This window comes from Gobio gobio (genome assembly GCF_949357685.1).
Source record: "Gobio gobio genome assembly, chromosome: 8".
Taxonomy (NCBI): Eukaryota; Metazoa; Chordata; class Actinopteri; order Cypriniformes; family Gobionidae; genus Gobio; species Gobio gobio.
Window position 1 is genome coordinate 29,886,600 of NC_137114.1, and position 72,089 is coordinate 29,958,688.

The 72,089-nt window shown below is 38.7% G+C and overlaps 1 protein-coding gene across 2 annotated transcripts; it reads left to right on the forward strand.

Annotated features, from left to right (window-relative positions):
• The first annotated feature begins 18,256 nt into the window (after positions 1-18,256).
• Positions 18,257-59,265, forward strand: brip1 (BRCA1 interacting helicase 1). 2 transcript variants are annotated; one of them, XM_079823522.1, is made up of 20 exons: positions 18,257-18,430; positions 18,774-18,894; positions 19,070-19,181; positions 19,687-19,878; positions 23,380-23,522; positions 23,615-23,779; positions 28,595-28,897; positions 30,976-31,197; positions 32,489-32,688; positions 32,921-33,053; positions 33,141-33,295; positions 34,387-34,555; positions 35,121-35,261; positions 35,705-35,866; positions 51,162-51,333; positions 51,399-51,520; positions 56,148-56,260; positions 56,358-56,440; positions 56,736-57,014; positions 58,325-59,265. In XM_079823522.1, the coding sequence occupies exons 2-20, from the start codon at positions 18,802-18,804 to the stop codon at positions 59,089-59,091; spliced, it is 3,726 nt and encodes a 1,241-aa protein (XP_079679648.1). In that variant the 5' UTR covers positions 18,257-18,430; positions 18,774-18,801; the 3' UTR covers positions 59,092-59,265. The 2 variants fall into 2 exon arrangements, with proteins under 2 accessions (XP_079679648.1, XP_079679649.1); XM_079823523.1 differs by lacking the exons at positions 18,257-18,430; positions 18,774-18,894; positions 19,070-19,181; ... (1 more) ...; positions 23,380-23,522; positions 23,615-23,779 and adding an exon at positions 26,979-27,101.
• The last annotated feature ends 12,824 nt before the right edge of the window (positions 59,266-72,089 follow it).

Here is a 72,089-nt window from a genome sequence, read left to right on the forward strand (position 1 = left end):
TGTGTGTGTGTGTGTGTGTGTGTGTGTGTGTGTGTGTGTGTGTGTGTGTGTGTGTGTGTGTGTGTGTGTACACCGATCAAGCCTAACATTATGACCACCGACAGGTGAAGTGAATAACACTGATTATATCTTCATCACTGCACCTATTAGTGGGTGGGATATATTAGGTAGCAAGTGAAAATTTTGTACATTTTCTAAAAAAAAATTCCTGTAAAAGCAGGAAAATGAGAAGCGTAAGGATTTGAGCGAGTTTGACAAGGGCCAAATTGTGATGGCTAGATGACTGGGTCAGAGCCAAGCGGCAACCTCCCGCAGTTTCTCTTGAAGCCAATACGGAAGTAACATATACTGCAATTCATCGACTGGCAGCTAGGGACAGGCTCCAGAAGGGAGCAGAATCTCATTGAGCCCCATGTTAAAATGGCCAACTTTACAGCAGATTAAAACATGTTTACAGCCTGGTACAAATTGTGGTTTTGGTCAATACAGCTAATTTTGCCCTTCATGACAACTGTGAGGGGGTGATTTTTTTTTATAACTCATTCGTTTACATTATATAAAGCATTAAAGTTCTGCATAATTAAGGGCGTGGCCACTTCGAGTGACAGGTGGATAGCCATTTATCTGCTGTCTGTTAGTCATTGCGTCACTTCAGCTCCACCTATGTCCCGCCTTTTTGCCCATTTTCTGTTATCCAGGACAGGGAGTGACGCGCGATGACACGCTGCCAAGATGGCAACGGCCATCTCGTCCATCCTTTGTGCTTCAGAACGGCTCATCAGAATCCTATGGGTGACGTCACGGACACTACGTCCATATTTTTTTACAGTCTATGGTCAGAGCATATCCAAAACTGCAGCTTCTTTGGGGTGTTCCCGGTCTGCAATGGTCAGTGTCTATCAAAAGTGGTCCAAGGAAGGAACAGTGGTGAACCGGCAACAGGGTCATGGGTGGCCAAGGCTCATTGATGCACGTGGGGAGAGAAGGCTGGCCCGTGTGGTCCATTCAAACAGACAAGCTACTGTAGCTCAAATTGCTCAAGAAGTCAATGCTGGTTCTGATAGAAAGGTGTCAGAATACACAGTGCATCGCAGTTTGTTGGGTATGGGGCTGCATAGCCGCAGATTTCAATCCAATCGAGCATGTGGGATGTGCTGAACAAACAAGTCCGATCCATGGAGGCCCCACCTCGCAACTTGCAGGACTTAAAAGATCTGCTGCTAACATCTTGGTGCCAGATACTAGTGTTGAAGTCAAGACCACCTAAACCGAGACCAATCGAGACCGAGATCAGCGTGTGCCGAGACCAAGACAAGACCAAGACTTTATGGGGTTGAGACCAAGACAAGACCAAGGCCGAGCGAGACCGAGTCAAGACCAAGACCACCAGACCAGCACTCCTTAAATTAATCTAAAAGATCCATATCTACTGTCTGAGAAATGTCTTAGAATGTATTAGAATAGTAAGACACTATAGCGCTGTTAAATCACTGACAATAAAATTCATGGCACAGAAATTGTATCTGAATTGGTACAATTACACCTGCATAAATAATGTTCAGATTAATTTAACATTAAAACATTAACATAATTTAACAGTCACGGAATCATTTCTGTCAGGACCACAATCGTCAAAGATGATTGATTGACTATTAGCATATAGTTTGGATTGGAGTATATGGTTCTGGGCAAGAACTCCTTGCGCATCCATGCAGCCTAGCATGTAAAAGAGCAGGGAGCGCAGCAATAACCCCCCTAAGGGTAAACATAACAGAACAAACATAATGTATTGCAGATACAACATCATTAATGTTGATATTAAATGTAAAAATGTATTCAGGAATTTAGTCTGATTCAAGGGGAATCAGAATACCAAATCCTGACTGACAAGAGGAGGAGCTGGGGATGGAGGAGGGTAAATAAGCTCCGGGGATTGAACCACCAACCTTTCGGTTTGTAGACAAGACAGAGGAGAAATGCAGTCGAGATCGACACAAGACCAAGACCTTCAAAAAAGACAGGTCTCGAGACCAAGAACGGTCTTGAGTACTACAATACTACCAGATACCCCAGCACACCTTCAGGGGTCTAGTGGAGTCCATGCCTCAAGAGGTCAGGGCTGTTTTAAAAGCATTAAAAGAGGGGCCAACACAATATTAGGAATTAGGTCATAATGTTATGCCTGATCTGATCGACGTATATATACATACACACATACACTCACCTAAAGGATTATTAGGAACACCATACTAATACTGTGTTTGACCCCCTTTCGCCTTCAGAACTGCCTTAATTCTACGTGGCATTGATTCAACAAGGTGCTGAAAGCATTCTTTAGAAATGTTGGCCCATTTTGATAGGATAGCATATTCAATGGCCCATATTGATAGGATCTTGCAGTTGATGGAGATTTGTGGGATGCACATCCAGGGCACAAAGCTCCCGTTCCACCACATCCCAAAGATGCTCTATTTAGTTGAGATCTGGTGACTGTGGGGGCCATTTTAGTTCAGTGAACTCATTGTCATGTTCAAGAAACCAATTCGAAATGATTCGAGCCTTGTGACATGGTGCATTATCCTGCTGGAAGTAGCCATCAGAGGATGGGTACATGGTGGTCATAAAGGGATGGACATGGTCAGAAACAATGCTCAGGTAGGCCGTGGCATTTAAACGATGCCCAATTGGCACTGAGGGGCCTAAAGTGTGCCAAGAAAACATCCCCCACACCATTACACCACCACCACCAGCCTGCACAGTGGTAACAAGGCATGATGGATCCATGTTCTCATTCTGTTTACGCCAAATTCTGACTCTACCATCTGAATGTCTCAACAGAAATCGAGACTCATCAGACCAGGCAACATTTTTCCAGTCTTCAACTGTCCAATTTTGGTGAGCTCGTGCAAATTGTAGCCTCTTTTTCCTTTTTGTAGTGGAGATGAGTGGTACCCGGTGGGGTCTTCTGCTGTTGTAGCCCATCCACCTCAAGGTTGTGCGTGTTGTGGCTTCACAAATGCTTTGCTGCATACCTCGGCTTTTCGCCAACAGGACTGCCGCATACTGGATGTTTTTCCCTTTTCACACCATTCTTTGTAAACCCTAGAAATGGTTGTGCATGAAAATCCAAGTAAACTGAGCAGATTGTGAAATACTCAGACCGGCCCGTCTGGCACCAACAACCATGCCACGCTCAAAATTGCTTAAAATCACCTTTCTTTCCCATTCTGACATTCAGTTTGGAGTTCAGGAGATTGTCTTGACCCCCTAAATGCATTGAAGCAACTGCAATGTGATTGGTTGATTAGATAATTGCATTAATGAGAAATTGAACAGGTGTTCCTAATAATCCTTTAGGTGAGTGTATATATCCATGATTCATACATGCATGTTATCCCTTATTCCAAAGAATTCATAATATTTCCACAAAATATTTGAAACAACTTTCCTTTTGGTGTTATGAAAGGAAAACATTGGAATAATTTAAAATGCTCTCTAGGGTGAACTTGACTTTCAGCTTCCAAGTCCCAGTCAATACGCTTTTCTAGGTGGGTGATGCCAGTGTTTCAGGAGGGGAGACTCTTTTTATTCTGGTATTGAACACCAGGTGTAAAATGGGTTGAAAGTGTGGTTTCATTTCATGAGGGCGAGCAAACGATGGCAGGATTTTCATTTTTGAGTAACTATTGCTTTAAACCTTTTTTTAAATCTAGAAGTTGTGTACTATGGCAGAAACGCACCCAGCCTTCAGAAAACATCTCTTACCATGAGAGGTGTCACCATGAAAAGTGGATGTGTAAGAGAAACATAATAAAAGGTCAAATTAATTTGCTCTAAAGGTGCTTCAACACTGTGTAGAGGAGTGTTGCAAAGTGGACCACATACGAAGACAAATGCCCTGTAAGCATTGACAGGGCCTGCTGCGTTCTTCTAGAGATAATATGGTTCATATAACTGTGAGTGACTCCCTTAGTGTCGTAGCAGCAGTAGGATGGGATGGCAACACTGCAGGTAGCTGATGACCTAATCTGGCCCTCAGAACCCGGCCTCTGTTTTCTAAATCAGACACAGATGATAACACCAGGAGAAGACAACCACACACCCTTTATTATCTGACACTCATGCCCTGATTGGGCCTCCATGAGCCAGTTACAAGAGTTTTTTTTTTGTATGTAACGGAGCATGTGTGTTTCTGATGAATGCATAGAAACAGATAAATACATACACTGTAAAAAAAAAAAAAAAAACAGGTCTCCAATTGAACATTTTCTAGTGACTGATCACATCTAAATTTTTTATTGGGCCAAATTTGGCCAACTGAAAAATGTAGATGTGATCAGTCACTAGAAAATGTTCAATTGGAGACCTGAATTTTTTTACAGTGTAGGTTGCACTTGTACTTGTATGTTTTACAGTATGTGTAAAGTGTATTTACCTAACAAAGTACTAGGTAATATAAAGTAATTACATGGGTTAAGTTTAGGTTTAGGGGTCAGTTCAGGGTTAATACCTAGTTATAGTATAGTAATATACATGGGAAACATTACTGTAAAATAAAGTGCTACCAATACATATTTAAACACAAAAAATGTGTTGCTATGAATGGAGACGCCCAAATTAAAATGTGTTGTAAAATATGATTTCTATATGATTCTAAAATGATTTGGTGTCAAAGAAACATTATTTATTATTACTAATGTTGAAACCAGTGCTGATTAATATTTTTGTGTAAACCATATATGGTGTAATCATTTTTCAGGAATGTTTGATAAATGAAAAGCATGTATTTGAAATGTATTTGTCTTTTTATTTATTGTCTGTACTGTCACTTTTTATCAATTTAATGCGTCCATGCTGAATAAGAGAATTAATTTCTTGTCTTTCTTTTTTTCTTTTCTTTTCTTTTTTTTTTTTTTAAATCTTACTAAACCCAAACTTTTGAATGATAGTGCATACAAAAAAGGCCATTATCATGTTCAAACTTGTGTGCAGCAAACTCTGACATGCAGAAGATTCGGCCAAGGCAACCAGATCACAGCGTTTGAAAAATACGAGCTGAAGGCATGATTAAAATTCGCAAATGTGTAAACGTTTTTAAGAGGCTGAGACTCCATGATAAAGCGTGATATGTGCTTCTGGAGGAGACACGGAGGAGAAAAACACACACAGACTTTGTCAAATTTGGTCCCTACAGGATGTTCCGGGCAGGGATATACCTTCGTTTTGACTATTTTCCTTTTTCAGCTGCTGGTAAGCCTTCAATTAAATGACGGCTACCTTTTTCATGTTTGTAATCCTCTTAACATAAAGCCTACCCTTTGCCATGTGCAGTTTCAGCTCCTCGCAGAAAGACATAAACTCTGAGAGCCAAATCATCCTTCTCTGCTTCCTACAGGGTCAAAGCAGGGCCACACATCCATGCAACTGCAGACTCAGCACCCAGTACACGGATACACAGATACTAACACTGGACATAATGACTTCAGGAAACATAGAAACATATCTACTGTATATATATTTAAACAAATATTTATGTTGAACCACATTCTCATACATAACAGACATAAAGGACATACACAGAGACAGAGCAAAACATCACACATACTCTGATGTAAAGTCACAAAGACATTAAAATGAAAAGAGTGTGTGGGCTATGACTGAAGGGTTTGATGATTGTAAGACAAGTTCACTTGACCATGTTCGGCTTGTGTCATTCTTTTCCTCTTAAAACCATTTCAGTGCCTATCTGCCTCCACTCGAAAGCAGAAAAAGGCCAACTAAAGACTAAATCTCAGCATGTCTGATTGGGAGGGCTCCTGTACTCTGCTTCCCCATTAAATTGCTCCTCCAGCTCCTCTACAATTTAGCAAATTTGAGTAAGGAAAATTACCATTGTTAAATATTTCATTTTCTTCAGCGTTCCAGTCCAAAATTTGGTTCCATTTCCATTTCAAATACACAATGGGAAATGGGTGGGATGCAGAAATTACATCAAAACTATACACATGCATCTTGATGTTCTTGAAAATAATGGGGTTTTATCCATGCTGGTCAGAGGCAATCAAGTGGACTTCAGAAATTAAGGAGATAGAATGAGGTTGGGTGGCAGGAAAAAAAAAGTGTAGTCCAAGAAAGATGTTGGTGAATCGGGAAGAACATGGACAAAACCTCATAATCGTTCCATCTAAAAAGGGTTTTCAAATTGGAGCTCGCAAACTCCAGGGGTTTCGTGAGGGAACTGCAGGCAGTTCGTAAGTTGATGAAAAGCTAATAATTAAATCATAAAAGTCATAACATTACAATAAAAACCATTTTGAAATAAAAATATGATGACAGATTAGGGTCCAATTCTCACTATTAACTAACTATTAACTACGACTTTTGGCTCATGAAAATTCCTAATTATTTCTTATGAATAGTTAGTAAGTGGTTGTTAAGTTTAGGTATTGGGTAGGATCAAGGGATGTAGAATATGGTCATGCAGAATATGAGATTAATATGGGCTTCATAAGTACTAATAAACAGCAAATATCCTAGTAATATGCATGCTAATAAGCAAGTTAATAGTGAGAATTTGACCCTAACTAAAGTGTTACCAAAAAGATTAACTTAAAATTTCAGGGAATACTTGAAGTAAATATTTAGGTCAGAGTTTTGGCTCAAAATATTGGGAATTCCTGATATAAAGTAATAGATGGAATGGCAAACAGACACACAGACAGACAGACAGACAGACAGATAGACAGACCAACAGACAGACAGATAGACAGATAGATTTGAATCTCGTTTCATTCAAATGCAACTCGCATCTTTCGTCTCCGTTTTTGATTGTATTGAAAATGAAATCAGAGGACTTTACTATTAATACTACTATAATTATTACTATAATATTGTTGTGATCATCTTGTCTCGATGATAGTTTTTTATTTATGTGGTAAAGAAAATCTGTGTAATAAGTGTACAATGAATATACATTATTGTCCATTAAATATCCAACTTGTTTGTTCGTCTTTGGCTCAAAGACACTTTTCTTTGTGGAAGCTTCACGTTAAGTGAGTGAGATAAAATATTTCAACTTAAAACTTTGTATCCAATTATTTCCCAGACGTAGTTTTGGAATTGAGGTCAAAGTCCACTTGCCTTGTATTCGATGTATAACAGTGGGTGATGGTCACGAAAACGACCCAGCAGATTTTAAGTGTTTGCCCCTATTGCAGTGATTTTCTTTTTGCATGTTCTGCAGACAGGGTGACCGTCCTCGATTAAGTTTCCCTCAGGACTTTTGTAAAATCCAAAATATGACCACACTTGAGAAAACAACGTTGTACGCTGCGTCAGACTGATGCTGGACAGTATTTGCTGCGAGTTTTCAAAATTGTGATAATCAAACAAGGTTTTAATGATAATTACATTTTAAACGATATTACAAACCGTCATTACATTTTATCATGGTTTATCGTGAAACCGGTAATCGTTCCATTCCTACTAGTTACGGTTAGGTTTAGGGTTAGTTACTTGTGATTATGTATAATTGACTGTTATTATGTAGTAACGTAAAACTACGTCACCTTAAAATAAAGTGTTACCATAGATGGATAGACAGATAGACAGACAGACAGATCTTGCAGACCTTTTTATAAACGGTGTCTCTGGATTTACATGACCACATAAAGCTCTTGTCTGTCACCAGGTGTTGATGTCTGACCAACGGATGCACCATAGCATCTACTGTCTTCTCAAAAATGACTTCTTAAATAAGTTCTGATTGCTACCTTGTCCTGTTTTTGTCAGAAAAATGGACACCACTATCTTTACCTTCAGACCTGTCACTATTGTCCTAGCATCCTGCCAAACTGAGAGCGAGGAGAGCATCTGGAAACTAAATCACTGCAATATTGGCATTGCGAAATGGGCCAAACCACAGAGCCGGCGTGAAGGGGGTGGGACAGGTTAGAGCCAGAGCAACTGATGTACACTATAATCAAAAACATTTATGCCTTTAGAAAGTTTAGACTTCGTGACAGGCAAGTAGACAAATAAAATCAAATATACTGAAATACTTGTGCCCTTTCCATCACAGTGATTGACAGAGAGTGAAAAGATGGATGTGGGGAGGTAAAGGAAGTGTGAAAGAGTGTAAATAACAGTAACCAGTGACCTGTGCACATGTGGGAGTGGAGGAACTAGAGTTGAAGATCTGGAGCAGTGACACCTTCCCAGAACTCCCATTTCCCTCTTAGTGAAGGACAAAAAAAAAAAAGACTATCTAGTGATAAAGGTTTATAGAAACATCTTCTTGAAAAATAAATTAGCAAATCGTGAATAATGGAAAAGTGATTACAGAAAATAAACCAATTATTTCATAAAACTGTCTTTACTGCTTAGATGACAATGGATATCGGAGGATAATAAAAATAAAGGCTCTGAACGAACCAATCAAGAGAGAAGAAAGCAATTATCTGCCAATATTACTCTCCCTCATGTGCCAGAACAAATATCTCAGGCTTTTCTAAATCACTTTCCATTTTCCACGTTCCACATACGTATCATTCGAACATACAGTACATGATTAACACACAACTGCTGTTGCAATTGTTTGCGGTTCAAGCATCAGAATCAGCAAAGGACATAACCGCGGACAGATTATGTATACAACTCATTCCCAGTTGTCCACTTTTAATCAAAATCTTATAATAGGGTTGAGATGAGCGTCTCCTTATTTGTTGTGGTAAATCACCTCTGGCCGATACAAATTTAAGTCATAACTCTGGTTTGACTACACAGCAAATACCACCGAAAAATTACACACATCCATCAATGTAATCAAATGGAAATAGGCCAGTATTGATTGAATTTAGGCAAGAAATGTTTTTTAAAAAGCCTCAACTTCTACATAAACTAACTAAAAGGGACTCAAATGCTGCAAACAAAGCAGATTTCCATTTTACCTGTTGACTTAGGAAGAGATAACATGCCATTTAAGTCCATGACTGTGCTCAATTTACACTAGCACTGTGCATGGAAATTATTAATGTAGTCCCAATGCAAATGGAAAAAGCACAATGGATGCAATGAAATTGTTACAAAATGCTCAAAATTTATACATTTTACAGTTGGAAAAAAAACTTTTTTTGAGTGTCATCTTGTCATCTCTCAAGCATCTGTAAGAATTGTCCTTAAAGGGATAGTTTACCCAAAAATTCTGTCATTAATTACTCAACCGCAAGTTATTCAAAACCTGTAAGACTTTTGTTCATCTTCGAATACAAATGAATATATTTTTCATGAAATCTGAGAGCTTTCTGTCCCTCCATTGCAGCTACGCAACTGCCACTTTGAAGCTTCATAAAGAGATCGTAAAACTGATCCATATTAATCAAGCGGTTTAGACCAAATTTCCTGAAAAGACACGATTATGATATGAACAGATTGAATTTAGGCTTTTACTCACATATAAACACTGATCAGCAAACATAAACAAAAGCTCAACCGAACCTCATTGGTTCTTACGAAAGCTCAAATGTGCTGCGTAACACACAAGAATGAACCTCATTGGTTCTCGCACATCAAGCAAGCATGCTTGAGCTTCCATTTACCACAACTGATGTGTGAGTTGATGAATGTTTATATATGAATAGAAGCCTAAATTCAATCTGATCATCATATAAATAAGGCTTCGTTTCACAATCCCTTTATGAACTTTTGGTAGCATTGTGATAGTTGCATAGCTGGCAATCTCTTTAACTATCCTTTGAAACTTGACAAAAATGGCTAAAAGCACCAAGAACCAAGCACCAAGGCAACGATATGACTATGAGTCCATATACAATCAGTGCCAGAAATTGTGTAAACATTGCATCGACTTCAAACAGACACCCTAACTGAAACTTTAACACACTGCTGCATAAAAACACCCAGACACAACACGGTTCTCTTATTTACCATTTATGAACTGCTGCACCAATTAGCAGCAATTGACACCAGCTACAGAGCACCTGCATCATGTTTCTCACTGAGAGTTGGGCCAGAGCATTTGGGGCTGATAGTGAGAAAGCTCCTCAAACAACCCCCACCTCAAACACCATATCTGTCCATGCCTTGCATGCTGGGTACAAGGCAGCCAGGGAGCAGAGGCTAGCCGTGTTTATGTGTTTAGCGTGTTTATCAGTAAACTGATGATCACTCTGGTCTTTGTAAGTAAATGCCGCTGCAGTTGCAAAAGGGCAGGCAGCTAGGTGGAGACTGGGGAGAGTAGGATGGCACATGTTGGGGTGGGGGGCTACAAGAGAGAGGGAGGAGGACCAGATGAAAGAAACAGCTGTATACAAATGACAAGCGTGCATCGCTCACCGCCTCCCACTGAGAGACGGCCTTGTGCGGTCATTGAGCAGCTTCAAAGCACCAGAGCCAGCCGCAATGCACAAAGAAACTCAAACAAGCTCTTTCACACACACACACACACACACACTCATGCACGCCGGTGCCAGTCTGCTGCCTCATGCTGGAGAGGCTGCATTGAGACACTGTGTGTTTGTATGCCTGTCTGAGCATGTCAACCTGGCATGAATTTTGGGGAGCAAGTGTGGTGAGTCAGAGGACTTGTGGGAACTACCTGGTGATCACAGAAAGACATTCCAAAATGGGCAGTTTGTGTCAGTCCAATCAGCTTGTTTTGTATTACAGAGTGTAATTGCATTTCCCCGCGGCGATATATAGATGCGTTTGCACATATACATATATTCTGTACCATTATCTGTACTATAACCGTTTATTATTTGAATACATTATCCCCAGTTTCACAGACAAGGCTTAAGCTAGTCCTAGACTAAAATGCATGTTTGAGCTGTTTTAACTGAAAGCAACTAGCGCTGACATATCTTAAAATATGTTTTTGTTTTGATTCGAGATGCACACCAGTTGTGTTTTTTCTCTAGGGCATGTTTACAAAAGTTACTTTAATGCCCTAACTGAACTAAGGCCTAATCCTGGCTTGGTCTAAGCCCTGTTTGTGATTTTTTTTTTATAACAATGTAAAAGTCTTAACTGTCATTTTTGATCAATTTAAAATGCTGTACAGCCCCCAAACTTTTGAACGGTACTGTATAATGTTTGTAATGTCATAATGTATGTGTTTAAACTGATTTAAAAATCACATGAGATTTTTTTGTTACATTGTTTTATTTTACATACAGTGAGGCACGAGTCGCTCCACACCACTAGGTGTTATAATAAATTCCAGACAATAGTCAAATCAGCTATTGCTGGTAGCTAGCTAATATTTGTTTGAAACGAATCAAATTCATTTATATTATATATTAAAAATAAAATAATAAAAAAAAATATTGACTATGGATAAATTAAACAATAACAAAGTATCAACAAAGTCAGATAGGTACAGTGCGGCACAATTCAACTATTGTCATTTCACCTGAAGATGGTAAAGCACTTATTGCTTGATGCAAAGTTAAGATGTCTTGTAACCAAAAACAGCCATCAGAAAACTGGCAAATTGTGACAAATAAACAAATTGTAAGTGAAAGTGGATTGCTAACCAGCTGGATGGGGTCCGTGCCGCCATGACATATGGAGAGGGTGTGCTTTGGGATGTCTATCTAAGCACCAGACATATTTGGATCTAGTGCCCTCACCTGGGGCAGAAATGAGATGGGGGTGTTACTGGGGGTGAGTGCAGGGGACGTGGGGAGCTGAGAGCCATTGGAGGGTGCGGGCAAGAAGGGGGGTGAGTGTTACAAGGAGAAGGAATCGCACCTTCATGACACCCCATAGTAATTACACACTTGAGTGGCTGGACTGTGGAGGAAATTGAAGGCCTGAGCGGGAACCCAGCTGCCTCCTTCTCCCTCCCCATCAGCGTGGTCGTGATTGAGCCTGGCCGTTCGCCCCGCTCGCCCCCTCCCTTCCTCCCTCCTTCACTCCCTCACTCAATCCTCAGAGGAAATGCCGCTTTGTGTCCTGGTAATGAGATTCTCACACACCCAACCTTATTTACCATCCCAAACAGAAGGAGAGGAGAGGAGATGAGAGGAGAGGAACCCAAACACAACCCAACTTTCTCTCATCTACAGAAGTCCTCATCCTCCAAACAGATCCAAGACTCTGGCTCAGGTGCTTGGGACTGGAAAAAGATCAACAGATTATATGATGCTATAAATAGAGCCGAAGCATATTTAATTGGACATTTTCCACAAATAACTGTATGACTCAAGCCATTCTTTTGGTCATTCTAATGCTGATTTGGTGCACAAGAAACATTTCTTTCTATCATCAATGTTGAAAACGGCTGTGCTGCTTATTATTTTTTTGGAACCCATGATACATTATTTCTGATGAATAGAAAATATAAAAGAACAGCATATATTTGAAATAGATTTTCAGATTAGATTTTTTGGTAACAATGTAAAAATCTTTACTGATCCCAAACTTTGGAACAGTAGTGTATACGTGTTTACAAAGATTTAGAATCATGTGATAAATACTTCACTTATATCAGTAGCCTAATATAAACATAGATTTACATTGTTTTATTTTACATACAGCAAGTTGCTGCATCCACACCACTAGGTGTCATTATAAGTCTAAGACATTCCGCCTGTTAAGTTGTGATAGGAATACTGTTTTTGGGTCCAAGCCTCTACTCGTTTCCATTGAGAATCTCAACAGTAGTTAATGAACACTATTTATTCATAACACACATTTAAGCTAAGCTTTTAAAAACTCATGGTTTACACTTCATTGTCCGGTCTCACGGCATCCCGGACACCAATGTTTTAACGATTCATAAAAGATGAATCACTGTCTGGCCATTTGAGATTTCAGTATTGAGATAAAGGTCAGGAACATGACTTTCGGTAGTATTACAGCACATCATGAGTGTATAATCCCACCGTTTGTTGTTTGCTTTTGGAGTGATTTGAACAAAATGCTTGGACCTGGAAACAGTAACGTGTGACGTCAGACTGTCAGAAGTGCCATAACCTGCTTAGACCTTTAGTTATCACATTTTCTTCAAGACTGATCATATCTTTTTAAAGTCAGTTACATAAAAAGGTATTTGTTTAATCTGAAATGTAAGACTAAGGCTAACTGCTACTTGGGCAAACTAGTTCTTAAGACAAAGTCTTAACATAATGGCTATTTTTATGCACCTGGACCCATACAAATGTGAAACTAATAAAAACTAAAAACTTAAATTAAAATAATAAAATTAAAATTTGAATGTGGAAAAAGGAACCATATCAACAACTTTCTCTCCTCCAAACAGATCAGAGACTCCGGCTCAGGCGCTCAGGACTAAAAAAGAAGGACTGGAACAATGTTACATATCAAGATGAAGCATATTTAATTGGACGTTTTCCACAAATAACTGTATGACTCAAGCCATTCCTTTGGTATGGTCAGTTGTGCCCAGTTCTTTCTGACCACCTATTAATGTGACAGAACATAGTGGCACGTGTTGGCGAGTCTGCCCTTGTTCTCTTGGCACAATGCGAACGTGTACTTGTCATAGCGGACTGGGAACGCACACAATTAAACACGTCAGCATGGGGTACCTGCCCTGGGCCGGCAGGGACACAGCACTCGCTGTCACCAAAAGCAGCGCCTCAGATACACACACTGCCACAAGACGGCTGTGAATGTGTGTGTGTGTGTGTGTGTGTGAGAGGGGGGCAGATGATTAAGAAGTTAGTCTGAGCAGCATACAAAACAAAGCGTGACTGTGACCTCAATTTACACCATGCCGCTGTAGTGACACTAGATGAGGATATTCAGAGAGAGTGAGCGAGCAAGCGGAGAAAGCCTTGCTGTACAGCTCAAATATGCCATTCTTAACAGCCTGACTGGGTCGCAGGAAAATGTGTGCATGAGTGCCAACTACCTACTTCCTATTTCTGTAGGAAATACATTTATTTGCAAAACTATATCATTGTGATAAAATAAGTGCCACATTTAGGCCACAAAACTGCAGTTTGTCTGACAAACTCACTGACAGTGTATACGTCTGTTCGGCTACCATTTGCACTGTTATTCTTGTTTGTGACAGAGGCAGAGACAGAATTACCTCGGTTATGTGCAAAAAGTCAATTAAATTAACTGTGAAAGGCTATTTATTTTAACCCGAGGAAACATTTTTTCTGTTCTTAGTAATTATAGAAAAACAGCACAACATGTGTTGGCAAGAGAACAAAGAAGGAAGCTCTAGAACTAGTCCTGACATCATACTGCCATCCTGTGGTCAAAGAGAGACGTTTCAAAGCAAATGGACAAGACGGACACCTTTGCTGCACTGTGTACCAGTATCTGACTGCAGGTATAGTACCATTCAAAAGTTGGGGGTATAATTAATAATTAATACTTTTATTCAACATTAAATTGATCTAAAGTGACACTTGATTGCTATTGCTATAAGTGCTATAAGTGACAAGAGATTGCTATTTTAAATAAATACTGTTCTTTTGATCTCTTCATCAAAGAATCCTGAAAACAATATTACAAAAATTAACCTTTTCCATCAAAGGAATACATTTCACTCTCAAATATATTAAAATAGAAAACTTTAAATTGTAATATTATTTTGCAATATTAGTATTTTTACTGAATTATAAACGCTAGTATTTAATATATAAAAGTGGGAGAGATTGACTATGTATTGGGCAGAGTGCAATAAGCAGAACCAGTTAGTTGACAATGTCTGGGATAGAAACTGTATTGAGGCAAAACTGTATGTACACTCAAATGGGGTCCTGGATGAAAGAGGGTGTTTTTCTACAACAGTGAATTGTGTGGGTTTTCCTATAATCCTGCCCCATATATTACACTTCTCCATCTCTATGCTTGAGCTTTGCTATATACTACTAGCTACTGTGTTGTGAGCTCAACTCAGGTGACAAGTAGTATAGCCGAAAACGGTGATAGCCATGTAGCAATATTATAATAATCAGACAATCTTTTTACATTAGATGCATTTTTTTACAGATATTCACACTTTTCTACTTAATCGAATCAAACTTAATAGATGGGACCATTTGGCTGGTCTCTAAAGAATAGACGTCCAACAAACACCACCATTACACCACAGTGTGTGTAACAGGAAACAGCGGTTTGCATTTAAAATGTTAATATGTTGTTTGCATAAATGATTTGTGTATTAAGTGAAATGTTATAGAAATGCATGACATGTAGCATTATACTCTAAGCTAAAATATTGATTAAAATATTTATAATGCATGTGTTTTCATTGTAATCTATTATTATTTGAGTTATCATTGTATCAGAAACAAAATATAATAATATATATATATAATATATATATATATATATATATATATAATTAAAATGTCTGCATATATCAGCAATCTAACACATAAAACAATCTGCATAGTATCAGTTGTAAAAACAGAGTGCAACTGAAGTAAAAACTCCAATAGGGAAATTATTTTTAACAATATATTATAAACCTTTAAAAGACAGACCTGTGAGTTACAAGGTTTTTAATCAATGATATTTGCTTCTTCTGAAGCCTTCAGCCTGCGTGATTCCAACTTATTTTTAAAATAATTGTGTTGAACAGCAGAATTTGTGATGAAAAACTACATTACCCATGATGCTGTACAGAAAATTACACCAATCAGAAAGTCAAAAAAGCAACACCCCATGAAGCACCGCAAATTACGTAATCTAGATAATCTTCCTATGGTCTCAAAATACTTAAATATTTGTAGCCTATATATGTGCATAGTTTGCAATAATCTTAAAATAAATTGTTTATATACATATTTTCTTCTTTCAATATTAAATCGAAAAAACGAATTAACGCAACATACACTGAACCGGTACACACACAGACCCGGTAAACTAAGCAGATTTTTTTTTTTAGAAGATTTTACTGTTATCCTTTTAAAACCGCAAGTGAAGAAATGTTATATGCCATAGCAAAAACAGTGAGCAGACTTTAATGAACATTGCAGATCAATTCTTACTGCAGAGCTAAAATGAAGGCACACACTCACACACACACACACACACACACACACACACACTTGCAAATGCAATCTAGAGACACAGTCGCCTTTAATCAGCACAAGTTACACAACTGCTCTGCTCTGATGAATGTTAACAAATAAAGCAAACGATCTGCAAGATTAATATGTATCTTAGCTGATACCACAACATCAACTGGTGGAGCCTTTAGTCATGTACCTGCTGGCAGAGGATGTAGGTGATATTGTTGAGTTGACAGCTTGCTATGAATGTAGGTCATGAGGTCCCACTGGTCCAGCCGAGGTGGAGATAGAATCACTAGATTCCCATCAGCCTCTTCTCTCAAATACACACCTGCATATACAAATGAGTCTGAGTGTTATATTTATCATATCAGTTATATTAAATCTAGAGTAGGAACTTAACACATCTCAAGCTCAAAGTGGCAGGTGTTATGTCATTAGGTCAAGAGATTCTAGTGAATTTCTTTGTTTTAACTGTTGGGATTTGCCCAATGCTGATTTTCTATGTAATACCCTGGCCCAAAATGCATATACTGTTGCATAATGTCAAACATGCACAACATAAGTCTGGAGAATTAAACCTCTCATTTTCTCTGAGCATTTCTGAACACCAAACCTGCAGAAATATCACATCTGAAATGCTGAGCGATATGGAAATCAGGTTTACGGCACTCTGAGCATGTTAATAATGCTAATCCTGGGATTACGGGCACATTTTCAAGGTGCAATTACATCACCAAGCATCTTGGGATCACCATAATCACAGATTGTGCATGACGCTTCAGCATAATCCTGCCTCATCCTTATTAGTTGGTGCCATCCAGACTCCTGCTGAATGACACTGTTTTATTACAAGACATTGTTTTCCCTGATTCCACCTGACCTCCGATCATAATTCCACAATTTTAGATAGAGTTCAAAAATATATTAAACTTAAGAAAATAATATCAACACTGTCAAACATATTATAAATCGGGCAAAATCAAAATTAGACTTTTCATATTTCACCTTCTGTGAAGTTTAACTATGACCCACAGGTTTAATTTATTCATTATTATTTATAATTATTTAAAATAAATACAAGTAATAGTGTTTTTTGAGTCACCATCACCTTGATATGTACAATTTGTCACACTTTTAGATAACATTAAATTTTGTATGTAAATTAGGCTAATTCATACTAACTGCTAGCAACACCAGATAAACAAAAATTGTGCTTAATTGGTGACAGCTTAGTGCTGAACACTGTATCAATTTGTTAATTCATTGAAATGAAGTTAGATTTGTCCATATTTACAATAAAACTGACACATTATTATTTTTGTATCTAATGATGCGGACCCACGTTTTGATTGACAAGGGAAATACACAGGCCTATTTAATGACGGAGAGAACCCCAAGATGAAAACCTCGAAAAGAGGTTTTAAAATCCTTTCTGGATAAGTAAAAATTATTCTCCAGTTCTTTCATCTTTCTTGCCCAAGTACTACATGATCAGTGTTTTAATAAAAACGAGATCTGTTTGTGATATCTAAAACTCTGTGGTGCCCATATCCTCTCACCTGTATCAGTGCCACCTGCTGCACGAATTACTTTGATTAATGATTGATTCAGCTAATTAAAGTTAGTTTAGTTAGTTTTAACTTCACAAGAATAAACATACGGATCTTCCTTAACGTTTAGCTGAAACGTTTGTTTACTTTATAGCTGGACTTCATTTAATTAGAATTACTTTTATTTTGAAAAATAAGATATTTATAAAATTAAAAAAAGGTCTGGAAACCTCAATTTAATTTTTATTTATATGGTTCTAGTTATATTGATAATTTATTAATAATCCCATAGTAATTTATCACTTCCAACAAAGTGTAAAACTGTGCCTAGTTTCCCTTTTTATAAAAGTTTAATTCGAATCATCTTTGCATATTTACAGTAGAACAATTAATGAAAATATTTTCCATGCCAACATAAATTGCATAAGTAATCTATTTTATCTAGTTTATAGTTATGTTTCACATCGTTTTGTTTTTCATTGCATTGTTTTATATTTTTATTATATATTTGTATTTTTTTGTTTTATAGTCTTCTTTTTTTCCCCAGCTGTTCAGAAGAAGCTTCAGAATAATTAAATTCTCCAAACATTTAAGATATAAAAGCTCACTGGGAAATATGTTATATTATTTATCATATTTTTGAGATGGAGAGGAAAATTAAAGGAGAGTGACTTTTATTTTGACCACGGACGTCACGTTGACGACGTAGGGACGTCTTGTGTTTGTGTGCTGCAGCGCGGGAGTTTCATTTTCTTGCCTCATTCTGTTTACACGGTTAATTTTCACCCGTCAAAATGTATGTTTTCGTTTCGAAGTAATCCATCTGTTATTCCTCTGATTTACATGACTCCTGAGGTAAACCAAGTAACCTATGGGTGTTATTTTCGTGCAGTAATAATATAACAAACTATCTTGCTACGCAGACAGTTCTGTATGTTATAATAAAACAGTCGTTTATCCTTTTGTACGTTAGTCGATTGAGTCATGTCTTATATTAGATATATTATCAGTTAGGACAAGTGTCGTTTTAAATTATTACTCGTATGATTAAGATAGATGATGTCAGGCAAATTCTGTGTAAATTTAGTGTTTAACGTTACCCACAATACACTTTGATAGGTGGAGCTGAGCTGTCAAAATGTCAAATAAATACAGTTTTCCAGTCTCATGAAGCTGTAATGTTTGTGTCCTCATACAGTGGCCTCCACTGGACACAGACACACAGAATGGCTGCAGCGCCAGTGGACTACACCATAGGAGGGGTGAAAATAAACTTCCCCTGCAAAGCTTATCCCTCTCAGCTGGCCATGATGAATTCAGTAAGATCTGTTGTGTTGAGTCTAGTGACAGATTTGTTCATGTGTTTTACACTGAATGAGCATATATCCTTTTATCATCTGTAACATCTTAGAAAAGCATTTAAATAGCCTCATTACTTTTGATTGATATGTCTGTAATTTTCATGTCTGGAAACATATTTTTAATCTCTCTTAGATCATTCGTGGACTTAACCAAGGCAAGCACTGTCTATTGGAGAGTCCTACTGGCAGTGGGAAGAGTCTTGCTTTGCTTTGTTCGGCCCTTGCATGGCAACAAGCACAGTTGGGTATGTCCAGAAATCTTTTCAATGAGTTGTAATGTTTTTAACTTTTCCGTCAATCGTTCTGGCATCTACACTAAGTATAGAGGGCAACAGATAAAGGATTAAACAATAATTTCAATCACTGAACTTTGTTGTGTGGTGATCATGCAACATCAAACCACATTTACAGTATCAAACTGATGTGTCAGAGGTGAATATATGTAGGTTTTAAAGCCTTTTAGGTTCTTCATGCAAGTGCATGTTATCACTTTGAGAAAACCAATGAAAAAATAAATAATATTTACAGATGACTACTTTACACCAAATATAATACTGAAAATAATGCTGTATGAACCATTTTTTGTTAAATATGGTCTGAAAAAAATTTACAGATAGGTTTGGAAATTTGAGTCTGTAGTCTGGTTGTGTGTGTAGGAACATGTGATACTAGACTCTTGTTAACTCCTTTTCTCTATAAAACAATGCATTTACAATGCATTTTATATTGTTAATTTTGTCATATATTAAGGTAAGGTACAGCCGGATGCAGGCACCAGTTCGGCTGACTGTAAGAAACCAGAAGTGGTTACTCCATGTCAATGTGTGTGCCATAGCCCAAATGCACATCCCACTTTCAACAGCACAGCATCTAAACCACCTCTGGTGGATCTTGCTGGTGAAGGTACTTCTGCTGAAGCTACAACTCCTCTGGCAAAAGGAGGTGAGCATTTTCTGAAATTAATATTTTGTATGATGCCGTAAGTCTAAGATTCATTTGGTAACCATGTGATGGATTCAGTGTGTGTGTGTTAATTTGTTAATGGTTTTTTTTTTTTTGTGCAGCAAGCAAATACAGTGAAATAGAAAGACATCTCATAACAGTTAGATGATTCTAAAAACTCATTCATTACTGTAGATGAAATATAATTTCTTTAAGTTTAGTATGCTATTTTAAAGGCTCTTTATGTATTTTTTTTTTTGTCATATTTAGTCAACCTTATCCTGTTTAAAATTTTAGTCGACTAAACATCTGGGTGTTTTAGTTGGTGTTTCAACGGATCACAACACTCACGGTTTGAATCATATTACAGTTTTTGAATCACGGATCAAATCATTTTCTGGATCAGCAAGAAAAAAAAATATTTGGGGGGGTCAAAGGGGAACTTTGCGTTCTAATTATTACTTTAAGCACACTTTAAGTACTCTGATACCGCAGCAAAAAACTACTTGCGTAACTAATAAAAGTTTGAACATTATTAAAGGCAAGTGAACAACAGTCAGTAAAAATAAGACCAAATACTCTAATTACCACATTGATGCATTGCAGTGTTTTAGTTATTTTTAATGTTTCTAGAGTGAGCCATGGTTTGAATAAAGGCTCTTCAACTTTTTTGAACCGGAAGAAGTGCCTTGGATCTTTTTTTTCTATAAATACGATCTGTTTATCCCCTAGTTTTAGTCAATGAAAATGTAGTCACACTTTCGTTTTGCTGCATAATGGGTAAATTGATAATCACGATTATTTTGCTCAAAATTATAACCACAACGATTGCTGTCATTTAAAAAAAATATTTTTGCATTTCAACAGAATTACTGCACTTTTACGTAAGCACTCCCTGAGCAAACTCAAGAGAACATCAATCCATTCGCATGGTCTATTTTACCTCATTTGTAGGGGCCGTATTCACAAAACATCTTCATGCTAAAAGTAGCTCCAAACTTGCAGATTTAGTAGAAACTCTTAAAAAATAATGTTTTTTTCAGTCCTAATTTTAGGACTCCTACATTTTTGCTTTAAGATCATTTCACAAAACATTTTAGCACTAAAACCAGCTCCTAAATCTGAAATGAGAATTCAAGAGGACTCCTAAGTCACTAAAACTAAAACACAAACAATCCTAATGGCTGTTGACAGCAATCCGCCTCAGCAATCGGCCCAAAGACACTACACCATTGAAGCAACAGGTGATAGAACCTTGGATGCAATAAATGTTTTGATTTATAGATATGAATCTACGATGACATAACATAAAGGTTAATTTATGTACAGGCAAAATGCATTGAATGGGAATAAAATACTGCGGTCACTTTTAAAATAATGTCCCATCGTCTGCACTGATAGCCCTGTGGGCTGCTCGGTTGAGGCGAGTTCAAGTTACGGCTCATGGACTTTTCCCGATCTCTTTCTCTCTTCTGCTTCATGTCCTGTCACTGTCCTATCATTATAAAAAAAAAAGCAAAAACGGCAAAAATAAACCTTTCTAAATAAATAAAAAAGAAAATAATGTCTGATTACTCGCTGCAGTTGTTTTCACGAGTTCGAATAGAGTAAAATAAGCATATTTCGTGTGCTATCTGAGGGGAGGCTCCGAGCACAGAATTTAGCACAAACCCAGAGTACTCCCCGTGAGTAAGGAGTCGGGGTGCGGAGGGATGCAGAAAACTGTCGAGGTAACTAGGTGAGTCAGCCATACGGTGTATATACTGTTTATAGTGTATATATACTGTATATGCCTCCTCTCAAGCTGATTAGATAGACCATTTGAACATTCTCCTCCCGAACTTTGTTTATAAAACATAATTTGTTGTTTGAATTCAGCCATGTAAGAGGCTGAAATTAATTGAACATATTCTTGTTAAATTAGTAAACCTACATTTTAAAATCTTTATTGAAGATGGCAACATTTTTTTTATTTCAAATTCTTTATTTGAATATGGCAACATTATTTTAAAACCTTTATTTGAATATGGCAACATGATACCTCGTTCTACAAAATTTCTATTATTAAATCACTGACAGAGACCCCTCCCCTCTCAGCCAATCACTGTGTGCATAGTTAGTAATCTTGATGACATCATCCATAGCAACGAGGTCAACCCTCTTAGCTTAAAGGGTTAGTTCACCCAAAAATGAAAATTCTGTCATTACTTACCCTCATGTCGTTCGACACCCGTAAAACCTTTGTTCATCTTCAGAACACAAATGAAGATATTTTAGTTGAAATCCGATGGCTCAGAAAGGCCTCCATTGGCAGCAATGAAATTTACACTCTCAAGGGTACTAAAGACGTCGTTACAAAGTCCATCTCACTACAGTGGTTCTACAATAATTTTATGAAGAAGCGACGAGAATAGTTTTTGTGCGCAAAAAGAAATCAAAATAACGACTTTATTCAACAAGTTTCTGTCTTCCGCCTAGGCCTTTAACGTGAACTCACGAAGCACCATGAAGCATACGAGAGAATATCACGTAGAGCCGGCGGCTCGGGCATCCAGGAAATGCACACTTTAGCACCATTTTGACCACTACGCCAAGACTTAAAGCACGATCAATGTCTAATTCAACAGCTTAGATACGCGTCTTCCTCTGCTTGTAAACAAAGCTCCTCGCTTCCGGGTCATATGTCGGAACGCCGGCTCTATGTGATATTCTCGCGCATGCGTCATGGTGCTAAAACAGTAAAATTCTTCATATAAATTCCAAAATATGTTAGTTTTTCTATTAAAACTACAACAAAAAGACTTTGTATTGTCACACAGTTTGCTTATGTGCATTTATTCATCAACCACAATCACAAACAATAATGGAGACCCATGTTTGGATTTCTAACAGTTCATCAGATCAGAAGGTTTGCCTGCAGATATTGCATGTTGATATAGTTAACAGTTATCATTTTATGACGTTGGCGTCATCTCGTCATCTTGTCTTAGTCATGGAAAAAATGGCTTGTTTGACCCCCTTTTTTAAGAAAATGTACTTGATGTGTATTTGCTCTAGAACAGGCCAAAACAACAAATATCTCTAGCCATTTGAAATTAGAGGCAACCCCTGCATTTTAATCAAGATCCAAACAAAGATGCTACACACATGTAGAGCAAGCAGTTGTTTTTGTTTTAAATTAGATTGTATAATATCAATATTTAAAAACAAAAACAGAATGGTGTGACTAGATTTGTGAAGTTATACTACAAAAGGCACACCTGCACAAAACAAAAATAGCAGAAGTACTGAATGAAAATGTAAATTCACTCTGAGAGAAGGTGGTGCATATGGAACAGCAGCGGTTTTGTTTTGTGCTATATTACACTCTACATGAAAGGTAGATCCGAAAAAGCATAATAGGAGCACTTTAAATGTAGATTCAGCACTGTCTAGGAAACACCTGTGATTCATTACTTAAGTGTGATCCATTTTCTTATAAAGTATGCATCTTTGTTTCAGCAGTCAAAAGTGACCAGCCTAGAACGTCGACTTTGTCTTCCCGTCTCTCTGAGAAACTTCAAGCCTCTCTCTCCAATGAAGAACAAGATGATGATTTTAAGATTGACAGGAAGCGCATTCGTACACCAGGCACAGAGCAAAAGGTACCGCTGCCAATAGCTTCTATTCCGATGACATTATTGATTGGCTTGTTGGGTCTTGTCATCACACCGTTTTTTTTTCTTTCTTTCCACAGAGCAGCAAGCGAAGATGTCTCGAACGAGGAGTGATTTACATTGATGATGATGATGATGAAGAGGGGGAGGATCTGGAGAGACAGCTGCCTGGGGCTCAGAGTTGGACCATGGAATTGAACAGTGGTGCCAGAGCTGACAGCTGCCAGTCGCAGCCACAATGTTGTGTAAGTGCACCTCAGACTCATTTTCTACTCTTATCTCTAATTTGGAGAATATGATGTAATAGTGTCAGAAATAGTTATGAAGAGCACTGTTTGGTATTTCTCCACATTTCATCATCCAGTAACCATTAAAGGGATAGTTCACCTAAAAAAAAAATTCTGTGATCATTTACTGACCTTCATGTTCTTCCAAATCTGCATGAATTTCTTGATAGTGTGGAACACAAAAAGAAGATATTTTGAAGAATGTTGTTACCGTAACAGTTTTGGTTGCCATTGTATTGGCATTTCTTAAAATATTAACTCGTATAAGAAACTCATAGGTTTGGAACAACTTGAGGGGTAGTAAATGATGACAGAAATGATCAATTTTGGGCGGACTATGCCTTTAAGATACCCAGACTTCTGTTGTTTTGCTAAGTATGCCACTGGAAGAGTATTTATTATTATTAAAAAAAATTGTATAATAACCAATATTAAAATTATATACTTAATTGCAACTTGTAATTATTAAATCAATAATGTTATCAATCTAATATTGTGTATTGTGTTATATTATATGTTGACCACCGGGTGGCACCAGAGGATGGTTCAAAACTGGATTGGATTCATTGCAGGGGTTTTTTTTCCACACGGCTGTGTCCCTAAGCAGGCATTATCTGTTTAATTATTGTAATTTGACTAGTGCTGTGCAACAAGCCATATGACTCTGATTTAATATACAAGCACGCATACATAGTCGCTTACATCCATGCGTAGGATGGTACCAAAACAATGCCCACTACCGTGAAATGACTGAATGCAAAAGTGTGTTTTTGTTGATATTTGGGGATGCTGATTCACTAGATCACAAAACTTATGGTAAGTTATCCAGTCTTTCGGATTGCAGAAATCTGCCTGACCTTTTATTTGTAATTTGGTAACATTAAACAGACAGTTTGTACTTTTATAAAATGCAGCTCTTCATGTACTGCATAAGGAAAATCTGATGCAGTGTAACAAACACCACAGGTATTCACATGGCCAGTGGTGAAAGGAATCTGTGGCAGTGTGAACGCCCCGTCACACCGTAGGATATATTGCTTACAACACGCACAATGGAAAAGGGAGTGACTTGTCTGAAGTGTTCCTTGAGATTGGTGGACTGTCACCAAAGAGGGCGGGCCGGGCTTGGTGGGCGGGCCTATGGGTGTGTTGGGTGGGGGGAAGAAGAGAAAGCAGGCCTTAAGTTTCACTCTCTCACCTGACACCGTTCTTGGCCCCTGCCAGCGCTGACTGACATCTTCAATGGGCCCTTTGAAGCGAGCTCCAGTTTAATTAAGAGGTTTGCCTTGCTTGGCAGTGATCTGTGAAAGCCTGGGATAAATATTGAATGGGGTTCACCTGCTGGTTACGGTGCTCAGGGGATAAACAGGTGCTTTGTAAGAGTGGGGATTTGCGGGGTGGGGGCGCTTCGGGGCAGCTATCAGGAGGGCTATAGGGAGTAAAGACCTCACTGAAATACTTCACTCGCTGTCTCTGTGTCTCACCCGCTATCTCCTTCTCTCTCTGTCCATCTGTATGGTAAGGGTGTAGTGGCCCAGGCAGGCGGACAGTGTGAGATTTCAGTCTCTCAGGTGTCAGGCTCTCAGAGCCAGCCTGTTGAAATGCAGTCTCCATTGTTCACGCTCACACTTGGGCCTGCATCTTCCACCACAGGGCCATTGTAGAGTGCAGACAATCTAGCCTCACCATCTCAAACACAGGAGCTGCTCTCTCCACACCTCACCTGGCAAACAGAAATGCCACTGTCTAACAGAACAAACCCAGCTCTTATAATGTGTTTTTTTTTTTTTTTTTTATAGCAGTAACTGATAAGTACTCTTTAGGATGCTTCGCCTCGGTTCTGATGCTGATCCGTCTTAATGAATCAGGTTCCTTAACGGTTCCGTTAAGGATTCTTTTAAATTTGAGTCAAATGAATTGAGAGTCTGATCCATAAGAGTTTGTGATTCACTAAAACACCTGGCTCATAAGATTCATTAGCAGAAGAATCAGACTTCACTAGTTGTTCTTTATGTGTTTTCATTTATGTAAGTCGTTCAATCGGGATTTGTTTTGATTTCGATGTGCTGTATGTTTTATGAGACCGTTTTTTTTTTTTTTTAAGTGAATCAGTCATCAGCTATGTACGTTCATAAGTCATTCACTTGGGAATCTTTTGACTTAATTGATTGTGCTCCTGTTTTTGATTCACTGGCTCGTAAAAGTCATTTTCATGCGAATTCACTAGTAGTGCTGTCTGTTTTTGTTCACTTGGGAATCTATTCATTGGTTATGCTGTATTTGTTTGGTTCACTAAGAACAACTGCCTCAAAAGAATAATTAGCATGGGAATTGGACTGTATGATATTGATTCACTAAAAGAACCATTTCAGTTGTTCACTTAGGAATCTTTTGACTTGCTGTATTTCTTTTAGGAATATTTGATTTGAGAATCAGACTTCACCGGTTGAGTAACACTTTCCAAATCACTTTCATTTTAGTGCAGTGTTCCATGCGCATCAGTGGAAGAATGCTCATGCGGGAACCATTAACGGTACTGTCACAGTTCTGGTTTGTTAAAAAGAAAAAGTCCAGCAAAAATAAGTTTCTTACTCTACTCTTCATGTATCCATTACCCTTAAAACACACCATTTAGTGACTTGCAGCTTATTTTTTGTATTTGTAGTATGTGTGCTGGCCCTGAACTGTAACTAGCTGTTAGGTCCCACAGGAGCTGTGAAATCCTGTCATTGTACACCAGTGGTGCTACAAACCCCCGAAGACGCTTTCCCAATATCCTTGCTCATTTTTTGGTTCCAGAACAATGGTTACTTTTTATTAGCAGAGCAATGAGCTGCTAGATGCATCTGCAGGTGTCTGCCCCTGACTGGAACAGCATGCTTGGGTGAACGCTCCCACACAATGCCTCGCACTGTTTTATTTGGAGCCGCTGTTGAGGTCTGGAGTGGCCTGAGGTGTAGCTCTCTGCTCCGCTGATATCAGGGCCTCGCTGGAAAGAATGCGCCACTCCGCCTGAATGTGTCTATGGCGGCAGGTCTGGCCAATGGAGGCTGTTATCTGCATTCCAGGGGTGTCTTATTTGCTGTGCGGTAGCAAGAGGGGCCGAAACTGTGGCAGGCTGCATGTAACGGATACCCTTGTGTCAGCTGTTTCCTGCACGGCTACTGACAAGGCCTCCCATTCACAATCGGCCCTTTCTCTCCCCCCTGCGATGAATAAGTAATTATTCAGTATAGGAGGCAGGATACTTGGACTGGCCTATTGAATGTGGCAGCAGCAGGTAAGGTGATCGGCAGGGCCGTAACTCTTCCTGCGAAGCCGTAACCTTAGCTGCTGCCAGCTCTCTGTTTATTTAGCACGTCGGACCTAGTCTTTGTCCCACCGGGGGACGGTTTGCAAGACAGGCTCACGTTCGCTTCCATTCTATCACTTACTGTAATATTTAATGACAAACAAGGTTTGAGAAGCAGCTCAGGTAACTGGAGCTGGACCTCTTCAGTGGAGTGCAGGCTAAAGGACAGCTTGATCCCTGATGTGAAGGTGTAACACACGCCGTGACTTCGCATTTGCTTATGAGGGATAAGATTACTGTCACTCTTAGGAAAGGAAAAGAAGCTACTGTTATTTTGAAGGACTAAAGGAAGACTGATATAAGAGATTTTATTTTATAAAATCTTATAATATTTATTAAATGTTAAATGTGCATGCTCCTTTAGATTAAGTGAGTGTTAGATGCCAGCATTGGTAAATTTGAAAACACAAATCATTTAATAACACATTGTAGTCTTTAGCCTGAATATTCATTTTTCATACTGTACATTATAATGCAAGTCAAAGTTTATTTATAGAGCACTTTTTTAAAAGAACAATTGTTTACCAAAGTGCTGTATAAGCATAATCAAGATGAAACAATTAACACATAACCAAATAAATAAAAATAAAAGTTAAACGCCAGTGTAAAAATTAGTTTTATTTTAATACTTGATTTAAAAGCAGAAAGTGTTTGGGCCTGCCTAACATGTAGAGGCAAATTATTCCAAAGTTTTGGGGCATGGTCACCCCTGCTTTTTAGTCTTGTTCAAGGGACAACCAAGACTGAATGCTCAGCTGATCTATGTGCTCTTGATGGAGCATGCGATGATGCCTAAATTCATTAAAAATTCAAAATTGTATTTATTTACACAAAATGGTATAGAATTGTAATATCAACCAATTATGATTTATGCCTGGACAAATGTTGTTGAAAGGAAAAAAAACAAAAGTAGTGTAGATTAAAACACTTCACAAGCTATTCTTGTTTTGTGCATGCAGTATTTCAGTACTCGGACAATAACACTGTCTCCCACAGAATGAAGCAATGATTCTCGGGTTGACACCAACTGTGTAACACATGAGTTGTGTCATTCCCATGAATGGAGGGGAAAGTGGGACACTTAAAATGCTCATACCATCCTCAAGATCGGTTTCACCACTAGAGCTGGCTGCAGGCAAGCATGGCCCTTTGTGTGAAAGCTGCAATTAAAGAGATCCAATCAGGGGGCCAGTAACACGAACAATGGCACAGTCTAAAATTACAGTCTTGCTTGGGGTCATTCTGTCTTGACTTATAGCATTTGCCTGTTATTTGAATGATTATCTATATGACTGCTAATACAAAAGCCTTTTCATGAGCTGGACAAACAAGGGTTGTAGAATTGCTTGAAGTAGGTTGTTTCTCTTTGTAATGTTTACGCTTGACTTGTTTTTCTCTCTCTCTCTCTTTGTGTCCAACAGTCTCCTGTGTCTTGTTTTCTCTGTCCTTGCGCCAACCTCAAAGCAGGACAGAAACTGGTTGAAAAGTCCAAGGACAACGAGAAAGACAAAGAGGGAAGCGGGAGGAAAAAAATCCCAAAGATCTTTTTCGGCACTCGTACTCATAAGCAGATCACACAGATCGCACGGGAGCTGAAACGGACGCTTTACTCCACTGTGCCCATGACAATACTGTCCAGCCGAGACCACACCTGTGTCCACCCCGAAGTGGTACCTCATGCCAACCGCAACGAGCGCTGCAAGGAGCTGCTGGAGGCCAAGAACGTGAGTCAGCCCCTTCCCAGGTTACACCGTGACATCGCAACCACCTTTGAGCACAGGTTCTTCATTCATCTGTCATCATTAGTGCCTCTGAGAGGGATAAAAGAGAGTAGATCTAGGTTCACTGAGTTCAAGGCCTTTTATGAGACTGAACTCTGAACTCAATATTAGTGTTGTGAGAGAAACCTAAAGATCGACAATGAACCTTTTTCTCTCATTGTCATAAAGCCTCTACTTATATTGCTAAGCTGTAGTGATGCACCGAAACAAATCGTAGTTATTTGCCGAAACAAAATTTCTGGGCACAATATGGATCATTTAAAAATGCTCATTTTAAATTCAGCCTTTATTTGGAATACCTAAACAAATTTGATTAATGTTTTTCTAATATATTTTCACGTTTAGAAGAAATTCTATGAATATTAGAATATCTTTTAAATATAAATAATATTAAATCTAGAATTTTTATAACTAAAATTAATATTGTTTTAATATTGATATATTTCTAATTTTTCTGTTCCTTTTGTACTTCATGATCTTGGTTCTGACAACTTTTAAAAAATACTGTACAGCTGTATAGAAGTCAAAACAGTGCAGTTATGCACGTTGTTCAATGCAATGATGATTTAAACTAAATTGACTAGTGTTAAGTAGTAAAGGTGCAAAAGGTCACATTATGATTGGATCAGCTTGAAACCGTTGTGAAGTTTTCATGGGGAAATTCTTGATTGTGTGGATTGAAATGACTGGATTTCACCTGCTAAAACGTACCGAACAACAGTAAATGTGGCCGCACCTTAACAGATTATGCCTGCATTTTCGACATTTGACTGAACAATGACATTTTTGTTTGAATGGTGCCAGTTTAGATTTATTTTTTATAACCAAAGATCACCCTTGCAACATTCTCTTTCCTCTGACCACCTAAGTGTACAGGTTATGGCCTGTGCCCTTTTTCTTCATTGAGTGTTGAGGCCTAAGTAGTGATCAGCTCATCATGAATTTGTTTGCCATTGAAAGTCTTAAATTGGATCTTGTGAACGGAGATTGACCCACTCTTTACTGTGGAACCAAACACCTAATTTCCTGATCTTCACAGTGGCCTGCGGGCCAAACAACAAGTGTGGCCACTTATTCTGTGAACCGTCTTCTCCTTTCACTGTAATACTGTCGTAAGAAAGGAAGACGAGCTGCCCACACTGAAATGCAAACCCTCTCTTTAAGGTTTCACATACTTAATCTCCGTCACCAAAGCTGTGGAAAACAGTTACATGTGATAATATCCCCAATCAGTCATACAGACCTTTTTTGTTGTGCAGCCTTGTCAAAGGCTTCAAACACACTTTGTTCCAGTGGGAGATGCGGTATTGTCTGTGTTACTTAGTCTCTGACCATCGGGCAGCCCGATAATGATACCTATTACGCTGTCACCACAGGTGTCTACTCACCTCTCGACTGTGTCGCGCCCCTGCACATGAAAGCGAGGAAGACCGTGCCGACAAACCTGCTCAGAGAGAGGAGAGAATGACCTGTCATTTTCCTCATCCTCCCTGAGGCCCCATCTCTTGTGTCCTCTTATGAGCCCCACTCCGAGTCTTTATTCTGCTCTCCTGGCCCTACTGAATGGCTGAAGTGCGTAGGCCTTTCAGACACTTGTCGTTAGGTCGCACACCCCTCAGTGGTGCCATCATCACTTTCATAAGGGTTGGAGGACAGGGGGATCAAAACGGCACGATCAGGTTGACGTTTATCCCATGCTCTCATTGACGACTAATCCCTCTTTGAGTATGTATACTGGAAGCTGCTATCAGCCTTTCAGCAGCATGTTACAGGTTCCAATGAATTGCGAAACAATGCACAGATGCTTCCCTTTTCTGCAGTGAGGCAGCTGCCTAAATAAATATAATTATATTAAAGCACATTAACAGTTTGTTGTATCAGTTCATGCATTCCTGGTATTCAAACCCACAACCTTGGTGTTGCTAGCACTACCACTTATGCACTTATGTCAAATGCATCTCAAGCATTACCTCTTTTCATAACGCAATGTTATCTGTGTGTGTATTTCCATGTTGTTTTAGGGTCGTTCATGCCGGTACTATCACAATGTGCATAAAATGCGTGATCAGAGCTCTTTACAGTGGGTTCATGGGCTCCACCAGGCTTGGGACATTGAGGATCTGGTGCGTCTTGGCGGCAAGCTGCGGTCCTGTGCTTACTATGCAGCTCGGGAGCTCATGCAAGAGGCCTGCATTGTGTTCTGTCCTTACAACTACCTGCTGGACCCCCTCATTCGTGAGAGTGTGAGCATCAATCCATAGGCTACCATATAATCTAAGTTTCAGTATATGCAGAAATTAATAAACAACATATTTATTTATTTAGATATAATTATGTTGCTTTATAGATTATTTACATTTACAGATTTAGATTATAATTGGAAAAATTCATGGGAACTGAACTGTTACTCTGGAAATTAATATGGAATTCAACTGATGATCACTGGCATGCAACAATTTACTGTATATGGTTTAAAAAGTGGCCCAGACAATTATATTTTCTGCATTTTACTTTTTTTGATGTTTAATAATATCTTTTTAATAATACATTTTGCTCAGTCATTTTTAAAGTCATTGTGTTTAATGAGAAAAGCATCAAATAGAAATTACGCAAAGTAGCTTTTGGGGCACGGGGCAGGTGCGTTAATTGCTTTAAATAATTTTAATGACTTTTTTTCCATAACTAATTAATTATTTTAACGTTTTAAAGGCACAGTGTATAATTTTCATTACTAGAGTTTGCTTATTCAAAACAAAGGCGTAGCTTGATGACGCCTTGATTTTGCAGAATCATCTGAGTTGTTGTCTTCACTTCTACAGCCAGTGGAAAATAATCCGACATGACTTGGGCAGAAAGCATGAAACACGACTCGAAAGCAATGAATCTTTTTATCATACCGCAGATGACCGCTTCTGTTTCTTCCGGTGATGTTTATGTGGGGTAGCGAAGCGCCGTTTTACCATATTAGATACATTTGAGTGTGTTGAAAGTTATGTTATAATGCTACTCTGTGCTTTCGCTCAACAGCTACTATGAGTCACTTGTTGCACACACTGCAGTAAGCTAGATCGATAAATCAAGATAGCGAGATTTAAACAAAAAGACTAACTGTGTTGAGCTATATAATTATGATTAGTTTTCTGTTGATGAATGTATCCAAACAGTTGCTCACCTGTCTAATAAAATACAGAATACATTAAAGCGTCACGGACATGGCGACGCATGGACATGGTCCGTGACCTGGTTAAAATTGCTTATTTCTCTGGATTTAAACGTTCTTGTAAACATTTTGGATAATGTAAGTACACAAGTCAATAAAATATATAACATTGTTCTAGTGGTTTCTGGATATTTTAATCCAAATATCTTATATATAGTGCCTTTAAAACGACAGCCCTACTAAAACATTTTAAAAACCTGTCCACCCCTAGTTTAAAGAAGTCAAATAAGATTGATAACACATGTGTTTGGATATTTTAAGGATTTTTATATGTGTCCATCTGGTGATAACTGTCATTTTGCTCCTCTTTCCAGATGGAAATCAATCTGAAGGAGCAGATTGTGGTGCTGGACGAGGCTCATAACATAGAGGACTGTGCCCGTGAGAGTGCCAGTTTCACCCTGAATCAAGCTCAGCTGTTGCTGGCACGTGATGAGATCGACGGAATGGTGACACACAACATTCGGCGCGATCAACACAGGCCCCTTCTAGCATTCTGCTGCAGCCTTGCCAAGTACGACCTTTCTTTTATTCAATAGTTTCACATCATAGGCGGTGGTGGTACATCCATATTCTGTTTCATCATGAGTTGTAATAGGACAGATCTGCCTTCTGAAGATTCCTAATATTTCTTTATGTGGACCAATCTGTAATGTGTGTAAATTGGGTTTTAAAGTGTGGCAACTAATTCTCTTTGAAATAATTTAATTGAAATGAATTATATATTTATTTCCATACTTTTGTAGCTGGGTGCAGGAAAGCTGCAATGTCTTGGAGGAACGTGAATATGAGTCTTCCTGTAAGGTCTGGACAGGGACGGAGGTTCTTGGCATCTTCCACGGCCTTGGCATCACAGCAGACACCTTCTCTTTGCTACAGGTATTCTTCCTCTGTGTATATCTTCCTCCCCTTTTACCAGAAGGAGTATACTAACAGTCTCCCCTCCTTTTTATCTGATTTGTGTAGAAAAATCTGGCAGCAGTGCTAGAGAAGGAGGAGCGGATCGGACTAGTGAACGGGAGAGAAGACACGGTGCAGGTTCCCACCATCAGCTCCAACACTCAGTCAATGCTCAAAAGCCTCTTTATGGTGCTGGAATTTCTTTTCAGACAAAATTGCAGGTCATTATCACAAACTACCCATCATTCTTCTTACCTTACTATCTCTAAAAAGGTTTTTGGCAGTGATTTTTAAAGACCCCTTGAAATCGCAATTGGAGTTTTATGGCTTCCAGTCCATGTCTTTTTGCTTTGAGGCTATCTTTATGCTAGTCTAATACTAAAAGTTGACAAGATTTAAGTGTAAAAGGGAACTTTAAGTGTAAAATTTAGAGAGGAATCATAAATTCAAAATAAGCTGCTAGAAGTAAAATGGTGAATTTTAGTTATAAATAATCAATGCTTGTTTTCATTTAATTTCTCCAATATAACAATACTTGTTTATAATATTTACCTACATTATATTTTTACAAAATGTTTTCATTGCATGAAAAGTGCCATATTGTATAAAAATATTTTTGATTATTATGACCTCTGACCTGTAAAGTTCCCAGAATAATAATCATACGCTGTTTGTTAATTGGCCAGAGGAGAACTGGCACCCCGACTGAGCCTGGTTTCTCCCAAGGTTTATTTTTCTCCATTAGGTCACCTGATGGGGTTTTGGTTTCCTTGCCACTGTTACCTCTGGCTTGGCTTGCTCAGTTGGGAACACTACATTTTTCAACTAAATATCCAAATGAATCTACTTATTAAACTAAATTAACCATATCAATTAAATTACTGATCTAATTACTGTTCTAATGCCCACATTGTCACTGTATGATAATTGAAATGAGCTGATGACATCACCGTTTTCTCCAGAACGACTAGACGGCTGAATACAATTCTGTTGCATTATTTTCCTGTTTAACACTGTGAAGCTGCTTTGAAACGATCTGCATTGTTAAAAGCGCTATATAAATAAAAGTTGAAAGTTGAAATGTATCTTCAGATAATTGACGTCACCCAGCCCTAGTTTAATGCACGAAAAATAATTCCTAGTATATTTTAGTGTACTTGATAATCTCTTATCAAGTTATCAAAATAACTTTTTAAAAGCTTTGAACAAACGTTCTACTACATGCTCTAGTTAGTCACTTGATACCACAAAATCCAGTTATTTCACATTCATCTATTGGTTTTACTGAATTTCTGTTTGTGAATATGTACAGGTTTGCAGATGATTACCGTGTGGCTCTCCAGCAGTGCTACATGTGGACTACCCAGCAGGACCTGCCCGACGCTCAGGGCTTTTTTGCACGACCCCAGCGTCGCCGACAGAGCACCCGCACCAAAACTCTGGTGCATACCCTGAGCTTTTGGTGTCTCAACCCTGCTGTGGTGAGAACAACTATGCTTGCTGCAATACAATCTAATTTGAATATTGTCAGTATTAGTGTTGTCAAAAATACTGACTTCGGTACCAAGTCAATGCTGAAATGTTAAAAATGTGATTCTTTGAGCCGAATCGTAAACACCTCTGATTGGCCATTGTGCTCATGCATTCATCGGATATGTCTGTGATTTAGCTACAATGATCAACGCACAGGAGTGTTTGAAAGCACACGGAAGTGTTTGAATGTGTTTTGAAAGCGGGAGCGTTTGAAAGCACAAGCAGGTGTCTCTCAGCGATCGTTCTCGTGTGTATCTGCAAGCGATCTGTGAAGAACGTCATTGATGTATATTTACAACATGTTTTTGAGAGCGCTGATCATTGTAGCCAATCACAGACATATCTGATGAGCATGTGAGCACAATCGCCAATCAGAGGCGTTTACGATTACGCTCAACAGCGCTCAAAGCGGCACATTTTTAAAATTGGTACCCAAGTCGGTACATTTGACAACATTATTCAGTATGAATATCTATTGTAAGCTGTTGGGGTTGGTGGTGTGTTTTATGGCAGGCATTTTCAGATCTGAGCGATTCAGTGCGGAGTATTGTGCTGACTTCAGGCACCCTCTCTCCCATGGGCTCCTTTTCCTCTGAACTGGGCATCAAATTCTCCATCCAGCTGGAGGCCAATCATGTTATCAACAAGTCACAGGTCATTGTTACATTGCATTTATCAGGATGTGCGAGTTATATTGTGAAAAATTATTACAAATTAAAATGACTGTTTTCTAAAACTATTATTTTGAAATCACTAGAACAAAGCTGAATTTTCAGCAGACATTACTATAGTCTTTAGGGTCACATGGTCCTTTAGAAATCATTCTAATTTATTGATTTGATGTTCAAGAATGAATATTATCATTGTTGAAAATGGTTTTGCTGCTTAATATTTTTGTGGAAACTGCAATACATTTTTTTCTTTAAGTAGAAAGTTTGAGAGAGAAATCTTGTGTAAAACTATAAATATCGTTTTGCTCAATTTAATATGTCCTTACTAATTCTTATGTCCTTAGAAATTATTAATAACCTCAAACTTTTGAATAGTAGTGTAACTTAAATTCCGAGTTGTATAATAGGTGTGTGTTTATGTTGCAGGTCTGGGTCGGTACAGTTGGTGCAGGGCCTCAGGGTCGTAAACTTTGTGCTACATTTCAGCATGCAGAGACATTTGCCTTCCAGGATGAAGTAGGGGCACTGCTTTTGAAAGTGTGCCACACAGTGAGTCGAGGGGTTCTCTGCTTCCTGCCATCCTACAAGGTGTGTACAATCAAAATTCTCTGCAATATGTGGCGCTGGCTAACGCAAGCATCACTATTGCTCATACATATGGTTAGGGATTTGAACAAACCTCTAACTCGAAGTATTCAATTTAGTAGCACCATCTGCGCTAAGGATATGACTGATAATCAAATGATAAAATGGCCAATTTAATTTGAAGGGGGGCATCTGAAAACATATTTAAGCACCATAGAGACTCTCTTGAATGGTCTTCTTGACTGTCTAGTACCAGCTAACCTAGCAATGGCTTAGCTGCCAACCTTAGCCTCTTAGCAACTGCATAGCAGTACACTGGCAACATCTCGCTTCAATCTAGCACTGTAGCAACAGAAAACCTAAAAATACAGTTAACCATTTAATCCCATCCATTTTTCTTTGCTTAAAATAATCTAACAAAATCTAAGATTCTGAACCATGAGTTGTTTTTTACTAAGTCATGTCAATTTCATACTGCAGCTCTACAAAGCTGCCACTGGGAGGCCTTAGAGACCACAATTTTGCATTTCTGTAAACATGCTAATGTTTTCCTCAGAAGTGCTATAAAAAATATAATCTGCCTGCTGTGTAAGACTGTGGTTGCTGTCTGACATTCCGGTAGAGGATCCACAAAGTCATAACACTAGAAGCAGCTGTTTCTAAATTCTATAGCAGCGGTCAGACGATGACCACATGCACTAATACGTAGCTGTAATGTATTATGGATAATGAACAAACCTTTGAGTGCTGGCTCACGGTTTTTCTGTATCCCTTTTCAGGTAACAGGCTCAATTATTAAAAACCATTGAAAAATACTTTGTTCCTCATTGTTTGTTACGTTTAGCTAATGAATAATTCAGCCCTATTCAGGCTGCCTGTCATGATGTACCCTCTAAGGGGATGATTAACATTCTCAAATGTCTGTGTTTGTGCATGTACATCTTTGTGTTGATGTACTCTTAGTGTACACTTCCAATATATTTAGCCTACCAGAATCATAGTATGCTAACCCAACTTTAACACAAGAACCAGTTTCTTTATAAATTGACCACATAAATTCCCTATTGTATATCATGTCCATGTATGAATGATCCATGTTGATTAATATTTAATCTGGAAATTGAGCAGTTTAGGGACTCATTGGAGTCTGTGAAAGTTCTGGAGCCTGTGTGTCCCGTCTGAGGAGAAGCAGACCATTGCATCTGTAGCCTCCAGACACCTCTCAACTCATGCTTGACCACTATCTCTCCATACTGTTAGGGACCATGTGTAAGATGTGTGTCTGTTCCGGCCACTTGTCCCCATGGCACCAATTGTGCTATACCGCCCTCAGGCCCCCCAACATTATCATTCATAACTCACACCGGTAGACACACAAGCCCTTTACGGTTCTCAAGATGTGGTTTTGCAGCTTTCAACCTGTCTCAGTTGGACCCCTGTTAACCACCGCGGCCTATGTTTTCTGGCATGACCTCATAACAAGAAGAGCTAAACAGTTAGGAGGGTCGGCTTATTAAATGTGGGCTAGGAAAGGTGAAAAGATCTAGTGGAAATGCAGGATGCTTTTAAAGCAGATTAAGATAAGGGCCATTATAACTGACTTCGCCAAGCTGTCTGTGTGAAGATGCATCTAAGCTGGCGCCTGGTGCTTTAGGTGGGGTTGAAAGGAGGGGTTGGTGGATGTATCTATATAACTTGCATCCTCTCAAAGTCAAAGTGCCCTGCAGGGGGTCTGAGCGCTGGCTATGAGCCCCAAGGCCTCTCGGCATACTGTTTGCAGTCTCTTAGGCATAGCCATAAATGTATCAGTAGAGATACTGTAGCACATGTGATCCAAGGTAATTGTATTACAGAAATACTTTATTTATTTGTTTGTTTGTTTGTTTATCAATCGATAACAAATAATGTAATCGCACTTTTGTTGTGTGATTAATCGCGATGAATCGCACACTTACGTAAAATTAAGCATACGCCATTTATCTCATTAAACACATTCATTTTGTCATCATTTGCTATATCCAGCAAAGAAAACAACCAGAAAACTGTATTTTCTGCTAGCTTCAAGGATCATTGGTGACTCCAAAAGGACACCAAATAACCAAATATAAGGAGTCCATGTAATTTATATTATATAATACATTTATACACGCCTAAGTACCAATGAAAAACACATTACAGAATTCACAGTGTATAGTATGTGTACAGAGCAACAACAACAACAAGGTTGTTTTCATAAGGAATTTCAATGAATCGCATGCGTTAACGGTCACAGCCCTAATATATATAATTACGTTTACAAAAGTAATTTTATATACATAAAAAAACATGTTAAATGCAAGTAAAGTGTCCACTTAAATATTTTAAATAACTTTTGTCAAAATAAAATGTCAATACCTATAATGAAAAATAATGTAATCGCACTTTTGTTGTATGATTAATCGCGATGAATCGCACACTTACGTAAAATTAAGCATACGCCATTTATCTCATTAAACACATTCATTTTGTCATCATTTGCTATATCCAGCAAAGAAAACAACCAGAAAACTGTATTTTCTGCTAGCTTCAAGGATCATTGGTGACTCCAAAAGGACACCAAATAACCAAATATAAGGAGTCCATGTAATTTATATTAAATAAAAAATTTATACACGCCTAAGTACCAATGAAAAACACATTACAGAATTCACAGTGTATAGTATGTGTAAAGAGCAACAACAACAAGGTTGTTTTCATTTTAGACTAGTCAAGCTGCGATACCGAACAGGATCACATGGAGATGCCAAACCAACTCCTAAATCAACCGCTCTGACTGCATAAACCTACGATTTCTAAACACAACGTACACATGACAAATCAAATATGATCCTTCCCGAGTGTGTGGAAACAACACAAATGTACTTTGTGTCTGTACACGAATGCAGCATGCAATCAGTGATTTAGAGCAGTGGTTTTCAAACCTGTCCTGGAGGCACCCCAGCCATACACATTTTGTAAGTCTCCCTCATTTATCACACCTGATTCAACTCATCAGCTCGTTAGTAGAGACTGCAAGAACTAAATTGGGTGTGTCTGATAAGGGAAACATACAAAATGTGCAGGGCTAGGGTGCCTCCAGGACAGGTTTGAAAACCACGGATCTAGAGCGTGCACATACATGGTTTGTTCTTTGTGCATCAATATAACAGACTCACATGCTTACTGTACGACACCAAAATTGCACTCTTCAAAAACAATTGCAGAATACGACAGAGCTCGTTTTTTTAAAGCAAAGCACACACTGGAATGAATAATTCACTAAAAACGCAATGTGAGTCTCTATTCTCTCTGATTACTCTGATGTAATCAGCCTGGCCTTCTTTACATTAGCACTGTTTTGGACTGAATGAATTCTATTACTAGATCACTGAAAACTTTCCCAGAGTTAAACAGCTTAAAATGGCCTGATCACAAACAGAGAAGCAGAATTGGATTAAAGAGTTAGAATGGAAATTTCCTCTTACCAGGTTTACGGGTGCTTGTAGATGCTCAGTGTGATTGTGATAAACTCCTGACTTCTAAGATCATCTAATGACACAACTTCATGTACTTCTGTAATTTATTTGTGTTAATTGCGATAAATAATTTTAATGCGTTAAGGAATTTCAATGAATCGCATGCGTTAACGGTCACAGCCCTAATATATATAATTACGTTTACAAAAGTAATTTTATATACTTAAAAAAACATGTTAAATGCAAGTAAAGTGTCCACTTAAATATTTTAAATAACTTTTGTCAAAATAATATGTCAACATATGGGGCATATAATGTTCCAAAGTGTAAAATTGTCGTTCAGCATAATGGTTCGGACTTTGATTTTCCTTGGCATTGTTATATTAAAAGGACTGTCTTATTTATTTTTTAAGTATTTAAATAACTAGGGGATTTTTGTCCCGAAAATGCAGTTTGTAAGAGATCATTCAGTGTAACAGGATCAAGAAGCCATTCTGAAATCATATAAAAAACAGATAGTCATTCGACAGTCTGTGACATCACCAAAAGGCACCCTGAAGACCATGTGGTGCTGCAGAAAACTAAATGGGCCTTAGTCGGGGGGGGGAGATGGGCCTTAGTCGGGGGGGGGGGAGATTAGTCGGGGGGGGGAGATGGGCCTTAGTCGGGGGGGGGAGATGGGCCTTAGTCGGGGGGGGGGGGGGGAGATGGGCCTTAGTCGGGGGGGGGGGGGGTGGGCCTTAGTCGGGGGGGGGGGGGGGTGGGCCTTAGTCGGGGGGGGGGGGGGTGGGCCTTAGTCGGGGGGGGGGGATGGGCCTTAGTCAGGGGGGGGGGGATGGGCCTTAGTCAGGGGGGGGAGATGGGCCTAAAGGCCCGGGTATACTTCGGCCGTCCGCGTTCGTGCACCGCCCGCATGACGTAATTTTCGTCACTCAGAGGGCTCGCGGCCGGCCGCACACCCCGTCCGCGCGCAGCCCAAATTTTGTGACCGCGCGGACGGTCCGCGTGCAACAGCACATGCGCCAGCAGTACAGAAGAGTCCACTAGGTGGCAATAAACACAGTATTGAGCAGTGTTCAGCCGTCGAAGAAGAGTGTGCAAAGACCGGTTTAAAAACAACACGCTTGGAAAAAAAAGAGAGAATTTTTGATTCTTCAGTGTTTCTTCCAAACTATGTAGCAATGGTGGATGCACTACAGTTCTTCTCCGATCATGCCCAGCGAATGTCCCGTTGATGACAGGACTCAGTGCTGCCCTCCGATGTCTGGTGGAGCATAGACACTTTTTTACTGCGCATGTGTCGAACGCGATCCTCCGCGCGCATCCGTTGTGTAGTATACTTTGAAAGACGCGCGGACAGGGCTGCGCGCGTGACGCGTCCGGGCGCGGTAAGTGAAGTATACCCGGGCCTTTAGTCAGGGGGGGAGATGGGCCTTAGTCAGGGAGGGGAGATGGGCCTTAGTCAGGGGGGGGAGATGGGCCTTAGTCTGGGGGGGGAGATGGGCCTTAGTCCGGGGGGGGAGATGGGCCTTAGTCGGGGGGGGAGATGGGCCTTAGTCAGGGGGGGGAGATGGGCCTTAGTCAGGGGGGGGAGATGGGCCTTAGTCAGGGAGGGGAGACCTTCCATAAGAACAACCATCTCTGCAGCACTCCACCAATCAGGCCTGTATGGTAGAGTGGCCAGACGGAAGCCACTCCTCAGTAAAAGGCCGCCAAAGTTTGCCAAAAGGCACCTGAAGGACTCTCATACCCCTTTTCCACCAAGGCAGTGCTAGAGCTAATTCAGAGCCAGAGCTAGTCCCAGTTCATAGTTGGTTCGACTGAGGAGCCTTCTAAGAACCGGTTTGCTTTTCCACGGGCTGAGAGCCACAACAGAGCCATGTCTTACGTCACTGTTTACGTCTCATCTCTCTCAGCAACGCTAGTGAGGCAGCGGCAATGTTGCCAAGTATGTGGTTTTGCCGAGGGCTGTTTTTTCATGTCCGCGGGATGAAGCGACCCCAATTATGTGATATTTAGCCCCGGGAATGCGAATTTTAGTGCCAAAAAAACACATATTTTACCCCCAAATGTGATTTTTACTGGGGAATCCCCCCCTGGAACGCGATTGGGCTTGTTTTGAGTAGCAATTGGGCGGGTTTGTTGTGAAAACCTGGCCACCGTGGGCAGCGGGAAACACACACACACCAGGCTTGTTCGAGATGCATCGTCACTGCGCAGACCGATCCACGTATGATATAAAAAAAAACCGCATGAGTGAATCAAAAGCATAAGGAGTCATGTGCTCTCGCTGGACTCGTTATCATACGGCGAACGGTCTCTGCACAGCACCGCTGCGAACAAGCCTTCCATCAACAATGCAAACGTTGCGTTACTATTGATTCACATGGCTTTACGATCCTACATCGGCATCAAAACACAACGCAAACACAGCGAATCCAACGCATTCATGCAGTTCGCCGTAATTTGTATAGACGGAGATTACAAACGAGCAGCAGCTGTTAGCTCCATTAGCTGCTATTTCAAACATGGCGGATCTCAAGTAATCAGGTCTTACTTCTAGCCCTGGGGCCCGTTCTTCGTACCTCGCTAACTCAGTTAGCTGGATTTGATTGTTGACGATTTGGCATGACCTTGGATTGTTTGGTTCTTCGAAGCTCATCCTGAACTTGCTGTCATAGCAACAGGTCCGTAAGCTTAAACCTGCTCGGGAGCAGGCTTATTTCATGTAAACAGGATTAGATTGCATCTTGAGGTGATACTTAAAATCTGTCCCAGCCACTGCTACTTTATTACAAGAGTGCATTTCTGAACCAGGGGCAATAATAATCATTTTAAATAATAATATAAAAATGTTATATTGTGTATGAGAATGTATAATGTTGTGTATAATACTAGACAGCCACTTGATTGAGCGATTTATTTGTGATGGAATAATTACTTTATATAACTTTATTTTTATTGGTTTACACACATCACATGTTGTACAGTTAATCTGAGCCGTGCATTAAGTGATCACGGATATTATGGGAGTGGCTTGATGCAGCGCAAGAGAGGATAATTTGATCTTGACCCATAAGAAACTTGAATACTGTCACGTTACAAATCTGCTTCAAATTGAATTAAAAATGAAATTACAACATTGAAATAAAAATGTAAAGGGTGTACAAATACTGTATAAAATCGTGAATATAAATAATTGGTAATCATGTTATAAAAAAACAAAAAACATTTATCATTTATCTATTATAACTTTTATGTTGGTGTGGTGGTTTGGCTGTTTCCTTATAAAGGTCCAGAAATTCGTGGGGTTTTTATTGTATAATTTGTCAAGTTTTTTGCCAGGTGGCTTTTTAATTATATGATGTCATTACGTTGCTGTCTTGACGCCAGCCAATCGCTGCATTGCTGATCGTGGTTTCGAGTATCGATGCATCTGCCCTCTTCAGGGAACACAAGAACGCGCAGTGATCTTAGATCATTTAATCCAGATATTTTAATCCAATCCGCAAATTCGTTTGAAGAACCAAATTAGCCAGAGATCAGTTATCACGATTAAAAGATCTGGGATCTGTCAAATCATCTCAGATGTAATAAGCAACGTACGAAGAACGGGCCCCTGTTCTAGCCCAGCAATGTTTTGGTGCTACTTAAGAACCACTTTTCCTGGCTCGGAGCTGGGGCTTTGTGTGTGGAAACACAAAGAACCGATTTGAAACTAGGCTCTGGCTCCGATCTAGCTCTGGCTCTGCTTTGGTGGAAAAGGGGTATCAGACCATGAGAATAAAAATTATCTAGTCTGATGAAACTCTTTGGCCTGAATGGCAAGCGTCATGTCTGGAGGAAACCAGGCACCGGTCATCACCTGGCCAATACCATCCCTACAGTGACGCATGGTGGTGGATGCTGTGGGGATGTTTTTTGAGACCGGCACATGCCTAGCACCGACGCTCCCCACCAAACCTGATGGAGCTTGAGAGGTCCTGCAAAGAAGAATGGGAGAAACTGCCCAAAAATAGGTGTGCCAAGCTTGTAGCACCATACTCAAAAAGTATGTATTTGTTGCCACAGGTGCTTCAACAAAGTATCGAGCAAAGGCTGTGAATACTTATGTACATGTAATTTTAGTTTTTTTATTTTTAATAAATTTGCAAAGATTTCAAACAAATGTCTTTCATTGTTTGTAGAATTGAGGAAAAAATGATGAATGTAATCCATTTTGAAATAAGGCTATAACATAACAAGGTGTGGAAAAAGTGAATACTTTCCGGATGCATTGTAGGTGGCCAGTAGATGGCCTGCAATATAAGCTGAAGTAGACGTTTCGTCATTCAGGGTAATGTTTTTTTCAGTCAGTGTAATGCTGAAAGATTTTTACTTGCCCTGCCAAAATTTTCACGGGCCCCACCAAAACAAAAAGTATTATTAGTATTTTAATAAATATTAAGACAGATAAAATACAGGTAAACAGTCAGTACTAAAATAAGAACAATTGAACAAATTACAAGCCATAGCACAAATAAATCAGGGCAGGACTGAGGGGCCCCTGGGCTTGAGTGTATGTTTGGGCCCTACCTACACTACAAATGACCTCAACTAGAACATCATTATAGAGTAGCAAAACACTCAAATTTTCTAGAACAATTAATATGCAACATGCCTAGCCTAGTCAAAGTTTAGGGGTAATATTAAATAGACATTATAATGCTACAAAATACAGGATGTGAAACCTGAAATGACACTGAGCAATAAAGCCAGAGGTGAACTGTATTTTTAAATGTATTAAATGTCATATCTGTGTCCTCTTATGTCAGATTCTTACATTTAATCAATCAATCAGAATAAGAAGAAACTGTATGGCTATTACCAATAAATTAAAGTCCGTATCAACAAAATCCATCTTTGTATTTACACTTATAGCAAGCTCAAATGTGGCATGAATGGATTTGCACTGCAGTTGCTTGTGTTGGTGTAATGCATTACTAATTAATTAATTACTGTAATTAAATTACTTTTCCTTCAAAAAGTAAAGTAAGGAATTACTATTAATTTATTTATTTAGTTACACTTACTTCTGATGTGATTCCTTTAAATACTGTAGACTACAACAATTCTATATAAAACAATTGTGGATTTACCACATTGTTAAAATATAATGTAACCTTCTCCCTTTAAATACTTTGGTCAGTTCAAGAATAATGTATGCAATTTTATATTATTTATTGGAAAGAATTAAAAGAGCAGCTTCCTGTCTATCTTTATATTGTTCAACTGGTCGAGGTTGATATGGGATGGGAAGTAATGGAATGGTTTTTAGAAAAAGAGTAATTAGTAAAGTAATCTAATTACACTGTTCTGTTGAAGATGTAATTAGTAGCTAGTAGTTAATTAAAAAGGCTACTTAAATTAAATGATAGGCTACTTTTTAAATATGAAATTAAAACCGCCAGTAGGTGGCAGCAAGCACTGTATTGAGTGAGTTGAATCCTTCATTCAACCAATTTGTTCAAATTGCAAACGACCGTTTATGAATGGGTAGCATAAATAAATCATTTAGCATACTCATCTGATTCGTTCAAATATGCTGATTCTTTGAGGAATAAATCACAGTGTTGCTCGGAGACGCAGCGGTTCTGCTGTTTGTTCTGTTTTCTTTGATGGAGCGAAAACAGAATGTGTCTATGGAAGTTACTCAGTAACTTGTTTTTTTGAACTGTTGTCACAATGCTGATGTTCGGAAGACAGCACTGTTGATTGTGTAATAACTCGTATATCATAGATTTATGTTATAAATATAAAGAACAAGAACTCATTAAATAGATTTTTTTTTCACACATTCTGGTGACATATCTGCCCCGCTACTGCAGTGAGACGGGAGTGCTCGAAACCCTTCAGATTGCATAATTTAGTGGAAAACAACAAAAACGATCATTCTCAAGAAATGATGCGTGAACATGAGAAGCAAAAGCGAATCGCCCATACGCATCTCTCTGTGAACGCTTTGCACCAGTCTTTTTGCGAAACAGTTTAAAATCTTTTAAAACCATTAAAAAAAATCTTAATTTTATATTTATATATATATTCGTGTATTTATATATTATGATACATAATATAAACACAGTCCTGTTATACAGTTGTGGTCAGAATTATTGGCATCCCTTGTAAATATGATCATAGATGGCTGTAAAAAATAAATCTGCAATGTTTATCCTTTTGATCTTTTGTTTTAAAATGCTCAAAAAAATCTAACCTTTTATTGAAGTAAAAAAAAATTAAGTGGGGGGTAAATCACAATATGAAATGAATGCTTTTTTTGGCCACACATTGGCCATAATTATTGGCACCCCTAAAATGTTTTATGAGTAAAATATCTCTCAAGTATATTCCCATTAATATTTCCATTTTTAGCACACCAGGGTGACTATGAGCATAAAAATGTCTAGTTATGACTTACTTCTTGTTTCACATGAGTATAAATATGAGAAACAGAAAGGCCAAATTCCCTTAATCATCCATCAGAATGAGTAAAACCAAAGAATATTGTTCTGATGTGCAGAAAAAGATTGTTGAGCTTCACAAAATAGAAAGTGGCTGTAAGACAATAGCTAAAGCATTGAAAATCCCCATTTCCACCATCAGGGCAATAATTAAGAAGTTCCAATCAACTAAAGATTGTTACAAATCTGCCTGGAAGAGGACGTGTCTATATCGTCCTAATGCACGGTGAGGAGGAGAGTTTGAGTGGACAAAGACTCCAAGGGTCACAGATGGAGAATTGCAGAGATTAGTTGAGTCTTGGGGTCCGAAAGCCTTTTAAAAAAATCTAACAACCCCTATAAATCACCACAAGTTGTTTGGGAGGGTTTCAAAACAATCTTCCTTGCTCATCCCAAAACAAACTCCAACATTTTCAGTTGTCAGATACGACTGGAACTTCAAGAGGGACCTGGTTCTGTGGTCGGATGAAACTAAAAAAAGAGCTTTTAGGCAGAAAACCCACCAGATGTGTTTGGTGCAAACAGCGATAAAAAGTACCCCATGCCCACGGTTATTTTCAGCCTATTTTTTTGGTCCTGGACATCTTGTTCAGATACATGGTATCATGGATTCTAGCAAATACCAACAGATATTGAAAAAAAGCGCGCGAGAGAGAGAGAGATAACTATGTATCAAGAACTAGTTAAGTAACTTTTTTTATTATTATATATACAGTCAAACCAAAATTTATTCAAACACCTTCAACATTTTCTCACACAGTTTATTCGTTATAGTTTAGAAAATGGTAATAGTTTAACTCTGAGTTCTTTCTTGTCATATGCTGTGTCAGAACAAATTTATCTTCATAACTTTGATAGAAGGGTATATAATGGATTATTATCAACCAATCAACTGTCATCTATTCATTTTAAGTACACAATTAGATAATACCAATTTAGGTCAACCAATTACTAAGCAGTGCTTAATTTTGTTCAGTCAGTGGTGTAAAAGGTCGCAATAGAAATTAAAGAAAAAACACTTAAGCAAAACATGGCCAGGTCAATGTGTCTGAATAATTTTGGTCCCATATTTTTATCAATTTTACAGGTAGTCCACTGTATGAAGAATTGTTGGGTATATGTCACAGTTTACTTTATTTTGCTATCATCACTTACATAAATTAACAGTAGTGTCCTCCATCCACTAGTAAAAAATGATATCTGGTGTCTGAATAATTTTTGGTTTGACTTTAAATGAACCATATTCTGGGCCCTATTAAAAGCCAAGGGTGCCCCACCACTAACATCTCTTATCTCCGACAATTCACAGGTTTTCTTACTGGATGAAGTTTGATTGATCCACTTGTTCTGTTCAAACTCTGTCCATTGATCACATAGTTTCAGAAGTGTATCAAAGTAAAAGTTTTTGTACTGCTGTCGTGCCATTTGTAAAGTGTGCAATTCCCTTTCTTTAAGCTGCCCATTAGTAAGGCAACCCCTTTATTCCAGCTATAGATATCAACAGAACCATACTTGAAGAGATCTTGTTTTTTTTTTATCTGTGGTGTTTAGTTCTCACTGTTGGCCTCACTAATGGCCTGCTCCGTGTCAGCACTGAGGAGTGTGGGTGCTTGCAGGCAGGTGGCAGGGACGCCACTCTGCTTCGTCCTTGGCGTGATCATCACTGTGATATTTGCAGCTGAATTATTTACAGCAACTACACGTCGTCTTCTGCCGCCACCAGGGCACTATGTTTCATTTATGCCACACTACAACCAAGTTTGTCCATTATTTAGGCCTTTTGCAAAGGAAAAACAGCTATGTGTGTTGTCACATGACAGAACGGCATCAAGGTTGGAGAAAAGTAGATAGAGTAATGTAGGTGGCAGAGGAAATGAGAGCGTGAAAGAGAATGCACAGAGTCTTGCTTCGCAGTGCCACCTCGCCTCCATGTCCCCTCAGAGAACAGCATCCGGTCTACTTAATCTAGCATGGTGACACAAGCTGTGTGATGCATATATTTAGTCGACTAACCACAATGAATTATTCAGCTTTTGTTGTGCCTGTGGATGTTTTCTAGATAGTCTTCACTCCACTTTGTTTTATCAACAACTTCTATGGATGTGTTAACCAGTTCTTGTCTAGACATCTGAGATATGAGCTTGTTATTGTTACTGACAATAACATTTTACTTTACTACTGTAAACATATTTACAGTGAATATAGCATATTCAAAATTGTTCTGCTAAAATAAATTTGTTCTGCTGGATATTGCTAGATTCATTTACTTACCGTAGTTATATATTGATTAATTAATTAATTTACAATCATTTTTTAAACTGATTTTGACCACATATCTGAGAGGATTGAAGAAATGGGAGTTGTCTGAATGCAGAATAAAAATATTTTACAACATAATACAAAGTTTTGTTATTTACTATGGTAACAGGCATGGATTGTGAAGTTACCTGATTATACTGACATCTGATTCACTTCTGTCTCCTGTTGATTCGCTTCTGCCTTATGTTTTATGTTCAGGATCATTAGTCACCTCTTAAAAACAACTGTCAGTCAGTAAATACTACTGACTGTGTGAACAATGTGTTCGTTGTGGTCTATTGCAGATAATGTTAGTCTGCTGCAGAGTTCTGAAGATGTGAGATTCTGGTCTGCTGTAAGGGGACCTTGAATAAAGCATGAGACTGGGTCACTGCTGTCGTGAGCTCCCAGCCCTCGGGAGCAGTGTGAAAGACTAGGTGTCAGAAGTGGGGCTACACACGCCTTATACACTCTACACACTGGTGGTTAAATGCTGTCTAGTGCTGTGTTGTTAGACATTCTCACACTTTACTGTAATGTTACAGTTGGAAATCATTGTATTGGTCCTTAAACCTTTTTAATCTGAAATTAGGCAGTTATTGTCATTCTCCAGATGTACACCGTGGAATAAGGATGTGAGGTTAAATGCCTCTTATCATTTGTCGCAGCTTGTTTGGTACTAGTGTGTTCATGTCGTCTTTGAGCACGCCATCTGTTTGATGGCACTGTCACTGACCTCAGAGAGGGATGGTGTAGGGTCACTTCTGCAATGTTTGTGCACCTGAGCCTCAGCCAAGTGTGCAGATTGACATTTTCATTCTGCTCTGTCCTGGTCTAGGCCCTGTGGAAACAGCGCTGCTCTTGTCAGATAATGCCTTTGAATTAGGCATGAAGGCCATGTGCTCATCCCATCTCCACCACCCCCACAAACTCCCATTCCTTGTCCAAACATCTTAAAACAGAAATGCACACTTTCAGTTCCTAATTTCCACTGGCAACATTGGATGCTGTCCATTTATTCTATAATTGTTGATGTTTTTAAAGGCAGGTTCAATTCTTCACATCTTTTTGTTGATATATGAACTGAATGTGGTGTTTTCAGTGGTTTTTCTTACTTGCGTGAGCGTTTTTAAAAAATTATTTATATGGATGGATGGATTTTGTGAAATATGTGGTTTTGAGTCTGTAGAATCTTGAGTTTCTTCCTCATTGCTAACTAGCTTCTCTTTTGGGTTTTCAAACTATGGCTCTGGTCTGTCAAAATGAGGGATGTGGAAAATGTGCCTGTAATGAAATGACTGAATGGAAGCAGACATGGAGTGATGTTTACTCACAGTGTCTGTGAGATAAAAGCATTAGGACCATTACCCTTTGAGCCAAGGGACTCCTGGAGTGGCACTGTATTGTATTTCGCCCGCTTTTATAAGGCTTTACAAATTACAGCTCTGGGAATATAAACAACAAGCTTATACAAGGAGTCTTTGTGCTTGCATGTGTCCCTGTCTTTTAAGGGGCAGCATTTTATTATCCTGTTATGCTCAGGTCATCATCGGGTTACACTTCAGGCCAAGCACAAATTAATAACATTGACCCTTAAGGTGAATTTAAGATGCCGAATACAGCATCAAAACCCATCAGTTGTATTCGTCTAAATGAGTCATATTTTTTGTTTCAGATTCTTTTCCTTTTTTCTCTTGTCCTCCTCCTCTTGTCATGAACTCTTCCACAGAAATCTGAATTTCCTCCAAGTACAGTGTGTATAATGGCTGTTTTGTTCCTTGGGCAGTCTACTGAGAGAATGCTTTAATAATTCACCTTTTGTTCATATCAGATTTGCAGTAATTGTTAGTCTTTGAAACAGTGACATTTATGAGTTTGTTGCAGCTTCAGCTGTCATATTTTATTGAAGACAAGTTGCTTGTTTGTTCCTATAAGCACAGACCTGGTGAAATTGGTGCTTGCTTCACTTCACAGTCACATCCGTGTGTAAAAAGTTTCAGGCACCTCAGATGGGTATTAAATATTTAGTAGTTGTGAATTCAATGTCGTCTTTGGTAAAGTGTGGGCATGCATAGTTTTTTCTGTCCTTTAAGCAACAAAAGTTGTGATGATCCTAATACCGAGCCCTGAGGCACTTCTCCATTCCTTATGTTTTAGTTTATCTGAATGAAGTCACAAACATCTCATGACTCCAGGATTTTTTTTTTTTTTTTTTTTGCTGATCACAAGAACTTTTGCTTGACCCTTCTAACACATTTCCAAGCCAGTGAAGATTCGCTTGGATTGTAAAGGCATGCCTATTCAAGAGGAAAATGCATACAGCAGAGACAAGAATTGCTCCCTGTGAGGGAGAGCTTTTAGATCAGTGTTGCTCCCTTGGGGGTCACTGACTTTTTTGCACTAACAATAGCACTGTAACAGTGATTTTTATTATGAACAGATTTTATACTCGCAATTTATCGGTTCTCAGTAACGAGAACTAGAGAGAAGACAGAAAAGAAACGTCCTGTGTCTTGCTGTGAGCTTTCGTTCTCAGGCTTTTAGTGTGCAATGTACATTATTCGTTAAAAATACAAGAGAAGGTCCAAACCAGCAAATTGTTTGCAATGCAAACAGGAGGTCTGCATTTATTAAACTACAAATTACTGGGCACCCCGGGTTCAGACATTCCTCTTCAACTGAGTCTTGTTTTTTATTTTAATGGGGGCCACATGGATGCTGCAGTTTTGAATCAGACTTTTACGCTCCAGAATTTGTTTTTCATTATGTTTGTTATTAACAGCATCCTTGTTTACCATTCTAACTAATTCCTATTATTACTGTACACTAATTACAAATGTTTTGCACCAGAATATAATTTAAAAATGATTTGTAGTGAATTTACTTATTATTAGCATTATTATCCTAATGTAACTAATATTATATTACATATTAAAAGTATAGGATTGTCTTGTTTTGGGGGGTGCACTGCAAATAATATCATTCTTAATACATTTTTGTGTTGAAAAGATGTTGGATAAACTGAGGGACCGCTGGATGAACACAGGTCTGTGGGATAAGCTTAAGGAGCGAAAGACTGTGATCACTGAGCCACGTGGTGGTGGCAAGGGTGATTTTGATGAGCTGCTGCAGACCTACTATGAGGCCATCAGAGGAACAGCAGCCAACAGTGAAGACAGAGGTTAGTGTTGATTTTACTCCAGATTCCTGTGTTGTCTGTGTGTTGATTATGATTTATTTTCCCAGATGGAGCGCTGCTGGTAGCTGTTTGCAGAGGGAAGGTGAGCGAGGGCTTAGACTTCACCGATGACAATGCCAGAGCAGTGGTTACTATTGGTATCCCATTCCCCAATATCAAGGATTTGCAGGTAACGGTCTGAAAACAAGCATATCACAATTAAAACATGCATGTATTTGATATATCTATGAAGTTTCAGTTTTTCAAGGTCATCTTACCGGCGGTAGTATCATCTGGATAACTCTATGATCTGATGAATAGATCTCATGGATGATCTTTCAGAAAATAGCAGATGTAATTAACAGAATCTGTAAAAACTTAACATATAACATCGTTCCAACCAATATTCATGGTAAAATCACTGTAATGCCTGGCATCAAAGTTTATTGGTTTAGTAGTTGTTCTAGACAACTGGATGCAATTTTTGTTGGTCAATATTTGACACAATAATGGCTTAATCAGCTGTGAACTGATGGTAAAGATTCCCTTTAGAGAGTGTCTTTGCTAAGCTATTGTTGTCTTTTTATAAACGGATTATAAACTTTTTCACTTTTCTTCGTCTTCAGTTCAACCCTGAAGTATCATTTGTCCTCTCATATGTATTCCTATCTTTAAAAAGTTACATTTATAGGCAGAACAACAGTTCTCCCCTTGCTGTGATCCGTAAATGAATTCAATAGTGATTGTGCTGTGGTTTGCCTGTCCTTAGCAGATAGACCTGACCTTTAAGCTTCCCCCTCTGTCTACCTTGCTGTCAGAGTATGTTGAAGCCTTCCTAACTGGGTCTGTCACCGTGGGGATATGTACAGATGATTGACACTTCCGAGCCCTTCACCTTAGCGGAAGCTGTTGGCGTGGTTGTACCCTTACCTCTGGGAAGGCCTTTGATTTTTTTTCACTTCTGCTCCAGTGGAGGTTGATTGAGTTTGCCATTTTGGATGAGTTTTGGAGGGTTCTGAGGTAGGTTTTAATCATGTGGCTTGTTGCGGACAAGCGATGAGTTGATGTGCCAGAGGGGGTGAGGAGCAAGGAAGCGGGGGTTTCTAGTGCACCTGGCCAACCGTAATGCTTCTCCTTGTCTCAAATGCCACATGAAGTGGTTGACAGCACTCAAACGTGTTTGTTTACTGCCCTCGATTTCCCCTCAATTCCTCCCCCTTTGACACAGGTAATGCTTTGCCTCATTTTCCTAGTACAGGTTAAAAAGATGAAGAATGGCGAAGGAGTTTTAGTGTACTCTTTCTTACCCTAAAAAGATTCACTTGTTTCTTGAGCTAATGCTATTCATTAAATACGAATTAGTTTTGCAATTAGGAGAGAAGTCTATCCACAATTTCCATCTTTTTAAGTTTTGATACTTTTTTCAGGGTTCCCATAGTGATGTTTTCATGTAATTGAAATGTCTATTGTGAATATACACTTATGTTTTGTATCTGAAAGATGTCAGAAAAATGCATTTATTTGAAAAAGGCAATTTGTGAAATTATTATTAGAATTTAAAATTACTCTTTTCTGTTTTAATATATTTTAAAATGTAATTTATTCCTGTGATGGGAAAGCTGAATTTTCAGATGCCATTACTCTTCAATAGCGCATGATCCTTCAGAAATCATTATAAAATTATTCTTATTTATCAATGGTGATTGAACATTGAATGCTGCTTTAAAAACACATTCATTTGAAATGGAATTTCTGTTTGACTAAATGGCTTGCTGTAATGGTGATACATTTTTAAGTGAGCTGTTCTTTTGAGATTTCTTTTTTTATATAGGTCAAATCAGTTTACAAAATGATAAATTATTTAATAGCATATCAGTCTGAATCTAAATGTTTTTTTCCAAATCTTTGTTCAGACGACTGGAAAGGTCATTGAAATCCATTTACTAAAAAGTGGAAACTATTTTAATCAGTCATTTTTAATACATCTATCAATGTGTTGTTCATAAACAACAGCTCACTCAACAATTAGCAATTAACAACATGACAGTCTTGCGTTTACATACACTGACAGCCTGCATGTAAAGCTTTTTGAGCATTGATACAAGATGATGCCTCTCCTTTGGTTGAGTGCATGGGGGGTGGACATGACCCCTGGGGATATATAGGATATGACCCTATTAATGCAAAGTAAAGAGAGTACACTGATACTATTTACTGTCAGAGTGCAATGGTTACTCTGTTCAGAGCAAATTAATGCTTGCATCGACACTCACAGGGCCATTAAATAGCCACAAAGAATATCCTAGCAACAATGCACAAAAAACACTTCATTCTTGGCTGCGAGTTTTTAAAAGGCTGGTGCAATTTTCTTCAGAAAATGTAAAAATCTATATTGTTTTATTTTTTTTAATATTTTGGACCGTACACACATACTTAAATCAATTGTGACTTGTGACTTCACTTTCTATTCTCCAGTCAGAGTAGAGGTCCTGTTGGGTGGATGCCTGCACAGTCTTCCCAGATAGACAGAAAAGCTATTAAAGTGCCTCTAAAATGAGAGTATCGCTTTTATTAGTCCGTTATTGGGAGCAAGATCAAAGGTGAACTTTAAACAGTCTAAGGCATTGTAAGCCGATGGTGCACACATAAAAATAGCCTCTGGTGAACATAAAAACTGGAGGGAGCATGTTTTGTTTCACTAAGAAAAATAATCTCCTATTTAAAAGGCAGTAAAAGGGCTATTCCAGCTGATGCTGTGTCTCGATGCCTAATGAACAGCTTGAACATGGAAAGTGTGTTAAATTGTAAAGGTTTGTGTGGAATGTTGTATCTTGTTTCTCTTTGATTTTCCTTTTAATTGAGGAGCCGAGAACTCTAAGTGTGACCTAACACGGACAGACAGCGGGCTACAAGATCTCAGTGATGGGCATAACGGCGGCAGTGTTCCGCTCTGGTGCAATGCATGCCTCTTGGTGAAATGTCTGTTTTTAAGGATGAACAGGTAAAGAGGTTGAAGCTGATGTGAGAGTGGGCTATCTCCTGACATTTTACGTAATCCCTTCCAGCTTGCGGTTTCTTGCACATTGAGGAGATTTGGCTAGCAGCGAGAATTGGCTTTTTCACATATGCAAGCTGTCATGTCGGATTGAGTGTTGACATGGGACTGGGAGGTGAAGGCCTTGATAGTGAAATAGACTCTGATTGGATTTAGATGACAGTCCGCCTTGGGGTAACGGCCTTTAGTTGACAACAGGATCTCTATCCAGATGCTTTTAACCCTTCCAGTGGGTTAGAGATTGAGATTGTGCATCACATGGCATGTGTGAATCAAATTCACTCATGCCTAAGTGTTTGCTCTTCTATTCAGCCCCATGTGTATATCAACGTGTCCATGTGTTTCTAAATATTCCTGACTAAGATGTGTGACAACATCGCAGATGACGCAGAGCTGATGTATACAAGAGACAGGTCTTACCTGCGACGGTCATGCCCTTGTTCAGGTTTTGGCATCTGAAACACAGTAGCTGTCATAAATAGTTAAAGGCTTTTGCCGTCCTGTCCCATCAGACAGGATTTGAACTTTTCACTTGTCAATTCAAAAAGGTTAGCGTTAAAACCGTGAGGGCAGTGGGTGAAAATTGATGGATGCATCCCTGGCATTTTTATGGCAAAGCTGATGCCTATTGTCTGGTGGCCTCTTTCTTCCGCCTCTTTGCAATGGATCAGCGGGCGTGGGCAGGCAAGTATGAAAGCACTACAGGCCCAGGGTGTCATCTTCAGGGGAGCCTTGCCCTCTGCAGATCACCCCTCACCAGTCCTACCTCCTGCCAATGTTAATCTAATTAGTTCTGTATGGGCTGTACGATGCTGACACAGCTGCCTGATTCCCAGGTGTGGCCTGTCGGGCCTTCTGATGTATATGAAATAGGTGAAAAAAATGTATACTGTCTACTATGTTTAGAGTAGAATCGTTGTTTGTACATGACAAAAATCTGCCATAATTTACTGTCATTTTAAGCCTGAATGAATTTCTTTCTTCTGTGAAGCACAAAAAGCGAAGTTAAGCAGAAGGACCAATGATTGGCTCTTGATTTGCTCCTTGTCGAGAGTAAACCAGCAACCTTCCAGACAGTTACAAAACCTGAAAATGTACCACTACACAGCACAGCACGAATTATATGCTGTTTGTTTATTTTTCTCAGCATGGGGTTCCATGGGGTTTTCATAGTCCTGGAAAACTCTGCAATTATAAACCTGGGAACTTTAAAATCATATTTTCCAGGCCTCTAAATGAATAAAATAGGAAAAAATCATAGAAAGTATTTTATGCTCACCAAGGCTGCATTTATTAATATGAATGCAGTGAAAATAATATTGTGAAATAATAATATTATTACAATTTAAATGATTTTTTTCTGATTCGATATATTTTAAAATGTGCTTTATTCCTGTGTTAGCAAAGCTGAATTTTCAGCAGCCATTACTCAAGTCTTGAGTGTCACATGATCCTTAAGAAATCATTATAATATGCTGATTTGGTCATCATGAAACATTTCTTATTATGTTGAAAACAGTTTAGTACCACTATAAATGCTTTACTGTCACTTTTGATCAATTTATTGCGTCCTTGCAGAAATTCATGCAGCACTTGCGTGTTCATGCAGCAATTACAAACATAATTCATTTTCCTAAATGTTCGGGAACCCTTCTTCTAAAATGCACTTCTATCTTGTACCCCGAGCACTACCTGAGATTCTGTGTAGGGGCTACTTTAGTCCGAGTCATTTTGTAAAAAAATGTTTTGCTTTGCATTGCAGGTTGAATTAAAGATGAAATATAATGACAAACATGCCAAGTCTAGAGGACTTCTGCCTGGTGGGCGCTGGTACGAGATTCAAGCTTATCGGGCACTAAACCAGGCACTCGGAAGGTAAAAGCCACAGGAATTTCAGGGTTGATATTTATGCAGTTAGTCTGACATGAAACAAAACTTTTGCGATATAACGATATGTTTGCTGACCTCATAGGTGTATACGACATCGAAATGACTGGGGGGCACTTATACTGGTAGACGACCGCTTTAAGACGAACCCAAACAAATACATCACAGGTGGTGTATAATCTCTAAAAATGTTTTTTCCATTGTATCGCCCAGCTGTAGTTCCATTTCTGTATCACTAGATGGAGATAATAACCTAGCGTGGGTTTGAAATGTTAGACTGTGGGCTGCGGCCAGATAATGTGTACATAAGGTCTTGCTCTTTTACATGTAACAGTGATGGGTTGAAAACATTCATTACTTGAAAATCTACACGGATTGACAGCACTGTGGTAGAGTGTTATGAAAATAGTGGTCATGTAGGGTGGTTAAATGTTTGTCAAACGCTGCTGTCCTCTTCTCTCAGGCCTGTCAAAGTGGGTGCGTCAGCTAGTGAGGCACCATGACACCTTCACTGGCGCCATGCAGTCCCTGGAGTCCTTTTCTCAAGGCCAGCGGGGGGCAGTAGAGACCTTCGAAGAGACACAATCTCAGGCTGTCCCTCAATACCCCAGCCCTTCCAATGTTACCTCTCCCCCTCCTGAGATAATCACCCCCAACAAGCCATTTGACCCTCAGTCTCCACCGCCAAACCTGCACACTGAGGTGCAGGCAGCCAACTCTGAAAGCAAGGGTTCTGAATCAGGTATATTGCTTGGATGTAAACTTAACGATAATGCTCAATAGGTATTGGTTTAACATTCTCATTAGTGCTCTGAAGGGAGTCACTGTGTTTGGTGATGATGAATAACTGTTGGGCCAACGGTTTCCTGCTTCACTCCATTAAAAGCCCATCACTTCCATAAAGTTCTTTTATTATGAAGCCTTTTTGGATTATTTATTTCTTGCTTTAAAGGAGTAGTTCACCCAAAAAATGAAAAAGCATTTACTTACCCTGATCTCAGTGTAAACAAACATGGTGGTCTTCCTTTTGTTGAACCAAAAAAAAACGGAGAAGCAAGATAATATGGCTTCGGAAGATCTTGAATATAGCGCACAACACATTTTTTTCCCCATCCCAAATCTCCCATTCACTATATACACTACAGTAATGTTACAATTTATATTTCAATTTATATATTTTTTAACTTTATATTCTTGAAAGATTCCTGAAGAAATGTTTTATGGTTTCCACAAAAATATGCAACACGTCTGTTTTCAGCATTGATAATAATAAGAAATGTTTTTTGGACACCACATTAGAATGATTTCTGAAGGATTATGTGGCACTGAAGACTGGAGCAATGGCTCATGGAATTCAGTTTTGTCATCACATGATATATTACATTTTAAAATAGTATCAACTAAATGCAGCTTTGGTAAGAATAAGAGGCCCAAAACTTTTGAAAGGTAATGTATGCAAACAACTAGCCAGTACAGTCTTCAGCATTTCTCCTTTAGTTTTCCACAGAACTATAAAAACGTATTTAGAACAATATGAGGGTGAGTCAAAAATGACAAAATAAATTTTTGGGTCAACTATTCCTTTAACGTTGTGGGAATCTTCAGTTAAAACCATCTGGTAAGTGAGCGTGAGTTTCTGTGGTAAGTACATGTATGCATGTGTACTGTACATGCTCTTCACTCCTCATTACCCCGGTCAGACTCTGTGGCCCCTGACTGACTGAACATCATTGGGATGAGCAGATGTCTGACTGTTGCTTTTAATGCAATCCCTTTGATCTTTGTTTGTGGTAGATTGATTGTGAGAATTTGCGCACACTTGAGAACAAATCAGGGACTCCACTCATTCAGACACACAAACCATATTGAAGACCCAAAACTAAAGCCCACACAATTATAGAGCTCCACCACTTAATCAAAGTTAGCTACCAAACAAGTTTTGTCTGTGGGACAATGCTGACTATAGTGTTTTAACCAAAGATTCTGCTTTGAGGTGTACCCAAGAGTTTTATATAATTGTCACTCAGATGTCTTTGTGTCTGTCTGTTTCAGCAGGTGACCAAAAGAATATACAGCATCCATCTGAAACAAACGCATTGCCAAGCAGAGAACGTAATGTCCACAGAACAGCATGGCCTGCAGGCTATCTCTTCTCCTCTCCAGTCAGTAGCCAATTCAAGACTTCTATTTTTCAATCTGAGCATGATAGGAATTCAGCGAACAACAAGCGAGTTCAGCAGGAACTTATTCCTGTGGTTCCTCTGGCACCAAAGAACCCAAAAAATTACCTAAATGACAGCTCACTTGAACCTCAACTTCAGCAGCTCTTTGTGATCCCTAACTCAACCTTAAAGCAGAACACCAGTGGAATGGACCTTGATGTCACTGAAGAGGATGAACAAAGTATCTTCTACAGCCCTGAGCTGTTTGAAGGAGACGGGGAAGAGAAAGAAGAGACTACTGAGGTGGAAAAATGTCCTGCAGAAGTCAGCCATCCTCCTGCTAACAGCACAGCCAGCATTCTTTTGGAGGATCTGTTTGGTTTAGAGGAGGGAAAGAGGACATTGTCAGAAGACCTTGTGAGCAGCACTGTCCCAGACAACACATTATTACAGGATAGTACAGAGCAGACAGGTTTAAACTGTGACTTTGAGAATGTGCCTGCCTCACAAAATGTCGCCAGCAGTAGTCGGTCACGTAGACTATCCAGATCTAGGCAGAAAATGCCCAGCACATCAGCAGCATCAGGTAAACTCACCAACTATTTTAAATTTGTGCCCCCAACCAGCCAACCTTGCATCATTACAATTGACGACTGATACAGCTTTGTGTTTCTTTTTTTTTTATTAATTAGTATTGTCTTATTTGGTGTAATAATGTGCATTTTATCCAACCCCCAAAAACAAAACACATGTCTGCTGATCTGTCTTTAATATGCTCCAAAATATATGTGTATCTTTTATAAGGATTATTAAAAATAAGTGACAAGCACATCCTCGACTCTGTAACGTGATGTCTTGACCGGTTTGATTTTAATGAGATGTACTGTGCTATGGCAGCTTAAAACTGGAAGGAGGTGCAGGGAGGGGTTTACATGGCCGATTTCACTTGGCTGAGAGGTTCTGCATTTTTACTTAGAAATTACAAGCCAGTAAAATTTTATTTGCGTGAACTTTGGAAATAAACGGGGGCAGCTGTGTAGTGCTGGGTGTCCGGGGCGCCAAGAGCAGACGAGTCTGTAAACAGGCACAGGAAGCGGCTTCTTTCTGTCTCCCTCTCACTAACAGCTCGAAGAAATGACATCATGTGAATAATTGTCACATAAGCACACAATTAACAATGCATTGAACAAGACAATTTATACAGTAAAATATTTAAAGTGATCATTAAAAATGTTATGATTGTCAATATTAATAGTAATAATTGACATATTAGCAGTAATACTAGTAGTATATGATTTATAGTTTATTCTAATTAGTCAATTAAATATTTTATTTAAAATTATAATATTTTTTTTTGAATGCGTGTTCAGGGCTTTTATACTTATACTTTTACTTTTATACTTAGTTTTTTCTTTTTAACAGCATTTTCTTACTCTTTCCTCTCTCCTTCTGTTTCCACAACTTCAAATAACAATGATCAAGCTATTATTATTATTATTGTTGATGTTGTTGTTATTATTAATAATAAATATAAATATATATATATCTGACAGTAACCAATTGGACAAGCATACATTTATAATAAATTAGCATCATAATTCTGTCTATCTGTTAGGATAGCTATAAAAATGTTTCTTAGTATTTTAATAAATAGGACTGTATGTGGTTACAGTTTTTGTTCCACATACAATCACAGCTGAAAAACAATGCATTTATAATTTTTTTACTGGCTGCAATATTTTAATACTCTTACTGTAATAAAAATGACTTGAATATGTTATTCCTCACATTACTTTCCAAGGAACGTATTAAATTAGATTTTTTTCTGAGACTTTGCACAGTTAGGGGTTGGGGGCTCTGGCAAATTAACCCCCATTAGCCTGACAAGATTTGTCTCGTTAGAGGGGCTTAAACAGAAACACCGTTAATGTGGGGGCCATAGAATACATTTTATTAAAGCTCATCCCTCTTCATCTGCCCTGTGCAGAGGCAGCCAGTTCGTTATTGTAATTGCATGGCGGGCTGAGACCGACCCATTAGTATCAATCTGAATAAGGATGCTAAAGGCTAAGGAGTGAGAATGTGTGTAGATCAAGACGTCCTAATAAGCTGTCTGCAGCCACGCAAGCCTACGAAACAGTTGGACCCTGCCCCAACTAGCCATTTATTAAACTAATAAATTTAATTGAATTAGCCTAATTCAGCCCTTCTCTGTCCACAATCAGTTAAATGTTTATTTGAATCAGAGCAATGCTCTGTAAGAAGGTTTGTTCCACTGTTTTAAGCATTATTGTATTCAGGCATTATAATTTCTCAATGCTCATTCTAAAGGTGCATGTGCTTGAATTCAGCAGGTCAAAGTTCAAACGCAAGGATCAGGGAGAAAGTGCCAGTGAAGTGCCAAGCTCAAAATCCACACAAAACTAGTTCAAGGCCTCCAACTTCAGTCAAACCACAGCTAAACCAGAACACGAGAGGCCATATCCTGAATAGAAAGGTGACAAAGCTCACAGATAGAGGTAACCAGCAGGAACTAAGACAAGATGAGGGTTTTGGACAGGAAAACTCTAGCAGTGTACAAGGTGTAGTCCTCCACAACCAATTCAGCCATGCCAGAACAAATGCCATTTTAGTGCCACTACATGGAGCCAAACGAAGAGATTCAGTCAGACACCCAACCCAGAGACGCTCGGGGTATCATGGGTCATCAGAGGTCTCATCTGCAGAGAGGTTAGAGAGGGAGAGAAGAACCACTGGCACTTGTATAACAGTCAAACCTTTGCCTCCTATATCTGTAGCGGGACAGAATGACAGCTTAGAGACTCAAACGGGTAGGACAATCTGCTTATATGTCCTTAAATTCTATGTACTAATTCGTTTCTTAATATTTAGTGTTGTTTCTATGAACAGGTATCAAAGTGCAGAGATCATATCTGAGGAAGAACAGACAGCCAAAGAAGCTTAAAATGGCACATGAGAACAGACATTCTCAAACACAGAGGTTAGCCAAATGTTGGCAGTGTGCAGTGGATGCTCAGTGGTTGAATTTTCCCTCTGTGAAATAGGGCCTTTCTCTTCCAGCGGTTATCCAGTCCATCTGTTTTTGTGACTGAACTTGATCTCGAGTTCTTTGACCAAGGTAAGTGAAACTAGGGTATGATGAATATTGCCAAAACATAACACTCCACTCCAGTGATGGCAAAGCGGATTTCAGCATAATTACTCCAGTTTTCAGTGTCACATGATTTTTCAGAAATCATTCTATGCTAATTTGGTAGTCAAGAAACATTTTGTATCATTATAAATGTTAAAAACAGTTTTAATATTTTTGTAGAAATAGATATACATGTTGAGGATTATTTTTTGTCAAGAAAAGTTCCAAAGAACAGCTTTTATTTTAAATAGAATATTTTTTGTAGCAATGTAAAAGTCTAATTTAATCCATCCTTGCTGAGTAAAATATGTGTTCCTTTAAAAAGTGAAAGAAAGAAGTCTTACTGACCCCAAACCTTTGAAAAGTAGTCTACATCTTGTAAACTGTTTGGTTTGTTCTCAGATAACCACATCCAAGTGTGACGCACCTTTAGTGTCCCATTGGGGTGTGGTCTTTGCTGCTACTTGTGTAAAGGCTAACACTTATTTGTGTGGTTATTTCAGGTGAAAGCTCATAGATGAATGCACACGGTCCTTTTCTCTGTGTTTCATGTTTTTGTGAACAGGGTACAGGCATAAATGTCCACCGTGCACTTGTACGTCGCCATATGGAACAAATTCTTCAATTTGGAGAAAAATCCTTATTGATTTGGAAGTCCTTGAGCCTTAATTAAACCAGAACCAGACAGGTACTTAGACACAAAAAAAGAAGCCATGGAAAGGAACTCAAAACATGCCATTATAATTTTAAAGTGTTTTTCTATTAGAGATCTTGTCCAATAATTGAGTAAATCAATTAATACCCTGTGAAATATTGATCAGAATTATACAAGAAGGGCTTATTGGTGTTGTTGTCATATGCTGCACCTGTTCATGAACATACGTTTATTGATCCACAAAGTCTGCAGTTAGTCACGGCTTTAAATGTGTGTGATGTGTCTGGACTCAGATGACCCATCTGAGGTCAGATTTAATAGTGTCAAAAGACATTTATTTAAAATTCTTCAATCTTTCAAATGTTTGTGGAATATTAAGCAGCACAACTGTTTTCAGCATTGATAATAATAATTTTTGAGCACCAAATCAGTATATTAGAATGATTTTTGAAGGATCATGTGATTTCAAAATCGTTAAAAAATAATTTCAAAATCATAAATTCTAATAAAATTTTAATGCGTTTTTGGAAGAAAGAAAAAATGCAGCCTTGATGAGCATAAGAGCCTGTAACTATTTTATTTTATAGACGATTATATATAAATTCTATGCTATGTTCAGGGGCGCCGCTAGCAATTTTGGGCCCTATGAAAGAATATGAGGTTGGGGCCCCCCCTAACACACCCATTCTGCACCAAACATACAAGCCAAGCTAGCTATCCAAAATCTAATACTGACCTATTACTCGAGCTTGCTCATTCCGCTCAGCGCTGCTCGCTCTCGCTCATCCCAGAATGCACATTGTGTTGGTTCAAAAATATGTGAAATAAGTAGGGCTGTCCCCGACTAAAGTTTTTTATATGATAGTTGTTCATTTAAGCCATTCGTTGACTAAGCACTTTTATTAATTTAATTACATAAATATGAGAGAATTCTAAACCCGAGCGTTTACGTATTCATATATTACCGTAATGATTAGGCTACCGATATAATAGGCTATTATTATCCCCACTCAAGCGCACGCATTAAGCTTGCCACAAAGAACCGGCAAAAGTATTGATTATGAATGTGTCAAAAATAGCAAGGAGACATTTTAATTGTATGACACAGAAAACTCTAGAGTTTATTAATAATGTCGGCTGACGGTGCTGACTCGCCATCTCCGCAGTAGTGGACGCCAAGAGAGAAATGCACATTTCATTACATAATCAGAGAGTAGCCTATGTCTTTTCATTTTGAATTGTTTCGTTTAAAAGTAGACATTTTAAGCAACATATTTCTCATGTCTGTGTGACGCGCTCCGTTCAAATGCAATGCTATTAATGTCGCTGACGCCTCCATGTCACGATTATATTGACTACTATATGTCCTTATTGTTTATTAAATCCAGCCAATTGGTTTATGAAACATTGATTAAAATTAAGATAAAAAGAAAGAAAGACTTTCTAGAAAACTAAATTCAATACTGGCTTAAAAAATCCATGTCCCCAGACATATGCGCATCTGATTATGTAGCCTTACTCATGCTGCTCACTTTTCATAATCAACATATGAAATTAAAATATAATAATATTTAAACATAGCCTAACTATGAAACTAAATAGGCTGCGTTTTCTTTAACCCATGGCCGACGAGGGCACCGGCGCATTATGATGGATCTTTTCCTTTATGTGGAAACAACTCACAATACTCCATCATTTTTGGCCATACAGTTAAGTGCAAGACACAATAAACCAGCAGCCATATCACCCTGACGCCCAAGACTGGTTTCCCACTGAAGCTAAGCAGGGCTGAGCCTGGTTAGTACCTGGATGGGAGACCAACTGGGAAAACCAGGTAGCTGCTGGTAGAGGTGTTAGTGAGGCCAGCAGGGGGTGCTCACCCTGTGGTCTGTGTGGGTCCTAACACCCCAGTATAGTGATTGGGACACTATACTGTAACAAGCACCGTCCTTCGGATGAGACGTTAAACCGAGGTCCTGACTCTCTGTGGTCATTAAAAATCCCAGGATGTCCTTCGATAAAGAGTAGGGGTGTAACCCCGGCATCCTGGCCAAATTTGCCCATTGGCCCCTCTCCATCATGGCCTCCTAATCATCCCCATATACAGATTGGCTTCATCACTCTGTCTCCTCTCCACCAATCAGCTGGTGTGTGGTGGGCGTTCTGGCGCAATATGGCTGCCGTCGCATCATCCAGGTGGATGCTGCACATTGGTGGTGGTTGAGGAGAATCCCCCTTCTATATGTAAAGCGCTTTGAGTGCCTAGAAAAGCGCTATATAAATGTAACAAATTATAATTATAAACTATAAACTGTCTACTTTTATTTGTGTACACTCACAATAACAACAAAGGCCGTTGATTCTGGGAACAGATTATTTTGCACTCCAAATGCTGTCTTCATTTCAAAAATATATTTTGTTTTTTAGACGCAAAGTTTTTCATTTCAAAAGCATTTCTAAATTCAGTTTATATTTCCAACAAACGAAATTCCGAGCCAAAATAACAAAGTGGTAAAAAAAAACTGAGTTGCTCTGTATGTGGCAATGCATCACTATAACCTGCCGTTCTAAAAAGTCGATCATTCATTAAAGATGGCATGGTATGTTTGGACAGAAGATGAGACAAAGTTCTTTATTAAACTCATAAAAGACAATAGAATAGAAAATACCACAATTTATCAAGACCTTGAAGCAGATAAGAGGGAGAAACACCCAGAAACCGCTCAAGTATACGGTGCTTTCCTTGCCATCAGTGCTTGGATAACACGCACGTCTCCTTCAGTGCAGTGGCTGGGATATACATAAACCTAACAACATACGTAGCATAATTTTTGGAATGACTTCACGAGAGGAAAAAAATAGTTAGTCACATAACATCAGTTAATGGGAACGGCGTCATTTCACAATATTTTTTTTATTGACTTTTAGAAAATATCGCAAAAGTGTTCAAAAAGTGCAATCTGTAATGGAAACGCGGCTACTGATGAGTGCGCTAAGGCAGGACCAAATCATTTCATGCAGATATGGGGGATGTTTACCTTTTGGTCAATGGGAATATTTAACTTTTATTGCCAAAATAAGTAAAAACGAAGACATCATTAGTTTTATTATTATTTGAAATATACTCAATGATGATGGTTTATATAGTGTATAATATAATACAAATTTTAAATGAGTTTTTACCTATTTGTTGGGGCCCCTGTCAGTCCCCTGTCACTCTTAAATTAGAAATGAAACAAAAACAATGATTTTGAATGCTAACTTTGGTGTACACTATGAAAATGAATGAAGATTTACTTTAAATGAGCATTTAACTGTGTTATGAAATGATTTGTGTTTTTAAAAAATAACTTTAAGTGAGCATTAGGCAAAAACAAAGGAAATCTAAAAATAGCCTTTAATAATATCTCGTATCAGCCGATATCCATTATGGTGTGATATACTACTGTGCAGCCCTATTTTAAGTATATTTTAGCCAAGTATATTTTAACTATTATATAAGTGTTATTTTAGTGTCACCTTGCATTGTTAATGCAAATTCTGTTACACTTTAAAAAGACACTTGAGAATTCTGGTTTTGCTTAGTTTTGTTTAATGTATGGAAAAGTTGCTGCACATGTGGAATACGTCCTATTTACATCACAGTCCACCACCTGTTTTAAACTTATGCTGCAGTCACAAACTTATGCTACAGTGCATACGCTGTAGCATGGGCCCGGCACACTCCCCAGAGGTGACATCCCATCATTCTCATGGCCACCATCGCACCATGTTAATCACATCTCCCGTTGGTGTGTAATGGAGGTTTCATCTGCTGCTGGCAATGTAATCACTGCTGTTTTGATACCGCTGGCCCATTTATTTATTTATTTTTTTTTTTTTTCTTGGCCTTTTGTCTTTTCCTCAGAGCAGAGCCTGACAGCTCTCAAAGGTGTTAGCCTCAGCCATTACCCCTCAACGCCGTCCAAACTTTAATTCATAATGGCCGAGGACATTGAGGGCATATTAAATAATTGGCCATTATTCACAGCCATAGGGAGCTTGGCGCACATGGCGTAGTTTGGTGGTTTTTAATGTGGGGAAGAAAGGTTGACAGACCCTGACCCCATTACGGAGGTTAATGTTATATTTGTAATTAAACTGGATCATTTTGTCTCGTGAGAGGAAATTATCACGCTTCACAGAGTATAAAATGTGATCATTCAGAGCAGAGTTTTTCACTTCATTGCTCTTTGGATGAAACAAAAGAAAACGTTGCTTAGTTAATTTGCCAAATGACTAGGCCTTTTTCATATTGTATATTTTAATAACTTTTTTAATATTTTGGTGTGGCTTTAGGAATATGTTTTAAACATTAACTTCATACATTTTAATTTATGTGGACAGTGCCTTTGTTACAGAATCCACATCGACTTAAAGATTGTCTGTACAAGATCAGTTGACTCTCACCTTGTTCTGATCTTTAATATGAGAAGTACTCTTGGATATTATATTAAAAGGTAAACACAATGAACTTTACATGAATACAAAGGTTTAGTGCTGTACTTGAGGCAGCGTGTCCCCAAAGCTGTTAGCCAGAAGCTGTAATAGCATTGTTAGGGACAGAAGGTGGGGTGACGTTATAACTGCTTGTGTTTTGGGTTTGGGTGCTTTAACTAGGAGTGGCTTGTGGACAGGTGGTTGCCTAGTCACTGAATGTTTGTTGCTGTGGCAACAGTCTGCACCAGTCTTGATAAATCCGCTTCTTTTCTTTTTTAAGTGGGATGCGACTAGGCAGGTGAGGGGTAATCTATAATGTAATGGATAGCTAATCCTCATTTTGGTTAATCTGTCTGTCATGTTACCATCTTGTGCTGGCTTTGATGCCAGTTTTTACAGCCCAGAATCAGAATAAAAACTCTTATGGGCTGAAGAGGCTCTTAGACCTTTAATCTCTGGCAATAATTGGCTCATGAGCAGACAAAGGTATTAAGGAACTCTTGAACAATAAATCTAACATGCCTCGCATCTTTGGTCTTTAAAACTATAACAGTTTAAATTATTATAAATGTTTGTTTTAAGTATGGGCACAAGCTATAAAACAGTTTCATTTACAGAAATGTGTCGTTTCCAACATTTAATTGTCAAGTCTTATAGGCTCTAAAGGCGCTGTTGGCCGGTTCTGATCATCTTAGTTCCTAAACATCTCCCCCTCAACCTGTCTGCAGACACAGCTGTCAAATCTTGGCTTGTGTTAAAGTTTTGGAGCTCCTTGAACAATAAACCCGGATTTCTTTCAGAGGTTTATTCAGAATTAAACACTTAATCTGAATTAACGGTTTGATAAGTAGACTGATCTGAGTATAGACATTCTTTGTTATGGTTCATCCTCTGTTGTTTACTTAAAGTAAAGTAAAGCTTTTTATTTTTTGGTTTGTAATCTGTTAAACCATTCAGGCCACTTGTCAGTTAGGTGATTGAGTTTTACCTGACGTGTTATAGCCTAAATATCAAAGTATTAGTTTCTCTTTGTTGTACTGTGTTGCATATTTTATTTATGCATTTCATTTTTGCTTTTATTTATTTTATTTAATGTGGTTCATATCTTTTTTTTATAGACATAATATTTCCAGTACATATATCTGATGCTTATTATTTCCATATTCATGTACATGGTAGTGAATGGCTCTTTCGTGTATTTTTAAGAGCTGGAGTGGCCATTAGTTTAATCAATCAAAAGACTTGGGACTTATTTGGTAAATCCCTATTGTCATTTCCATTTGGTAGGAAATTGATTTCTTAATTATGAGAAAGTAATCATGAGTTGTTTAATTAATACAGTTAAACATTGCTGTTGAAACATCAGTGAATCAATAAAATTGACTTTTTAATAGAGATGCTGATGGACCTTATATTGAACCAGACAGCCTTCTTCTGGGGGGGGGGGGGGGGGTATCTGGACTCTAGCCTGTCAGTGCTTCAGTAAGGCCCTGTTTGCACCTGGTATTTAGAGACACCTAAATACAGGTGTAAACGTGGTCTAAAACATTTAGAGCTTGTCCACTTCCTGAAGTAGTTTAAAACACTTTTGACTGGATTGCTTTTTCAGAGTGTAGACGTTCACGTGGTCGAATGCGTTCAAACAGCCATAAAAGACTGCCTACAAGGGTTGCCACCCGTCCCGTGAAATTCGGAATCATCCCATATTTACAAGCAAAATTATGCATCCTGTATTGTCCTGTATTTTAGGATCTTGCAGTGTGGAGAATACTTACAGCAAATATAAAGAAATCAATTTCACAATAAGTAGTACAGAAGCTCATTTGCACGTGATTGCGTTTTAGCGGCTTTGTTGCCATAGCGACGGAGTCTTGAGAACATGCACTTTATTTTAAAAATATATTTGGATAAAAATGGGACAAATAATTACATAAGTGATTACTGGTTCAGAATGACTGCTTAAAGGGACAGTTCACCCAAAAATTAAAATTCTGTCATTTACTCACCCTCAAGTTGTTCCATACCAGTATAAGTTTCTTTATGTTGAACACATAGGAAGATACATTCCTACTATGGAAGTCAATGGTGCCCTCAAAGCAGCCTGGTTACAAACTTTCTTCAAAATATCTTCTTTTGTGTTCAGCTGAACAAAGAAACTCATACAGGTTTGGAACATCATGAGGGTGAGGATGACAGAATTTTCATTTTTGGGTGAACTACCGCTTAAAGTGCACCAAATAGGCAACTAAAGAGTTCTTTAGAAATAAATAAAATGATAATAAAATGTAAAATAATATAAAATGTGTTCTGCTGCAAGTTCACATACTTGATCTCATGTTTTCTTATGGTTATTGTTGAGCTGTCATATTGTCATTGGGGGTCTGGGTGTCATGAATGGGTGTCCCTTATTTTGCCACACTGAAGGTGGCAATCCTGTCGCCTACTGACCTATTGCATAAACATTATGAGAAACACGCTAACCAGACAAGATTTAAACTTCGTCGGCTCAAGACCCAGGTGAGTCACGCACTCACCCTGTTTGGCGTGATCTTGTGGCTGCTGAAACGAGAGCTCTCTGTATGTTTTTCCATCGTCTCCGGTCACGTTCTTATGTAAATGGTGCAAGCTTGTTTTGTCAAAAAAAAAACCATACATTTTTCCCACCTATAGACCCTCCCCTCGAACAAATCAGGAGTTTTTGAAAGTGGACAAAAGAGACAGATTAAGAGACCGCAGGTGTGAACGGGATATGTGTCTGCCTAGTCTACTTGTGATCTGATCTTAATGCCAGGTGTAAGAGAGTTATGTAAATCAGCAATGTAATACATTTTTTGACTTTATACATACTTTTTCTTCTCTAGTCACTGTGTTTTAAACCCTTTTGGAACTAACTAAATCCTAATAGGCAGGCAGACCGTTGCCTAGATTGAACAGAGACTTGTTGAAACAAATTCTTTCTGTGTGATTAAGGTAAAGGCACTGTCTGGTAAAGAGCCACAGACAACAGCAAATCAGCCAGACAATGGATAACAGCCTCTCGTTGTCCTGTTTTGCAGTGGTATTGCTAGACTGCTCATATATTACCTCACATTCCCCTTGTTTTGTGATGTAGGTGCCTATAAAGTTGTCTGATTCCACCATGTGTTTTTGATTTCGCTGAAGGCTCTGTGTATGGCTTGTGAAGTTCACTTCTCTGGGAGAAATGTCTCCTCAGTGCTGATCATAGCGGGGATTACCTGAGCTATGAGCTTTTGTGGTCTTCATGCCATGCTATAAGACCCAACGCGGGCTCCTATTGGAGGAGAGAGCACTCCTTCCTGCCCAAGGTGCTAAATAACCATGCTCTTGAGGGTCTGTCTCCTACCTCACTAAAGAATGTTGAGGGGCTAAATGTGATTTCCTTGCTGAGTTTGAAGGTAAATCAGTGACTCACTGCCTTTTTGGTAGATGTTTCATGCTGTTAGTGATTTGCTGTCGTCTAAATGCTGCAGACAAGCTATTTTGTTTGATATTGTGTGATTAAATTTAATATGAGGCCCATGTTCTTTCTCTCCTATTCAGCTGTGTGTGTATATGTTTATCTTTGTTTGGATCTTTGTTAAAATACCGGTCCTTCATTATTTGTCTTGTTTGTACGGCATTGCTGGCATTTTTCAGTGTAAGTTGCAGTGTACTGTTCTGGATGGTTCTGGAGTGCAGTAAGACAAACACACAACCTTTCAGAGGATTTCTAGTTTAACTGCCAAATGGCTTTATGCACATGCGACTTCCACAGGCTTCTACCTTATTTGAACACCCATATCTACATATTGAACCTATATCTTTTTTTGTTTATTTACTAAATATTTTGACAAATCTGATACAGACTTACCAATACATTTAGTTCAGTACATTTTGATTTCACAACTATATTCAACATTGTTCATGGTTTAATTAGAAAAGAATATGTTTTTACAACAATTTCTACTAAATTAACATATTTTAGAGTTTGGCATATCTTGAAAAATGTGTAAAACTCCATAGGCATTTTTATGATATTTTATGATAAATAAAAGGCAGCAGCTATTTACACTAAGTGCAAATAGATTATATAGATTCTAAGTGAAAATAGCATATTTTCTTAGCAATAGATGCTATTTACTCTGTGCAAATAGTGATATATTCTATTTACACTACAGTGGGGAGAACAAGTATTTGATACACTGCCTATTTTCCAGGTTTGCCCACTTACAAAGCATGTAGAAGTCTGTTATTTTTTATCATAGGTACTCTTCAACTGTGAGTGACGAAATCAAAAAAAAATGATGATTTTAAGTAATTAATTTGCATTTTATTGCATGACATAAGTATTTGATACATCAGAAAAGCAGAACTTAATATTTGATACAGAAACCTTTGTTTGCAATTACAGAGATCACACGTTTCCTGTAGTTCTTGACCAGGTTTGCGCACACTGCAGCAGGGATTTTGGCCCACTTCCCCATACAGACCTTCTCCAGATCCTTCAGGTTTCGGGGCTGTCGCTGGGCAATACAGACTTTCAGCTCCCTCCAAAGATTTTCTATTGGGTTCAGGTCTGGAGACTGGCTAGGCCACTCCAGGACCTTGAGATGCTTCTTAAAGTGCCACTCCTTTGCCCTGGCTGTGTGTTTCGGGTCATTGTCATGCTGGAAGACCCAGCCATGACCCATCTTCAATGCTCTTACTGAGGGAAGGAGGTTTTTGGTCAAGATCTCGCGATACATGGCCCCATCCATCCTCCCCTCAATACTGTGCAGTCGTCCTGTCCCCTTTGCAGAAAAGCATCTCCAAAGAATGATGTTTCCACCTCCATGCTTCACCGTTGGGATGGTGTTCTTGGGGTTGTACTCATCCTTCTTCTTCCTCCAAACACGGCGAGTGGAGTTTAGACCAAAAAGCTCTATTTTTGTCTCATCAGACCACATGACCTTCTCCCATTCCACCTCTGGATCATCCAGATGGTAATTGGCAAACTTCAGACAGGCCTGGACATGCGCTGGCTTGAGCAGGGGGACCTTGTGTGCGCTGCAGGATTTTAATCCATGACGGCGTAGAGTGTTACTAATGGTTTTCTTTGAGACTGTGGGCCCAGCTCTCTTCAAGTCATTGACCAGGTCCTTCCGTGTAGTTCTGGGCTGATCCCTCACCTTCCTCATGATCATTGATGCCCCACGAGGTGAGATCTTGCATGGTGCCCCAGACGAGGGAGATTAACCGTCATCTTGAACTTCTTCCATTTTCTAATAATTTTGCCAACAGTTGTTGCCTTCTCACCAAGCTGCTTGCCTATTGTCCTGTAGCCCATCCCGGCCTTGTGCAGGTCTACAATTTTATCCCTGATGTCCT

Excerpts from the sequence above, each read along its gene's own strand:
- brip1 (XM_079823522.1), top strand. The coding sequence starts at position 18,802 with ATGGCTGCAGCGCCAGTGGACTACACCATAGGAGGGGTGAAAATAAAC. Across the intron at positions 31,198-32,488 it reads ACCCCCTCATTCGTGAGAGT|ATGGAAATCAATCTGAAGGA; the intron begins GTGAGCATCAAT and ends TCCTCTTTCCAG. Across the intron at positions 57,015-58,324 it reads AAGCAAGGGTTCTGAATCAG|CAGGTGACCAAAAGAATATA; the intron begins GTATATTGCTTG and ends TGTCTGTTTCAG.